Source organism: Thermobia domestica, chromosome 8 (assembly GCF_964235325.1).
Source record: "Thermobia domestica chromosome 8, izTheDome1.hap1.1, whole genome shotgun sequence".
Taxonomy (NCBI): domain Eukaryota; kingdom Metazoa; phylum Arthropoda; class Insecta; order Zygentoma; family Lepismatidae; genus Thermobia; species Thermobia domestica.
The window spans coordinates 129,121,878-129,193,966 of NC_137461.1; the positions used below are offsets into that span (position 1 = coordinate 129,121,878).

General features: G+C 36.5%; 1 long non-coding RNA gene across 1 annotated transcript; it reads right to left on the reverse strand.

The window, feature by feature from the left end:
- Positions 1 to 4,125: 4,125 nt before the first annotated feature.
- On the reverse strand, positions 4,126 to 43,399 carry LOC145691842 (uncharacterized). Its single transcript, XR_014132565.1, has 3 exons — positions 43,302 to 43,399; positions 26,336 to 26,544; positions 4,126 to 4,223 (listed from the first exon to the last, which is right to left on the reverse strand). It is a non-coding gene; the product is annotated as an uncharacterized LOC145691842 (long non-coding RNA).
- Positions 43,400 to 72,089: the final 28,690 nt, after the last annotated feature.

A 72,089-nucleotide genomic window follows, 5' to 3' on the forward strand; every position in this document is an offset into this window, starting at 1 on the left:
CATCTAATAATAAGGCTGTAATCCTCATTTTTGATGCAAGATGTAATCGATTTCTTCCTAATTTTCCTGTCCTTCAGTCATAATGGCAAATTGACGGAAGTTAAACTTTAAATTTAGAGCAACTTATTCGGTAATGTTATAAATGTTCATCAAAAGAGCCAGGGTTAATTTTCATCAAAAGAGCCAGGATGAGACTTGAGACTAATAACAAGTGGACTGCGAGTTTAGCTCATTCACAAGTGAGTGACGTCGCCAAATCCTTCGGAAATATCCCGGCAACCATCTTGTGTATTGATTGTGCTTTTAGTACGCTCAGTTTTGTTAAATTGTCACGCCATGTAAAGAGGCATTAAGGGGCATTGCGGTATGAGTGCAGTTCTACTAAATCTAAGTTTAAATTTCGTTTTTATTATGCCGGCAAACTAAAAATTGTATTTATGTATCTACACGCGTTCACAACATCGCTAGTGAAATCCAAGATATATCTGGTGATACTAACATCAATAGCATGAATGCAGAAATGAATTCGACAAAGAGCTTGGAGGGACCAAACTCAATGGTAGCTGATAGCTAAGCGGAAATTGTGAACTTGTGCTCAGAGCAATAACATATGTGTACAAAAGTGACAAAAGTTGTAAACAATTTTCGAGATAGTCTGCAAGTTCGTAAAAGTGTCGTTTTGCTTAAAAACATCAATTTTAAATATGGTTCACTTATACAGTATTTCACTTATTGCTAGTGTATTATTTGTATGTTTACCCGATTAATATTTTTCATTGTTTCAAACAGTAAATGATCTAATTTTTAAATGATATTTAGCAAGGAAAAATCTTAACAGAGTCAGGTCAAAACTACCCTCGAAAACTTGTTCATGGATACATGCTAACATTAAAGGTCAATAGAATGAAATCAGTGCTCATACGAAAACTACGTACACTATAACGATTTCGTAAATTCCAATACCTCATGTAAAGAGGCATCATGTGTAGTCTTTAGTACGACCGCAATGTACTAACCAACTCACTGAAAAAAAACGCTATCTACATTAATGCTTATTTTCGCAGATTCCTATTGCTCTATTTCTTTTTCTATAGCTTATATTTCGTAAAAGCAGCTAATAGTATGTGTTTAATATTTTGTTTATACATTATCTACCTGTGTAAAATTGATCAAGGCAGTTTTACCCTGATCTTGAAAATTTGCAATGTTGTGGGAAGAAAAGTTGCAGTTTTTACGGTTTCTTAAATTTCATTTTTAGCTCCTTCTAGTAACTGTGGCTCTGGCAAGAATAGGGTATAGGGTAACGAAGAATTCGGCCAGGGCTTTTTAAGGTACCATTCTACTGGGTAATCTAAGGGAAACACTTGAAAAATTAAGTCGTTGTGATTGGCGGTAGGATTTGAACAAATGGGCATTCCCACTGCCGCTCAGTATTACGTGATGTTAACGCCTGGACCCTGAGTGTTGGGTGTGTTTTGCGTTGTTACCACGGAGATAACAAACAACAGTTTCGAGAGCTTTTTGTGCCTGTGTATACCAACAAATCATAAACTTTTTTGTATGGGCAATCCAGTTGTTTTGTTACACTGTGCTACAAATTTTTTCCCTGCTGGTTGGTTGAGTTCAACAAAGTGGCTTCGGAGTGTGTGGGGTTTGTTTCCTGAACATTACAATATTCTCAAGGTAAGAACACGAACACCACATTTTCATTTTAAAATAAAAGTTTAAGTTGAGCATTACATCTTCAGTACTACAGGTATTGTATAATAGGACATTGGCGAGACTTGTTTATCAAGTCTAATTAGTAGTAAATTCGTACCTGGTAACAATACCTATATTAAATACCGTCTACTTTTAATATATTTATATATGTATACTTCGAACAGTATACCAATCAATTTTCTTGAAAGCGTTTATTAGTTTTGTTTTTTCTTTTGAACTCTACTTGCATTCAACAAAACAAAGTAGACAATTAGACTTTATCTGGATTATTTATAACATATTTAATAATGTAAGTTATTTACCATACACATTCTCCATAAAATATACCTAAATTTCTTCCCCTATATACCAGCATGAGGTCTCTTCTATTTAATGTAACGATGTACCTTCTGCGATATTTATGTATAACGGTTGTCACTTCTATTTATACGTAACACACATCACGTTTGTTATGGTCATTAAAACGTTACATTGTTCTCATCTTATACGTAACATGAGACCTTCCATTTATAAATAACAATATTACATTCATTTTATATGCAGAAGAACGCGATTTTTTAACGCTTCTTTAAGCGTCACAGTTTTTAGCAAGGATCTTTAAAAAAATAGAGGATCTGCCCTTACAACAAAATTTTGAAACCATACGTCACAGTTTCGCCACTCCTATTCTGCCCACTCCGCCCAATAGGATCGCAATGTTTTGAGCCAACAATTATGGCGGAAATGAAAGTATCTAATCAAACAATGCCAGAAACGAGAGTAGCCAATCAGACTTGCCGATGTTCGTTTTTTTTTTTTTTTTTTTTGGCTTCATCGATTAATAGAATGAAGATACATATGGGCAGATCCTCTATTTATAACATCCTTGGTTTTTAAAGTGTATAACAAACATAAAGATACTAGATACTGGAATATACATTGTATGTTCCATTTTACAAGTGAACAGTTTTTCTTTCAACTGTGGTAGAAATGAAATGAAATTTTTCAGTTCTACTTCTCACGATTATGCCGGTTGGGCTAAAGGAGACGGTGATGATGAGAAATGAATGAAACGGTAGAATGAAGAAAGTGGGAGGAAACGGAAGAACCCCGAGAAAACCCACGAGCACGGTGTTTGTCCACCACATAGTTCAAGCGGCGCGAGCTGGGATCGAACCAGGGACCCCAAGCACCGGAGCTGAACGCTCTACCACTGAGTGACCGCTGAACCTGTTGAACTCCCTTCAAATTGCACACCCCTCTGTAACTTCCTCCCCGATTCTAAACTTACCCTTTGATTCATATATGTTTCTTATGAGTCGTCGATCTTTCCAACCTAACCTTCTTTAGGACTTCAAATAATACTTCCCAATTAACTCTGGCAAGAGCCTTTTCTAAATCAATAAGCACAACATACATCTCTTTGCCTTTTTTTAAATAAAGCTTTCACCGATCACCCTTAATAACCCAATTGCATCTCTTGTGTCCTTGCCCAGTATAGGTGTACTAGAAATAAGATTATCTCGTTGTTGACTGTCATGTAGACTTTCGTATTGCGTGATTACGAACCGTTAGATACTGTATTAAAGTGTGTTCAAACCGAAGACATTATTACATATATAGTGTCATAGGTGCTCTCATGACAGATTTTCATTTCTCAGGTAGTTGTATATCTTTCGGAAGAATAATTCGAAACATTTCTGGCTATTATTATGTAGGACATTAGACCCCCTATATGTCTTTCAACAGGGGTCTGAACATCGACATTTCGTACGGCCAATCTGACGAAGTTCTGGAAATGGACACCTTGTTCTAATTGCGGAAACAGGTGTTTTTTTTTTAAAAGGTCATGTAAAGGTTATTACGAATCAGAAGTTGTAGCAAGTCAAAGCGGCTGAAACGAGATATCTTAAAGGGGAAAATACGGTCACCAGAGATTATATTATGCTCCCCAAGCAGATTAAGATTGTCAGGCAGTCTAAACGTTATCTGAGATTGAGGATTCTAGATATTCTACCACAATCTGGCAAATACTCATCAATGTCTCATGAAACCAATATGATAAGTTAATTGGCGGAACTGTTACATAAAATTTTTAAATAAACATTGCTTTACTCAATGACTTGTATTTATAGTTTAAGTTATTTAAGATACCAAAGCTAGTATGAGCCAGTCAATTATTCTGCGGTCTTTGCTTCATGATATTTTACGGTAACTTTGAGAAATAGGTTACAGTACGTTGCACCAATTCGTCTTGAAGAAGGCATTTTAAATGTAGTACCACAGCTTACGTACAATTGTGCAGTTTTTGGAAAGAAACACAAACATTAACGCTTGAACAAAGTTTACTAGCTATAATGCAAGAAGAGAAATATATAGAATACATTTAATTTACAATTTGAAACTATTTACAATTGCTGGAAATGAAATATCAATAGATGAACAACTCCAAAGACGCTTGTAGATTTGACTTCATCCGTTGCAATAAACTGAACAAATACCGTCATCAATTTTTCACCACTCTGAAATTGGAAAATAATATTAATGCCCGAACCATCGAAATACGTATTTTCTAATAAATTAGTTCAGTTTCATTTTTCTACTTTTCTCTGTTTCAGTAGATTTTTTCTTTCTTTCGTTTTTTTTTTATTTCTTCTGAAATCGTTCAAGGTCAAAAAGGACACTGAAACTAAATTTTACAGTTCGACTTTTGGGAGTGAATTTCTATTTTCTTTTCTGATTGTAGTTTTATTTCACTGTGGTATTATGTATTTATAAAAATAATAACAATTCAGGCTATAAGAAATGATAGATAAAACAAAAATTTTTAAGAAATTCAATAAGAAATTTTCATGCTTGTTTTTGAAATTGATGATCCAGAGGTAGAGCCTTTCTTCTTCAACTGTGCCCCTGCTGGCGCTGCTGTCGAAGTAAGTTGCCCCGTGTCTCCCTCGAAAAAGGGGGACAAGTTGCTGCGGCCGAGTTCTTTTAATTGTTGGATGCGGAAGCGTTGCCACAATGAATTATTTCACGAACTTCGCTGTGCACTCTCTTGTTAGCCATTCTAAGTAGTCTGCCATCTTCACTCGTCGAGAGCAAACGACTGAATGACAAATTGGCAACAAAGCCAAGGTCGTTCACTTGGTTCCGGGGGTGGGGCCGAAGTATGTTCCACATATTTTCCGAGGGCACACTTGAAATAGAAACGATCTACAAATAGTTTTGTGTCCCATTTTCACATTTGGAATATGTTCATAAAGTGACTGCCATTATCCGGCCAGCGATAAACCGAAGATGAAGTTCAATTCCACAATTTAAAATCAAAGGAGCACTTCTTGTGGGATAGGATTTCAGGATCCTTCCTCAGCTTCTAAGATATCGTTCTTGACCTTTGCAGTATTGTGAATCTAAAACTTAAAACATTTGTCATGCAGCTCTCAAATTATTGTGTCTGTGGAGACGTGGTAATTGTTTTTAATTTATTAAATGTATAGGGCTGAAAACGATTGTCGCATATCTATAACAGTCTTGTTGTCGAAATATAATTTGATAGTGATTTTGCAGGGTACTTCTAATACTGTTATTATGTGTATAATTGGGAAATCTATATTTGTGGTAAATTTCATAGGGAATGAATTATATTTACGAAAATTAGAATGAGTAAAACAAATTGTTGCTAAATGGACAAGAAAGTTTTTTTTCGTAATATAGTTGTTATTTACTGTTTTTTTTTTGACATGAAATTTACCACATACATGTCTTTCCCGATTATACACATACTAACATTATAAGAAATACGGAGCAATTCGTTATCAAATTATATTCCTACAACAGCATATTTAGAGATATGCGACAATTATTTTGGACATGACTATACCTCGAGAAACTTTCTTTACACGTGCCTAACACGTACTTGTGTTGGGTGGGTAGAAGTATACCCGGCCAACCTATTATTGTACGATTAAGAACACTGGTATCTGAGAGATAGATGCTGGTGCTGTAAACAAAACGAAGGGAAAGGTTGGTCTCCAACCGCTGCAGTTACCTTTGACGCATTTTCTAGCTAGCCAAGGTCATTTACCGCGCTGCTACTGGTAGTTGAATGTTGAATCTTCTGTCAAGCATTCAAATATTTCAACTTTTATTCGGAAATTATACGTTACAAATCATTTTGTATATTATTATTATTATTATTATTATTATTATTATTATTATTATTATTATTATTATTATTATTATTATTATTATTATTATTATTATTATTATTAAGGACCTGATTTTTATGCAAAAATATATTTTCCAAACACGTAGTCTACATGCCCAAAACAAAGTTTATTACCCCAATTAAGAGTTTGCATTTCTAAATTACAAATTTTATTTCACATAAAAATACATACTTTCTGAAAAAAGTTATGTAAATAAATATTTTGGACGTTTTTATTATAAATTCATACTTTTAATAATTTTTTGTTATTTTATTCTAAATTTCACAACGATTTTTTTTTCGTTCGCTCGAAAGGAATTAAAATAGTGGAAACAGTAGGCTACATAAATCTATCCATTGTATTTACAAGCAATTTCCCACCTGAAGAAATAGCGTCGTCATAAAGTCTGCTTATCAGCGCTGATGTAACATGTGCCAAACAAAGAGCTTCTAAAGGAAGGCTTTGTACTTTGAAGCCAAAGCTGAGGGGAGAAAGAGTGACCGTAGGTGAAGGGAAAATAATCGTAAGCACAGCACTGCTAACCTTTAAAGAACTTTCAGTTACCAATCACATGACAATTGCCAGGCTGTTCGATGAATCTTTGCACATTTTGTGATCGAATGGTGTGAAATACGACAATGTTTTGCTTTTTCTGACTGATGGTTCTCCTTATATGAGGAAAGCTGGTAAAGTTCTTTCTATATGCTACCCTAACATGATTCACGTGACATGTGTCGTACACGCTCTACGTATATCGATTGTGTGAAAAAAATCCGAACCTTTTATCCTCAAGTGGACAAGTTAGTGTCACATTTTCAGAAAACATTTTCGTAAAACCCCAAACTAGAATTGAATTTTTCAAAGAAACAAATTCCGATCTTTCACTTCCTCCAATATCCGTAATCACGCGGTGAGATACCTGGCATAATGCAGCACTATATTATGCGGATCATTTTGAAGCATTTGTATCTGTAGCAACTAAACCCAGACGATGGTTCATCCATTTAGTAAGTGACAGTAGCTTGAAATGTGACTTGGTTTTCATATCACCCAATTTCGATTTTCTTGACTGGCTCTATAAAGAAAAAACTAGAACCTACGGGAGGTTTATTGAGTACTTCAGGTAAAGAAGTAGAGTGCGTTGAAAGAAAGCTGAATGGTATTTCTGCTTCGAAAGCTGAAGTTAGAAATAAATTGAGGATTTATATAAGAACATCATTGAGTATAAAACCCTATATAAAATATCTGAAGTATTGGAAGGCCTAAACACAAGTGAAGTTGATGGTGTAAATATTCGTGATATGCCCCTTGTAAAATACGTGAAGCTAATGTCGTGTGATGTAGAACATTCCTTTCTCAGTATAAGGGAATATTCTGTGACAATAGGCATGGCTTTACGATGAACAATTTGGAAAAGACATTAGTTATTTATTGCAATGCCCATGGAGTTTCGATATCTGATGAATAGGAGCTATTGATGACTACTAGTATTTATTTTTTTATGATGGGCGTTTGCCCATCCTTTTTCTTGTTTTTTTTGTTAAATATTTTTTTTATTTTTTCCCAATATTTTTTTAATTTTTAAGCAAATAAAAATAAATATTTTATAGTTTTTAGCACATACAAATCCGGGCCCTAATTATTATTATTATTATTATTATTAATATTATTATTATTATTATTATTATTATTATTATTATTATTATTATTATTATTATTATTATTATTATTATTATTATGGAATTATGACATTTTAAATGTCCTACGTTTATCGGAAAGCACTTTGTGTTATCGTTACAAAATCTTTGAGAATAGTGTGTTCTGCGTTAGTGTAGTGTGTTTATACTGCCAGACGCTAGCTTTTATTAACCACACAGTAATATCCTTTATCTTTCCTTGTATGGTGGATGAATGCTTCATACAAGTGGGTTTATATGATTGAATTGCCACATATTTTTTCATGTCAACGAATGTAATTTCAAAAGACAAAAGGATAAAGTATTGTCAGGAATGATATAATTTATTACATTGTATTTTTCATGCTTTACATTATTTTAACACTAAGAGTGATTGCTTCCCAAAATATCGAATCATTTGCAATTGCCTGCATCGCAGCGATATGCCTTGACGCCAGTAGCAGGCAGCGCAGCTACTATAACAGTAGCAGGCACAACTATAACTCTGACTATGAGCTGTTAGAAATTTAACGTGACCATATGACTAACGGGTCTATGTTTGTAATAAGGATTTTCCTATTTAATTATTTTCGCCTAGGTACTATGAAACCCTTAACTCATGTTTTCAAGTGTTTACATTAGAAGCGAAAATCAATGGTGGTGTTCCAGGCCCGTATCCAGAGGGTGTCTAGGGGGCTGGGCCCCCCTCTAAATTTTTACTGGCCCCCTCTAAAATTTTCACGGTAGGCTTGAAAATGAACTATAATATGGGATGAACTAATATTTTTTGATCGGGCCCCCCCTAACTTCCACCGGGCCCCCTCTACATTTTCGGGCTCGCTACGGGTCTGTGGTGTTCTAATTCACAGTGCACAACTGGGGTTTAGGGGATATGCCCATTTTTGGCGAGAGATCTGGGCAACCCCATCCAGAAATTTTTGAAAAGTGACTCTGTTGAAAACGCAGTTTTAGTTATTATTGAATGAGAACGTGAAGCGTATCCAGGAAGCTTCTATCCCCCTACCTTAGAAGTCGTCACGACATTCTGAAAGCTAGTCTTTGGGTTTAGATTTACAAGAAAAGGAAACAAACGAAAATAGTTAAACAGAGCTTTTAAGCGAATTCGTTTGTAATGATAATTTATATAATGGATCTTATTGAAATGAAATACTTGTCTTTCGTTTAAAAATTAAAACCTTATTAAATATTTCCCTCTGCTCTCCATGGAAAAAAATCCGACTTTACTACCATTTAAAAAATACAGCGAATGATTAAAATCTCTTCCCTCTTTATTTTACTTTCTCTCTTCTCATTTTACTTGTCTTTTGTGTGGGTGCTGACTATCTCCTCCAAAATTTTGGGTACTGCTCGAGCACCGGAGCATTTTTGGAGTCGGCGCCACTAGTTTGCGCATTAGTGCTTTGTTTTGTAATAGAATTAATGAACGCTGCCAAGTAATGTACACAATTTCCCTCCATTACATTATAATTTCCCATTATTTCTTTCCTTAGTTCTTACATTTGTTTATTCTCTTATGTTCAATATTGTTATTATGTATTATTTATAGTTATCTGCTCATTTTTTGTTATTATCTATTATGAATACGTAATAATTTATGTTCTTTATGCATATTCCAATTACCATACTCTACTTCATATAGCTTACGCTGTTTTAAATGACCGAAATTCCTTTAATGTAATGTATACATTACGAAATATCAAACATGATTTCTCCCAAACTTACTGCACCTCGTATAAGATTGATTTTAGACGACGACAAAGAAAAGTATATAGTTCAAAATCAATATGATGAATAGTGTTGTTTTGTAAAATTAACGGAAGAATTACGGCACGTTATTCTGGAAGACCAGTGTATAATTACTTTAAATATATCGGGATGCAAAGTATGCTCTTTACAACGTCTTACTCCACAAGGGACCAACAACAAACCCGAGTGCAATATAAAGGCAGTGTATAATGTAATCCAAGAAATGTCGCAAAACCTCCTGCATGCAAGACGTGTGTTTCAACACCATATGAAGTGTTTTTTCCACTATCCTTTCTCATATGTATATTCAGCATCGCAGGCGCAACTACTTCATATAGTCGAACACCCGCGCTACCAAACGGATCTTCCTGTTCGTTCGTGTCCTGAGTTGATTTACATAAAACTCTTTCATTTAGTCGCCATCTAGCTTAAGTAGGTTAGTGGTTTTTGCGGACAATGTTTAGCAGATGAGTTCAGTTATTTTTTCCCTAAAAGTGTTTCAATTTCGGTAGTTTCTGTTCATATTAGGTTAGTTACGGTTAGCTTAAGCTAGGTTATGTTAGACTAGCAGCGTTCACCCCGCTTCGCTGCGGTCACCCCGGAACGCAATAAACTTTGTTACTTAGATAATTTTTACTTTTTCGCTTTCAAGTGATATGATAAAAACCATAGAAGATTGCAGTAAATCTTAACATTATATCGCCTGTCATTTATGTTAACCCGCCCCGCTTCGCTGCGGTCATCCCGGTGCTGGCATATTGTAAAAGTGTCTGTAAAAATAAGCAAATCAATTAAAAAATTTTAAACAGAAGATTCAAGCTATTTTCCGCTGTATATCGCCTGTCATTTATGTTAACCCGCCGAGTGACACGGTCATGCGGGTTGCATATAAATACGTTTATTTTTACCTATGATGAACTAATAACAAAGGATTTGTACGTTATGGACACTTGAATGGTCAATTATCTCAAGACACTGGTAATTAAAAATTAAAGTGATATGATAAAAACCATCTAGGGTCCAAATCCTAATAACCCCCCAAAAATGAAAGAAATTGGTTCAGCCGTATTAGCGTGATGAGCGGACAAAGGATTTTGTACGTTCTCTTTTATATATATAGATTATATTAGTGTAGGAGCCCAGTATAATTCGAGTACTTGCATCTTTCTCTTCTCCCGTAACTTTTACATTTTTATGTACTTTTGGATCCGGTCTGCTAAGGATTTACCGTTTTTGCACTAACTTTTTATAACGTAAGTCATCATGCTGTATTTCTACACATAACCAAATAAGCCATTCTAACATGAATCTGCACCCTGCACTGCCACTTCTCTCTTAAGAAGCAATTTTTGAGGCAGTAAGAGTGAATTTCCTGTAGAAAGAAATGAATACATCTTAAATGTATGTTTACTTAAACTGGTACTGCTAAAAGCACCTTTCTTCATATGATTTTCATTTCGTATTTGTGTTCACGACTTACCTTTATTATTATCTAAAATTACTGTTTTTACGTTTTTATTATACCTAATGAACTTACTTAGAAACTTGATTTGCATAACTTAGGAACAAGAAACCTGCACGCTATATATATCCTTTAGATGTATACTACCATGCCAAATTTGAACCCGAACGGATACGTTCAGTGTACGTTTTTCCATTTTCAAAAATCTGACTCAAAATTTTATTATTCATAACTTGGTAAAGGAATGCCTGCTTAACATAATGTTTCATACACACTTGGATAGTAGGGTGAGGTTAATATCTACCACTCTGTCAAGTTTGATCCCAATCGGATGAGTTCGTTTGAACTTGTACAACATACAGTTAGTTATCAATTCAATGGAAACAACTAAGTAAGTGCAAGTTAAATACCTTGTGTAACAAATCTTTAGACATCAGAACACAATGTGTAACATAGAATGGAATTATAGAGGTAGAGAATGACAACATTTTGAATATTACATCATTCCACATGCTGTTCACCATTAAATTCTATGAGAGAGGATAGCTATTCATATTTGTTCCACATTCGTGTATCCAAAAGGGACCACAGATATCCAATTAGAACTATGTTCAGGTTCGGGAATGTATGAACAAGGGGAAGATGTTCAACTTTATTCCAATCTCCTGAAGCCATGCCGAAACAGCTCTAGCTGTGTAAATGGAAGCATTATCGCCCTGGAATATTGTATCGTTGTCCGCAGAGAACATCTTTACCGTAGGGTTCACATGCTCCCTAAAATGGCAACATAAATCACGGGTAGTGACGAGACCAGCACGTGTCACAACAGCAGCCACTGATAACTAAAATATTGCAGCCCACAGCATCACAAAACTGTCGTTATGTTTCACGACATGGTTGAGCGGAGACACTGCAGATCATACGATTCTTTGGGCGTCCGTCACACACGAACACGCCGTGATGCTTGAATGGTGAATGCTCTTGTGACGATATCACTTATTTCCAGCGGCCCATGTTGCATACCTGCTGCACCATTAGCATCATGCTAGAGCGTGATGGTTCTTTATCAGCAGTTTATACCACGCAACCCGACTCCATAGGTCCTTATTGTATAACTTGTGACGAACTGTGATTGTCGGCACAGGTTAATGTGGCAGGTGCTGCCTGGGTTCCGTCGTACTCTCACCGCAATCGGAAACCGGTTCTGAGTAACGATCCGCGTTAATGCTCGGCGAGACTTGTCACTGATGATTTTCTTCCATCTACTGTTCCTCTTCGTTGATGTGATTTTGCGGTAAGTTTTGTAGTCTCTTATCACCTTAGATACACTTTCCAACAAACTTGCTATTTTAGTCACGCTATATGACTGAGTGTCAACAATTTATCTTGTTTGAAATAAGACAGGTTTCCATCTTAAACTATCAGCGTCTGCTCGGCTCACCGAATTCTGCCGTCAAGTGCTTAGTACGGAGTTTGCCCTACCACACAAACACAAAGGCCAACCCAGACATCTGACATGTTTCAATTCAAAGTGTTAATATAATTTTGATAAGCATATGTGTGTGATGTATATCATATAAACGGTAATGCTCCTCTAGTAAGTAAGATACCTACTTACGAATATATTTAATACTAGTGGATGAAGCAGTGAGAATATCTCAATCCACTTCAGAGAAATCAAAAGTTTTATAGTTGCTCCGCATGTTGTCATTACTATCGACAGTAAACGTAAATAATTCAGAGTTGTGGTCTTCTTTCTATTCCAATAGAAGTGCTGCCGACCGCAGTTCAGACCTATTTTGTTATCATTTCTTGAAGTTACGAAGGTTCTCGTCGTCTGGTTGGATCCTAGGTCTCGCCAAATAGACTTTGTGGTAGAACAAACACGGTATGCGTGAATTAGCTCGCAGTTCTCACGTTTCCTCCTACTTTCATCCTTCCAAAATTTCATTCATTATCACCTCCAGCATTGATTTAGCTTCGAAGCATATTCGTGGGATGTTAAGTTAAAAAAAAACTTTCGTATTATAATTAATCTGGAAATGAGTGTATATTTCAACTGCGGCGTTTGTAACTTCGTGTCAAATTGATTCTTTTGAGAATCGGGATATTATGCTGGTGGAATATAACGCGAAAAGTCCTAATTATTCACCCTTTTTTCTTTCATGTTTCTGTACGGAAAATCGGTTGTCTTTCTTGAGCCGTTGATTTCATTTTAGTTTTCTTCGTGCTTTGCCACAAGTGAGAAATGTTTTAATTCACATTTGATGATCTGGAGTTTTTCAGAAAGAAAAACAAAATAACCTCTGAAATGATTACTGATGTCAATATGAGTGCCGATTTCTGGGGAGTCCCGTGGTGATTAGAGGAAACTCCCTCCCCTGAAACTTGTTTGGACCCGAACGACGTATTTGTATTAATATCCTCACTGATGTTTTGTTTAATTATATCTAACAAATTTGAAGGAACTCCAAGGTCATACACTACCCGGCACTATTCCAATGGATATGAGTTTGATAATTATATACAACTATTTAACAAAAACTATCAGCCACAGCGTGTTATTTCAGTGATCATCTGAAAATTCATAATTTAGAGTTGGACAATTAAATAAATAGCAATAATTTTAAATCAAAGTCATAATAGTGTGTCATCGAAATAACAGAATTGCAACTACATTATTTTTTTAAAATGTCCAAAATAGTCCTTTCCTTAAAAGCTAGAAAATGAAATGAAATTTTAAATTAACTTTTGAATTAATACCCTTTAGGGTAAAGAGGCGGATGATTAATGAATGAAATGATTGCGAAATTAAACTTTTGTGGTCTCCCACAGGGAATCGAACAGCAGAAACTGGAGAGAATTGTGTCCGTGTACATGTGTGTGTGATGCTGGACTATTAAAATATATTTCAAGTCTATTCGTTTTAGCATTCAGTCTACTAACGAACGTTAGTTTCTGTACGACATATAAATACGTATTGAAAATGTACAGTATATGCATATCTTTATAAATTTAATCGAAACTCCTGGAGTTGGATACATGTCCGATGTCTAGGACAATGATTCTCAACCTTTTTTGACTCACGACACACTTTACTGAACGTCCGGGACCGCAATACATTTGTTTGATATTTTTATTATAAATAACAATAATATATATTATAATAGTTAAATCTTAGTTTTTATAATGATTCTATGTAGCACTGAGTACACTGTAAAAAAATGAGGTGTTGAAACAACACAAAATGGCTATCACTTTAGCGTGTTACTTGTGTGTTAATTCAACACCAAGCATTTTTTTGTCGTTTACCCAGTTAAAGGGTTTTGCCCTTTCTTCGGGGAAGTAATGCATAAACATTTTGGATGTCATAATATTTTAGTGGGTCTAAGTGATTTGTCTTTATTCATTAATTATTAAATAATTCAAACATACAATCAACAATAATATAAATCTAAGGAACTATAAATGAACAATAACAAAAAGAAAAAGTAATATGTGCAGTAAACCAGTATATAAGTGAAAAGAACAACAATAATATATGTACATGAAGGCTAATAAACAGAAAGAATGCAAGTAACGAATAGAAAACATAATATATATAAACTGAAAAGAATGATATGATGAAATGATAATGAATGAATTGCACTAGACGCCACATCAGTAGGTTTTGTTAGCAAACAGATGAAGTTATCTTCTTTTCCTGGGGCCAGTCAGGAACTGATGAAGACAGCGGAGTCCCATATTAGTAGGTAATCACTGTGCGTATGATGGGTAAACATGAGGTGACAGATGACGTGGATGATAAATGGCAAATACATCAGGGTCTCTGTTGGCAGGATCCAACTGGAGATGATACAGTGTCATATAATGTTGCAACGGAGAGTCCAAGCATCGTGGGGGTGTATCGTTGTCTCGATCGTAGAGTAGGATGTCCTGTAGCATTTCATGGTGTAACTCAAAACGTGTAGTAATGTAGCGGATTCGAAGTCGTTCCAAATGTGGGAGTAAAGACGGAAAATCAATAAGGTTGTACAGGAGCCTAGTTGGACTTGGTAACCTAATGCGATATGCTAGCCGCAAGGCATGCCTCTCCGTGATACACAACTTTTGATAATATTTGTCACAAGCGGAGACCCAAGCCGTATGACCATAAGTTAAGGTACTTCTCATGAAGGCTTTGTAGGTATGGAGGACCGTAGATGGTTTTAAGTCACAACTTGTATCAACTAGCCGTTTAAGCAAATTGAGTCTGTTCTGGGCTTGAGCGACAACCTTCTTAAGATGAGGGATCCAAGATAGTTTACTGTCAAAGACGATGGCAAGGTAAGTCAGAGTCGAATGAACCGGAACTGGTGTATGTTCTACATGCAGACGAAGTAAATTCGAGTTTCGGTACACTCTGGAGCGCCGTCCTGGTGATAAAAATACAAGTGAATGTGTTTGCAGAGTTAATACTCAATCTCCATATGTTACATCAGTCGACAATACTATCAATAGCAGGTTGCATAAGTCAATTAATCTGCTGAATAGTACGGACTGTTGAACGAAAAACTGTGTCGTCAGCAAACTGATAGATTTGAATGTTGTCTGGTAATCTCAGATCGGCAACGTATAAGAGATAGAGGAGAGGAGACAAAGACGAACCTTGAGGAACTCCAGAGTGTAAGAAAATCGGATGAGAAAGAGCGCTGTTTATGGATATGTATGCCAGTCGTCCTGCTAAGAAGGAATTGATGAAGCGTATATAGGAAACAGGTAACATATATTGATGGAGTTTATATATAAGCCCAGGATACCAAACTTTATCAAATGGTTTCTCGAGGTCAAACGTGACTAAACAGGAAGGAAGGCCTCGGTTATATTGGTTATAGACGGCGGTTGTAAGACGAAATAGCTGATCTAAGGTGCTGAAATGAGGCTGGAAACCAGTTTGATGGATTGGCAGAAGATTGTGACGTCGGATATGATCATGAAGTCGCCAAACAAGAATCCGTTCTAAGATTTTACAGAGGCAGCTAGTTAAATGAATTGGTTGATATGACTGAATAGCCGATGGTGGTTTCTTTGGCTTGGGAAATAGTAGTACTTTGGAGTACTTCCAATCAAGTGGAAAGAAGCCAGTTCGGAGGATGAAAGTATAAAGTTGGCTGAGAAATAGAAGAAAAGTGGGAGACGCATGTTTGATGAGTACATATGTGACACAATCGAAACCAGGTGCAGTATTGCGTTTGTTTCGTAGAGTTGAGGTGATATCGTCTGTTGTTATAGGCTGCGTAAGCGGATTATTTAGTTCGAGTAGATGATTTTCCGACGGTTGTAAGTGAGCTGATGTCGGATCAGTTTGGCGGTTGATGATGGATTGAAGTCGTTGTGGAGTGTGCCAGCCAGGTAACGGAGTGAATATATCCTGAAAAAATAATGCGAATGTATTTGCCTTCTCAGTGTCAGTAGTGAGAGCTTGATTGTTGTAAATAAGCGGATATGGCGTGCGTAAAGTTGTGCCAGTAAGTTGATGAAACTTACGCCAATATTTGCTGAGATGAATTTCGGTAGCCAAATTATTGCATGTACGAATCCACTGTCGTTTCTTGTACGCAACTATGTAGTTATGTGTTATATGAAGGTACTGGCGATGCAATCGAAGGGCTTCCAAATTACCGCTCAATCGGTACTCTCGATAAGCTCTACGTGACGCTGTTATTAATGAAAGGTATCGTGGCGGTAATGTAGGCTTATGAAGATGTGCGGTAGTAGTAGGAATGGATCGATCAGCCGCATTTTGAATTGTTTCAGTTAGTGCAGTGGTTACTAGATCGAGGTTATGTTGTGAATTAGGTAGAGTGAGCGGAATGATAGCTTCGTCCAGTGCTGTATGGTATTGATCCCAATCAGCCTGATTGTAACAGTAGACTTTCTTAGCTTGGTAACGATTGTGAGAATTGTGTTGTGCAGCGTAGCTCTACCTTAATAGGAACGAGATCACTGCCTATAGAGTCTAGTATCGAAATGGTGATAAACGGGGTCAGAGAATATGAAGTAATAACAACATCAGGAGTAGTGTTACTAGTTGGCCGTGTAGGTTTAGGTAGAATATGAAATTCTCCGGTAGTGGTATTTTGAACAAAATCAAGAAAATGCTGTTTGTCTCGCTGGGTACGACTATGGAAATTTATGTCTGCCATAATGGTGTAGTGCTTAGAGTGGGAGTCAATGAAGCGAAAGAAATCATAGTTGAGTTGTTTTCCTGGACGAAAATAGATCGTAGCAAAGGTGACGGTACGGCTTCGAAAGTAGATAGTAGTTATGTTATATTCAGGAAGAGTAATATTATGAGGTGCTGTTACGGATCGATATGGTAGGCAATTGGAGATACCTATAGCCGTGCCACAATAAAGACGTGGTCCTGCAGGAGCATCGTGACGGAGTATGGAATATTTCGGTATGTAACAATTCAAGTAAGAAGCTAGATATGTTTCGTTCAATGCAAAAGCTGATATTCGTTCTTCTTGTAATAATTACATGAAAAGCACTTTATGGGTCAGTAATGACCGAATGTTCATAAAAAGTAAGGTGTAAGCCATAATAAATACACAGAAAAAATTAGAGATGAATTTCGCCATATTAGACAAACTTCAAGGGGTTGGATTTGAAAGTGTACTGTGGGGCCAGAATAGGTGACACGGAGCTGAATATTAAACAGTATTTTAGCTGCGTGAATGATTTGAGTAAGTATGTGGGTTCGAAGAAACGGATGAATATTTTGTAAAGTAATGGTTAGAAAGCGTAGTAAGTCTTCAACAGTAACTGGATGGAGTAATGAGTTGGCGGGTAGAGTCGGAGGATCAATGCAACGGATAGGAGCAACCAGTTCCGGCTTTGAAAGTTCAGGTTGTGGTTTGGCTTTGCATTTGTAGCTGTATGTCGGATGTTTTTCAGGACATGCACTACATTGTGGTGGTGCCTTTTGATTAGGGTATTCCCTGGTAGGATGTTGCATGGAACAATAGCCACATTTAATGATATTAGTGCATTCCGACGTGGGATGAGAATTATACTGCTGGCATCGCTCACAACGCAATGGAAGAGGTGCTGGTGTACAGGATGGCTCGACCTTATAGCGTCTGCGATACATATACGCTCCTTTAGACAGAAGTTGATAGATTAGTTGTGGTTGGTCTGTAAGCACTCGTACAAGATAGGTTGCTCCTAAGTTATTCTTTATTCGGATGCAACGTTTTACAGGAAACCTTTCTTGATGCAGTTCCTCGTAAATTTCTTCGCCTGTGAGGTCCGGTTCGACTCCGCGTATTACCACCGATAACATTGGTGTACGTTTAGGAGGCGGAGGTGTTTTACGTGTGGTTGGAGTCAAGGCAGAGAGTTTTGCTTTTGGCCCAAAGATTTTGAAAGTGGCCTTATTCCGGACATGCGTCGCAAATTAGACCTGGTTGATTTTATGATAATGCCTTTACATGTTTTGATAATTTACGGATCTCAGGTCGTGGTACAAATTTGACTAATTGTTGAAAGACGGCACGTACTGAATCGTATTTGGTGTCAAAATCGGTTAATAAGAAATTATAGATGATGTCTTGAGTAGATGTTAAGGTATCTGATCCATTAGTGTTTGAAGCCCAATCCATGTTATTTGGTTGCTGATTGTCGTCAGCACTAGTGCATGGCCGTTTTGGATGATCAGAGGTAGAGTCACGCCCGTGTGGTGATCTAGAACGGGTTCGTTGGTCTCTAGGTGAGCTGTCACCGGTATCAGTGTTGTGCCGATAGTGCCTAGGGCCGAAGCCCAAATGAAAATAGAAGCGAGATGAAAGATGATTAGATGATGTTCAAAAAGCAAGCTTGCCCTCCAAAAGTGAGAACTTTCGTCAATCCTCTAAGCGCGTAAGTGTGCTATGCTCACAAGTACGTTTTGCAATACTTGGTCCTCGCTGGCACAGTAACTAACACAAGAGAGGCTAGGCTTCTTAGTTAAGTAGGAGTATGAACACCAAGCACATCGTCTACCGAACATATCAGAAATAACTCGTTACTACCTGAGAGAATTTGCATTGGTCTTTATCGTTTAATACGAGCAAAGCTTTGCGAAATATATTTGGCGCTCATGCCAAGTAACGAATAATGTTCTATGTTTTCTGTAATCGGTCACAATAATATTGTTGTAAATCTGTGAATTGTCTGACAACAGTTACATAGGCAACAGTTCTTCCACCTTCTGTTCACAAGTGCTAAGACATAAGAATAACAGATAAAGAAAATAGATGGAAGCACTGGTACGCGTATCTGTGTAACTGTTGTCGCCATATTAAAGAAGCTCCTTATATCCTCTTTTACCTTCTGGCTACTATCTACACGTTTATACTGCGTACTGGATTCCTACCGATCCCTTGGAAAACCTCTACCACGTTAATGTTCTTGAAAGCTAACAAACCACCTCAGTCTCTTCCTATCGCCCAATACAGCTTACACTCGTTTTCAGTAAAATACTTGAACGTATCCTCGTCTCCCGTCTTCACCTCCATCTTTCCGTACGTAATCTCATCCCACTTCACCAAGCAGGCTTCCGTCCCCAATTCAGTATTAATGACCAACTTTTTCGCCTAACCACACACATTACAAATCAGTTTAACTCCAACCAACCGTCCTGTTTAGTTCTATTCGATTTAGAAAAAGCCTTTGACAAAGTTTGGCATCTTGGTCTTCTCTATAAACTGTTTTCCTTTGATCTTCCTTTCTGCTATATCCGTTTTATTATTCATTTTCTCACTGGTCGCCTTAGCTATGTTTCCATCAACAATCACTTATCGCATCCCATTTTTCTTCACTCCGGCGTTCCTCAAGGTTCATCACTCTCTCCACTCCTTTATCTGCTCTATGTGGCTGATTTTCCCAATCTTCCTCCCTCCCAACATCAATCTCTATCAATATGCTGACGATACGGCGTTTCTTGCTGTTGCCCCAACCATTCATCAGATTAACCGTACATTACAAACAGCTATCGATACTTATCTTTCTTGGTGCAGATACTGACGCCTCAAACTCAATGCCGATAAAACAAAAACCATCATTTTCCTTCCGCCTGGCAAACGAACTAAACTGTACCGCAATCCAGCTAATTTTCACGTACATGTCGATCATATTCCCTTGTAACCACAGAATACAGTGACTATCTTGCCATCACCTTTGACCGGCATCTCAAATGGTCACCTCATCTGAAGACCATCTGTAAGAAAGCCTATAATCGAATTAACCTCCTGCGCCGCCTAACCGGTACCACCTGGGGACTCACTGCCCACACTCCTTACTACATATAAAATGTTCTTACGCCCCGTCCTCACATATGGCTTTCTTGCCTGGATATCGGCCGCCCCATCCTTCTATGCTCAATTGCAAATCTTGGAAAGACATGCTCTTCGTTTTGCTTTTCGCATTCGCCTTCCCAGTCCCACCAGAGATCTTTACAATCAAACACCTTTTCCGCACATCCTTTACCACCTAGAAACATTACGTCTTTGCTACATCTCACAACGATATCAGTCTCACCACCCTCTGCTTTTCGATACAATGCATCAGTGCGCTTTCATCAGACCCCAAACTCCACTTCGTCACTCTCCTCTCTCACTACTTTTTACACTCTACCGCTACTCTCTTCCCCCCGATAGCCCTGATCTCATCCTCGTCAATGATTTCATCACCGATACAGCCCCACCATGTATCATTCCATCATTTGCACAGTAGTCCTACTGTTCTACCAGGGCTTCCAACTGTCTTCATCAGATTCGGAACTGCCCCCGAATCAGAAGACAACCTGCATCTGTTTTACTAACACAACCCGATGTTGTGATTTCTAGTGCACCTCACCATCATTCCTATCATCCCACTGCAATAATGATTATGATTAATGGCCATAATGTCCAAAACTCTCCACAATGTAATTATTTCCCCACCCCTATGATGAATGAATAAATAACTGCTACCAAGTTATAATTTGTTATGTAAAATATAAGGTTTAATAAAGTTGAATGAAACTCTAGAAACCCATCCATCGTTCTCCACTCCTAGCTATTCCTTGTAACCCACTTCCCGATATAAAGGGCGGTACGCTTTGGACGGGTGCTAGTCATAGTCGGCTAGCAAAAAAAAAAAAAACTTGGTGTTGAATTAACACAAAAGTGACACGCTAAAGTGGTAATCATTTTGTGTTGTTTCAACACCTCATTTTTTGCTGTGTATTATTGCTGCTGCTGAAGGTGTTGACTGGTACAACCTGTCTCCATTTTAACTAATTATCATCAAATTTTTCATGATTTTTAAATTCTAAAATTTTGCGACACATCTTATGGGACAGTGTGACACCAGTGCGTCGCGACAGATCAGTTGAGAACCACTGGTGTAGGACAAGGCAGCGACCTAAGCGTCTGGTTATTAGTAAAGATAAGATAGAGCAAACTCCGTACTAGCAGCAGAACAACAGTGTACAGTAAAGTCAGCTAACAGTAGTAATGTAAAAGGGCGACCTTCTTGATTTCTAAAGAAGGCCACTGGCACTCGGTTATGTAGTGTGAGCATGATGAAAGTGTCAAGTTCGTTGAGCGTGTCACGAGGGACAGTGCTCAATGTGATGAAGACCTATAACGATCATTCCAAAAGTGGAGCAGAGGTCAGCATTAAGCCCTTGGTAACAGTTCCCGGCCGAGCATTAAAGCAGATTGTCACTCAAACTGTCGTTCGACTCAGGGGCATTTCGAGGGGGGCGATCGGGGCGTTCGCCCCCCAGAAGAGAAAACGGTTTTATATATAAATAAAACCCATCCCAAAGTTTGGAGCCCTTAAAAGTAGCAGTATGACAACCCACCACCCCCATCCACAAGTCGATCCTGGATCCGCCCCTGGTTCGACTGCAGTGTAAGTGATGAGATAATTCCAGCAGTATCTCCGACAGCTTCTGTTGACAATCGCAGTCCGTTGCAAGTTTCTTGACATTGTCATATGGGGTCGGGTTTGATTGGGCGACACTTGTGAGAAGGGAATATAGTGCTTTGGCACGACTCCAATACTGTCACAAATATGCAACATGGACCACTGATGGCTGGAAACCTCTGATATGGTTGGATAAGTCATCGTTCCTCTTCTTTCAAACCATGAGGTATGTTTATGTGTGGTGGACGCCTGAAAAAAGCATATGGCACACAGTGTCTTCGCCAACTTAAACATTGTAGTGGTTCCGTGATACTGTGGGTCGCCATCCTCTTATTAGCGAATCCTGTGCTGAAGCTTTCGTATCTCATCACTGCCCGTGATTATATCGCAATTTAGGTGATCATGTGTTGTATCTGGGGAATGACGTCATATTCCAGAATGATAATACTCTTATTCATACACCTGAAGCTGCTGCGGTGTAGTTTGAGGAACATCGCTACAAAGTCGAACACCTTCCCTGGTCCGCTGAATCCTCGGAGATGAACTAATTGAACGTCTTTGGGTCATTTTAGAGACACGAATAAGGCACAGAATTCCGCCTTTACCATCTATCGGCTGATGAATTCTCATGAAATGGTACAATATTAAAGCCATTCACGACTACAATGACAGAGCTATTCTGGGGGTGGGAGGAGGTCCAACGCATATTAATCTGATAAGTTGCACTTTTTAAGGTGGATCATTAGGTGTTCTCGGTGCTATGCTAAATAGTGCGGCGCTGCAATATAGTGTTAAGTTTACCGATTCCAGATAATAAAGGAAGTAATCATGAAATTCTGCTTGAATACTTACTGGAGAAATTAGTTTTCGACCCTTACCGTAATTCACAGCTAATTTACGTTTCTCGAACTGCAATACTAGAATCCAGAAATTTTCTTATTGTGACTACCGCAGTAAACGTACAAATTTGGCAACAACGCATTATGGCGTTCTGCTCATGTTTCTTATCAAAATCTATTTCTTTAAATGTAAATTAATGTTTAAATGAAATGTAAAACTTAACACGTAAAAAGGCCAAACAATATATCTATTTCGTAATAAGGTCGTTACCTTAAAATCCTTTACCCATACAAACAAACATTTCTTAATACTGATCACTTCTAGTAAAATCTAACAGCAAGTGCCATCTTGTGTGCTCATTGTAAAACGCATCAAATATTTGATTTTATTTGGTACCTTTTTCCATATCAGAAGACATAACCAAATGAATCAGTGCCTTGTGTTGTAGCTGAAACATAATTCTATCTTATGGTACAATATTTATAATATGTAATTTTTCATTGCGCAGTTGTTAAGAGCCTGCCTTAACAAAAAATAATACAAAATTTACCTTTTTTCATTTGCTTGTTTATTCATAAGTGAAAGAAGATAATGATATGCAACTTACCACAATCATAGATAATGTTGTTCTACAACAGAAAATATGAACTTGAAGAATTTTCAGTGTTGCCATCCATTGAAATTACAGTGTTGCTAGAAAAACAATTTCCCTAAAATCTAATTTAAGGCAGCGAGTAGAGGAACAAACTCAACTGCATTTTGTTTTGGTTTCCTGTGAACTACGTTTTAAATAATAGTTGTATTTAGTTTGTAATAAACAAAATAGTTTTAACATACAGTTATTTAAACTAAAAAATAATGTTAATTAAAAAGTAGTTCACAAGAAACCAAAACAACATCATACGTAATCAAATGCAGTTGAGTTCATTCCTCTACTCGCTGCCTTAACTTAGATTTTAGGGAAATTGTTTTTCTGGCAACACTGTAATTTCTATGGATTGCAACACTGAACATTATTCAGGTTCATATTTTCTGTTCTAGAATAGCATTATCTACGATTGTGGTGCCTTGCATTTCATTATCTCCTTTCACTGACGAATAAACAAGCAAATGAAAAATGATAAATTTCGTATTATTTTTAGTAAGGCAGGCTCTGAATGGACTAAAATATGTACTGATTTCCGGTTGGTGATCCACCTTAAGGTATTTCCGTTTATTTGATAAATATATGTAAGTCTAAATTATTTGTAAGTCCGAAGTATTAAAAAAGTCACATAGTATTTGTGTGAGCTAAATATATAAATGTTCTGGATAAGGTAAAAAAAATCCCCCCTTTTTTTAAGTCTTTGTGATAATATACAGTATAAAAGTATTGGTCGCAGTCGTACTGAACCATTGCTAGAAACATATTCACCATCATTTTTGAATGCTGTTTTCTGTTAAAAATGAAAATCAGCGAATCACATTTAAACTTGTGTTTTTCTTTTCTTTCTTCTGTACGTATAATATTCTGAGCTACCGTAAGATGGTGTTTGCTTTGCACACCATGTAAGTGATTTTAAAGAAAAGTGCATGTAACTTAAAAACGTAATGATTTATAACACTGTACGTTAAACATATAATAACTAGATATATAAAGAAAACATTCGTGCAAGTGTATTAGTAAACATTCAGTATGACCATAGTTATTGGAATATAAACTTTGGTGTAAACTAACCCATTGGGTGAGGATACTTTGCACCACATCAAAAAATGTATGTTCAACACACGAACATAATGTTTCTGTTGCAACATTTTTCCTTCAGTATTTATTCGTTTCACTTCCTACATACCACCCACTGCATGCATCCTATAAATATTGGCATAAGAATGATGGTACTGGTATCAGTACTTAGTACGAATTACCCATATTTGTAAAGAAAATTATGTATTTCCTGGTGCCAGCACAGTAACCAAATTCTGATAGTTTAGCATATACCCCACAAAGATGACAATTCAGAAAGAAAATAATCCCCGTGAACTGATTTGCCTTGGTTTCTCTTTATGTCCAAGAATATGATCCCAACCGTAATCAGTGGAAGATTTGCGGTGTGGGTCTTTGAGGCTGAAGCCTACTCAAATTGCTTAATTTCTTTTTTTAAAAAAATATAATGTTAGTCATACCTATGCATATAAGCTTCAAGTCTACTCCCCTAAAAAATCAAGTGATTTCTACAAAAACGAAACCTTTGTGAGTGAAACCCCTTTCATACTATTTTTCTGGGTCCGCCACTGTATGTAATTTATTTTTCAACAAGAAATCCATTTCGGCACCTAGCAAAATAGGAAATTTACCTAAAATTAGAAGGCAGGAGGTACCAGCAGTCGTAATTTCCTATCTAAGTTGTTACTTTGGATTGGTGCAAAGTAACCCCGATTAGAGGCTAAAACCACCTTCTTCCAATTTCATTTTTTTTTATGACTTTAAAACATTCCACACTTCTATTTCAATTATTGCTTCAAAGTCCCATTATACACAATAGAATTCTACGAAAGTAACGGAAATTTTTGTAGGTGGTTTGTTTCTAATTTTGTTAACCTTTACAGTGACTGGTTTCCATACTTCTATAACAATAAACCTTCAGGGTAATGAGAAAGATATGAAATATAGCCAAAATACAGTTAGAAGTTCTACCGTATGGTGGCAGGTGAAACGTTCTCTTTACACTTCATGGTTCTCTTTACACTTACTGAGAGACAGAGGAAACTGTGCAATTCTTTAATTATTTTGTGCAAAGTTACCCCTGATGTGCAAAGTAACCCCGTCTTACGGTACTTTTATTTTTCATAACCGTAACACCCTGAAGCAGATATGTGAAACCGACTTCTTGATCAATAGTGGTGGTGGTTAAAGAAACGACGGTATCAGCAAACAGGGCTCATACCCATTAAAATTATAGAAGTTCCTTTAAGAATAATGAAATGAGAGACTCGAAACTCACGAATATTTTATACCAAAACTTATACCATAGGATTAAAACCAGCGAAGACAAAGAAAATATGTAATTCTAAAAAGAGATTGTTGCTCTTTCACATTAAAGATGATACTTATCACTGGGCCATAATACTACCTTTATTTACAGTATATTACCATCAATTAGAACCTCAGAATTGACATCAGTTGCACCTTATAAATATGAACTAAAACTATTTGCAGTTGAACGTGTACTTGAAGTACTACTCTCTACATGTATGTGACCACTCTGCGATTTTCTCTTGCGTGATGCGTGGTAAGTACTTCGGGACTCCATCGCCGTTGTACCTGTTTTCTTGGTCGGAGCTCTTTCATGCAAATAGTTTTTCATATGTTCTTATACCTTATTACACGCTAACACTGTTTATCTTGAGACAACGTTCCCTCCCTGAACGTTAAAAATTGTAATTAAACCTTTAAAATCCTGGTTTTCAAGCGAAACTTGTCATAAAACTGAGAGTCATAACAAAGTAAATTTTTGTTGTTTGGTATGAAGGAATGAGAATTATGTTACGCAAGTACCGAAATATTAGTGGAATGAATACATAACCTGAAGAACGTGTGATGGTTAGAAGGACTTTGATATGGGTAAAAGTAATGTAAGTTTCCCCATAAAAAAAATGATAACATCCGATGTACTCAGAGGCAGACCTTTTTCCAAATTGTAGTGAAAAGCACGAAGTTGTCAGGAATGGTTTAAAAAATAGCTATTGTAGGAAGTTGTCCAACTTACGTTAGTGATTGGTGTTGCTCCATCTTTCAACCTTCTTCGCAACAATCCAAAACCATTGTAGAACTTCACTACATATACATATAATAAGATAATTTTACTGCTATTCATCTCGAAGAACACACAGAGCGGTGCATATATTACTACTAGTACTACGTTAATACTCCAAGTTCACCAGGATACACAGGAATTTGGGAACCATCAAAAGAAATCTGGAAGACAGAGACAAAGATCATTATTATAAATATTGTGCCAAGTTTCCGTGCTTTTAGATAACACGTAATGTTTGCTTTCACTTAAGATTTATTATCTTTATTATGCTGACAGATAGCTCATTTGCCTTTGGGGAAAGCACTCCGAGTTCACTCTAATCACTCTTAGGAAATGAGGATGTTGCGTTATTGCCATAGAATGACATTCACGAGCTGTTACATGCTCACCTGCTCTCCCATAGCCAGACTTCCCTACCGCAGTAACAAAAGTCATTATATGTTGATCAGGTAAATCTGTAGATATTACCTTAAATTCCACACTGGCATCTATGCAGTAAAAAATTGCTCCTTTAATGTTTCAACTAAACGTTAGTCATAGAAATCAAACTGTAGCTTTTTTAGAGTTGGCCAGAAGGAAGGGGACAATATTGTTCACCGGCATGAGTTTATAATAATATATTTGTAAAAAAATATATAAAAAGCATATGTTTCTCAAACTCAGGGGGAAGGGTAATTGCTCCCTTGCCATCCACAAATCACACACCTCGAACCAGAACATTTTTATTATCTACATAAACTTTAAAAAGTTTTAAAACTAATTCTTTAGTGTAAGGTACCTTAAATATACTCGTAATCAGTGGCGGTTCCAGAATACAATTCTTTCAAAGAAACTAGGTAAATATCAAAATATTAAAACAGTTTAAACGCAAGTAATCTGTTTAATACCACACTGAACCATACTTAGCATCTACTAGAGATTGTAGTAGTAAAACATTTCATATAATTGATTCAGACTAGATCATAAGGTTTAGTTTTTTATATACAGTTCAGCACTCTGTTGCTTTGGTAATGATGGAATAAGCGCAGGAAGCGTGGAGTTCCTCAAACCAAGTCTAACCTAGTCTGGCTATTGATACTAGCACATTGACATCTTTCGAATACTATATATACAGGTAACCAAGAAAGTTCTCTCGTTTTTACACCCACCGCTTTCGAACTTCGATATTTTACCTAAGATGTACCTGGAAGATCAAAAATAGTCCCCATCAGGGTCGATAATCTTCTGCCAACGTTCTGGAAGACCATGGATTCCATGCGGTAGAACTTGAAACGTGAAGCGAAGAAGGTGCCAAGTGTATTTTCCACCTCTACAAACTTAGGAATTTGAACTGGTGATTGTGATTGTGAAAGGAATGGAACAGGTGATACTTGGACGGAGCAACGTCCGGAGAGTATGGCAGATGCAATAGTGTTTCCCATGCAAGTCGTAGAATGGTGTCCCGGGTCACCCTAGCCACGTGGGGCTTAGCTTTGTCCTGTAACAGGAGGACTCCACTGCGATTCAAAAGTGCTGGCTCCAGAGTTTCGAGTTTTTCTTAAACACGGCTCAACTGCTGACAGTACACAGTTCCATTGATACTCTGACTAGCTGGTAGCAATTCCCGGTGGACGATGCCGTGAGAAGGGCCTTCTTTGGTGCAATGATGGTTTCCGCTGTTTTGGAACCAGTTCATGGAATGCTAACCAATGATGACGATGCCCCGAACCTTTGTACAGGACCCACTTCTCATCACATGTCAACATTGTCCAGAAATGACTCTTTCCTAAGACGAGACAGCAAAGAAACACAGGTGTCTGCTTGTGTTGCTTTCTGGTTCGGAGTCAATTCATGTGAACCCATCGACCCAACTTGTAGTGCCTCCCAAGTTGATGGAGGTGCTGCTTAATGGTTTCTCCACTCACACTGAATTGTAGTACCTGTTCCTTATATGTCTGGCCACTGTTCACCTCACTTGTAGCTTGAATATCTTTATTTTGTACATGTGTTGGTCTTCCGGCAGGTGGTGGGTTTTCGAGTGTTTCGTTACCGTCCTTAAACTTATTAAACTACAGCTGCACTGTCTACGTAGTCACGACACCATCACCAAAGGCCTGGCTTATCTTCCTGCCCATCTCCGCATTTGACCTCAGTTTGAACTTGTACAGCATACACTTTATTATGACGCTCTCCGGAGGTACAATGTTAACTCTGTCCTTACGAAAGTTCACGGTGTAACTGAATTGCCACAACCAGGTAGTATGTTGAATATACCAACACCAATAACTGACCTTCGCCTTATATCCAGTCGCATTAAAGTCACGGTGTGGAGGCCAATTGAACACAGACACAAAAAAAACGACAGAACTTTCTTTGGTACCTTTATAGTTATTAATCAACAATATCTGTATATCATAGGATGCATGTAATCATTTCAAAAATTCACATTATCATTGTCACATGAAGATCAACAAAGCATCACTGCTATACTTCGAGGGAAGTTATCGGAGTATATGACTCTTTGGAAATATGCCATTCACAAATATGGCATTTTGTTGAAAACAAGGAGAAAGATAGCTCATTGTCTTCTAATCATCTGCGGTTCTCGGCATTTTCTTTATTCAACTACCGCATTGACGGCGGTGAGAAGAGTTTTCAGAAAAGCAATTCCTCCACATGTGTTAAAGTTATGTCCAAATCTTACGGGATTGTTATTATAGAAACCGGGCGTTTCAGATGATTGAGTTTGACAATTAGACGTATTGTATTATTTTTACAGTTCCTTTATGACAATCTCCTTAAACGTCCGTTGATCCCTTTCATTCCGACTTTGTTTCCTCGGCTGTTTCCGGTCTCTGATGGTTTTTCTCTGACATTTGTATATCATCATCAAGTTGAACACTGTTTCCTGTGTCAGTCTTGAATACAGCTACTCCAAATAACCGTTCTCCGAAAATTTGCAGTTTTGGAATATCGAAGAGGTATCATACTTTACGTCATTCTGAATAGGAGGTCTATTAAAGCTGAGACGCTATCACTATAAACCTAGGAGTGTGTGAAGAAGAAGAAGAAAGCTATGCGTTCAAAACTAGGTATATCTAATTAAGAATTCCCTGAAAGAGGCTTCCAGCAAATAACAGTTGCTTTCATGCAACAAACCTAGAAAGTATATAAGGAATGAAAAGTTGAAAGTTTTTAAGCTTATTCAAGAAAAAGTTTAAGAAGCAACACAAATAGCCTTGTGTTAATGCTCCAGTATAAGCAATTAATGAAGTAACTCATAAAGCCGGACATGGAATCTTGTTCGAAGTAATATGAAATAAAACTCATCTGGCCATGAAACACTGCTGGTTCATTATCAATGCTCTGAGCATCATCTTTCTTTTGCTGACGTGTTCTAGTGATTGATCACCAGTTTGAAAATTGCAACCAGACCAAGGATGTTCAAGATATGCAGCTCGCATTGTGGTTATAGAAGTAGGGTGTTCCAGGTGCTGATTAAGTTCCATAGTCATGTTTGCCATATTCACTCTACATTCCTTGGTGATAATTCTTTTCAGTCCTTGGGAATCTCTGTCACTGAAGCATGTCTTCCGTCCACTACTACCGTACGCTGATTTTTTGTCATGAGTTCTAAAGGTTGTTATAACCTTAGACGTTGTTCCTCAAACACACTTAACAAACTGCCACCTTAGATACACTTGTGTGAACTAACCGCCGAACCACATTAAAAAAAAACTCAGAGAAGTCTACACTGCAGCACTATCGTTTGTCCTCTTCAACACACGGTTCCGTTTTACCTCCTGGCATACTATGTAGGGGTGACAGGGGCTACACTTTTAAAATTTTCAACTTCAAAAAATGTATAAAGTTTGTTTTTGGACATACATCCAACGAAATTTGTAGTTGCATAGCGCTATATATTTTACTTGTACAGAAAATTTAAGAACTCGGACACTCTTGTACTTTTTCTAGAAAATTTAAGATTTGCAAACATTAAACTTTTGTTGCAATTTATCCCATATGCGACAGTGATTGGATCACATTGCAGCACATAGAAATATAAATGAAAGTATAAATGTGAAAAACATTTATATAACAAAAGATACAAAGAGACAGTGTTCAGCATAAGCTGACATTACAACGCAAATTCTGCAAGTAAGCCTATAAACGCAAATTCTGCAAGTTAGCATATAAACGCAAATTCTCTTTTGTAACTCAACTAACTAAATATGTTTCTATTCCTAAAGAAAAAGAAACTGTATTATTATTAGGTTAATCCGCACTGAAAGTGCCATCATCTTTCACATGTATCTACTAAATAGACTACATACTAGTTTGATGTTTAAGTAAGCGTCAGCCTAAAAGTTCCGTAAGCTATTTATAGACTACAAATGTAGATCAGAAAAAATAATAGAGAAACAGAAGGAACACTTTGATTAATCTCAGAATCAATGATGACACACATAAAACTGATCCTCTTTCGCATATTTCTTAAAATAAACCCATCCGTCACTTCAAGCACTGTACCCATTGCCTTCCATCTTCTTCATATGGTTTGAGACCTATTAAACAAAAGTACTCAATCATCGTCCGACGAACTATCAGTACTCTTACAATGCGACGTTTTCTATCTTCTTTCTCTTCGGAGTGCCTTTCCGTTTCAGTTTCTAGGTTTGTCTCCTGGTTTCTTCACAATTTTTCTATTTAACTTTTGTTTCACTGTAAAAGGGGATGTTGCGACACCTGTCACAACTTACCACTTATCCATTTTATTTCATAAAATGAAGAAAATGTCTTCAACATAAATCTCAATGTAATCATGGCTGTCATTATTTTACAAGTAAAAGTACATGTGTTTTATTAGTAACTTAATCGTTAGTTTGTTATTTGCACTTTTCGCTAGTCACTTCAAAATAAATTCTTCAAATTTTACTCGCTTGGTCTAAAAGTAACAATTCTTCTCTTTGTCAACAATTACAAGTGCACGTCACCAACACTCAATCACGCTTGTTACTCAAAAGAATGCGCATACGTGAAGCGTTGGTTCGGTTTCGTAACTGTTGGCGTTAACAAGATTTTAACAGTGCCCTGCAACCTGCCAACTAGCCTCCGCTTCCCCTACTATAACCTGAAATATAATTGACAATGACCAAGCGCTGCACACCTATCCTCAGTATTGTCATGTTACAGATCTTATGTCTTGTAAACTACAGGTGCTTGCATTATTTGGATAACTATCTGTATTATCTCTCACTTTCTCTATCTATCTATTAGGTTGTAGCGAATGAAATTTTTAGCCTAGGTTCGCAAAAATAAAATACAATATCTGGATAATCAAAAGAGTTACCACCTGCATCCAGACTTTTTTCCAATCGTACAGCCAATGATTTCACTCCGTGGTAAAAGAAGTCCGGAGTCCGCGATGTAAAGAACTCCTCAACTGCATGTTGGATCACCTAATCATCTTCCTTCCCAAAAAGTGATCGAGATGCCTGTTTGAGAGAAATCGGGGAAATACGGTTGGTGATGAAAAGTGTTTCGTAGAAAATCTTTACTATTCATTGCACGACATGTGATCCAGCATTATTGTCCAATCTGAGAACACCTTATCTTATCTGTTGCTGGATAATTGTGGACAAGTTTTCAGTTTATTTCATGGACTTCAGGACTATAACGATCTGCATCTATATTTCCGCTTTGCGTGGGAAGTGCATGATGAATCACTCCCACGAGTCCCACCATAGACCACGTAACCGGAAACAGCACCTGTTTGTAGAGAGGTGATTTAGGAAACAATTCTAAATGCTCAGCACGATCCAACCATTGTCTTGGTAGTTCACGATTGTCGTAGTAGTTGTATTTATCATCCGATGTGACAATCCGAAACAAGAAACTTTCTCGGTTATTTCTTACATTTAGAGGACTGCACACTTTTAGTCGACGATTCTTGTTAACCAGTTTCAGTTCAACTGGCCATAATGAATCCAAAGTTTCATCTTACCAACATTTACACTTACAAGGAACCCTAGGTATCTATCAGAGCCCGATGATAATGAAACTTTGTATATAGGAAGAGTGCCTCCGAAAACTAACACAGCCAAAATTTTAGCTGCAGTGTCCAAGACGTTGTGACACTAGGGTTCGAGAAAAATCAAAAGTGAAACGTCAGAACCTTAAAGACATGGAAATGATGCAAGCTTTTCTTTAAAACTGGTTATTGTAACGACACGAAATGAGCATATGTGCAAACGGGATGGTAGATATGATCTGTCAAAAGTGGTAAAAAGAATATCCGCCATCCTGAAAGAGTCCATGTTGAAGCTAGTGCGATTGAAGTAAATGCGAAGAGGGCAATGTGATGCATTAATTTGAACATAAATAGACGCAAAAACCTGCTGGTGAAGTCTACTGTGGGATTACATTATTCTTGTGTTTCTGGTAGAGTGGTTTAGGTACAAGATAAGCAAAGTGTATCTCATTATACTCGAGCAGATGGAGGGTATGGAGCGCTATGATTTGAATCAGTGAAACTAGAAAAACAGCGAACTATAATTGTACCAATATCTGATTTTTGTTAGAGACAACATGTAGTTGGTGTGGATGGGCTGATATGACGTGTTCAATCTTCATAATAATGCCATGGTTGATGTATTGTTTAGTATGTATTTACAAATGTAATAAACTGGTATTACCAAACTACATTCCAAGTACAGGCTGTTGTGCTTTGCGAACGCGAGATTCTTGCTTTGCTACTGGTAATCCCACCCATTTCATTTACACCACGTGCCTGGGTAGAATTGGTTTTGCTTGGGGCGAAAATGGCACCTAGTTTCTCCCCGAACCTGTGAAGATGTAATCGAATAATGTAATCCCAAAACACACTTCACTTACTGGTGTATGCATCTATTTACGTTCAAACTGATGCATCACATGATCCTCTTCCCATTTACACCAATCGCACCAGCTTCAACATGGACTCTTTCAAGATTGCAGATATTCCTTTTATCACTTTTAACAGAGCATATCTACCATTTCCTATCCATGTATACTCATTTTGTGTCCTTACAATAACCGGTTTTAAAGAAAACCCATGTCCTTAATGTTTTGACGTTTCACTTTTGATCTTCCTCGAGCCCTAGTATCCCAACGTCTTAGACACTGCGGCTACAATTTTGGTTGTGGTAGCTTCCCGAGGTACAATTTCTATATACAAAGTTTCATGAATATCGGGCTTTCATAGATACCTAGGGTTCCTTGTTAGACACGGAGCAAACTCATCTACACTTACACTACCACTTTTCCTAGTCCTGCTTTCTGCGGAGCTCTTGAGAAGTTCATCCGAACATGAAATCGATCGGTGCCCACGGCGCTCAATTCGTAATGCTATGAACTTTACTAGAATGAAATTTGACAAACCAGCTGTGAAGGTGCAGTCATTCGTTATTCCTGGCTCAAATGCACTATTAATACCTTTTCTCGCTTTGCTGTGCAGAAACTCCAGTTCGAAATCGTGAAAAACTATTCCTAATTATGTGCTCTCCACGGTGCACTTTCATGCAGCCATGTTTAATAACTCGCAACCTCGTGATTATGACCCCAGGTTATTTGTTATAAGTCTACAGAGTTTACGATGTTAGACGCTTTACCTTAGCACATCGCTGAGTTGTATTGATAAAGATAAGTTTCCCATCAGTCATCAAAATGGACATTTCATTCGCACCAATCTACTAAAAGAAACTTGAGTAATATGCTTTACATGCATTGTATTATTGGAGACAAAATTATGCACTGTGACATCACCAACATTTATTTGTTTTCATTAAGACACAATAACGTTGCTGAGTCTGGAATAAAGCAGACTGCTTAGATGAAAGAATATGGGTAAAGGCATGTATCCAAGGGGAATCTAGGGGGCGCTCCCCTAAATTTTTATTGGCTCCCCTAAAAGTTTCACGGTAGGCTTTGCAAATGAACTATAATATGGTGATGAAATATAATATTTTTGGATCGGATCCCCTAACTTCTACCGCCCCCCCCCCCGCCTATATTTTGGGCTGGCTACCGGCCTGTATGGGTCCATTGCTGTGGTGCTTAGGAAGTTTCATGACTGATTTTGAGAATAATCGACTATTATATATACATTTCTGCCGGATCTATGCCGAGTGAGTACGTACCAGTTCTGTCGAAGCATTGCAGAGGCAACAGTAGCATGACAAGAACTGTGCATGTTGAAGACAGATTTTCCATGTTCAAGAAAACTGTCACGGAGCTCTCTTAAGTCAAGGCGGACATTTCGAGACTCTAGTATTCGACGAGACCTTCAATCCGATTTGGGAATGAATCTATACCACTTACCAGTTTGTAATTATTGTCTGTAGAAAATAAGAAAGCTCGTATGGAGGCCAGTGGCGTCATTTTGTCTATAATTTAGAGGAGCCCATTCAGGTACGTGCGTTTCGTTCTCACATATCTAAGTAATGATCAAGTAGAATGTATCCAGGTCCTGGGAGGTGTCTAAGCTAACTTTCGGGAGCTCGAGCCCCTTTGGCCCTTCCTCGGATCGATGGCCATGTTGAAAGCATTTTAGATCGTGGATCCATGTCGTTCCCAATGTTCTCTTGTTCGTTTTAGATGAAGCTACATTTGATGTGATAGGCATGATTGTAGCAGATAACGTTCTTTCGTTATTTTTTTCATTTTGTAGTACCTTTTCAATATTTAATGCAAATATTTCTATTAATAAATGCACGTATGATGCACTATGTCGTTTGCTTTTATTGTCTGCTCACTAACTGCTATTGTCAACTCGTTTATTTTATATGTAACGTTCATTATCTATTTTTTATTCTCTGAACATGTAACCTGTATATATGAATATTTGAATAGCTATGCTGCTGTATACATGAATACCTGTATAGCTATGTTGCTTGTAACTAACCATGTACACTCCTAAAACCACTGCATTGGGGTCGCTATTTTAGAAAAGGAAAGAAAAAAGTTTTCGCTACTCAGATTAGATATAATATATTCTGATATCGATAGAGGGACATAGTGTATACACGAACCTTGGTCTCGGTTGAGTTTGGCTTAAACGAAGGAAGTTGTGTGGATAAAACTTATTTTAAAACAATAAAGTTTATATTTAGTTGAAAACAGGTAAAATATATAAGATACACATCTTAAGAAAACATAATCCAAAATTTTGTACCAATTGTAACAAGGTGTAAATTCGTATTTTGTTTACAAATAATAATGCTTAAAATGCACTGCTAAACCCGTCGAAATTTTAGATCCAAAATGTGTTGTTTTATTATGTCGTCCAAAGAAAACAAACAAAATCCGTTAAATGTAATTTGATGACTTGTTTATAAAACTAATTAAAATCAACTGAAAATCTTAAGGATATAGTATACGTAAAGCCGCGTCAGTTCCCGAAGGAGCTGGACGCTCATACTTTTAGGGATTATTCATAGAGTATCTACGAACTTACCAAGGGGGTAACAAAGCGACTTTGATTTACTTATCGACTGATACGAAAATAAAAAAGAACGTACCTGTACTTTATATCTGCATGTGTAGTGCCCTTGTACTTTATCTATGACTATTTGTGTGTGTGGGGGGGGGAATTTAACGCATATCCCTTGTCTTGAGCACATGGATACTTCTTACTATTGCACTACGTAGAAAATTAATGGTATTTCATGTAGAAGTGGTAATAGAACACTGAAGAAACGCAGATCACGGCGTTCTCATGTATACTATTACCAATCTTAATTTTACATTATACTAGAAGCATATATGTACAATAATATTAACCCTATCAGAGTAAAATAGCTTACGTGTTGTGTTGAGCAATATTCAATATAAAAATCTATTATAACTTATATTCTATAAAGAAATGCAATATCGATGTACTCTGTGAACGTCGGACAAAGATATTGAGAATATTGAGATATCGAAATAAGGCCTATGTTTAGCAGAAGGGGTCAAGCTCATTTCTCTAAAAAATGTTACAACTTTGGTAATTTCTATTCACATTCGGTTAGTTTAGACTAGATTAGCTTAGTTTAGTTTAGTTTAGATTAGGTTAGTTTAGCTTATGTTAAATTAGTGTAGGGATCCCGCATAATTTTTCAAAAGATGATAGAATTTCGCTTATTTCTACTAATATTACGTTAGTTTAGGTTAGTTCAGGTTAACTTAGGTTAGTTTATGTTAGGTTAGGTTAGATTTTGTTACGTTATGTTACGTGCCCTTCTGCTTCTGGACCCCTTGTACTAAACATACTCCCGAAATAATTCATAATATTGACGCTATGTTACTGTTGTAGCGGCATCGATAAAAATAAAAGGGTAAAGTTCAGTTAACCCCCACCGGGCCAAATGTATGTACTAAGTGAGTGAAAACCAAATCATCCTTAAAGTAAAGTAGCCTAATCTAACATAACTTAACTATTCAGAAATAATTATTATACTGAGAAAATCTGTTATCCGGACAGCGGTATATTGTACGGTATTCTAATGTTTACCACAGAAATGAGTGCGGAACTTACGTTATCCATATCCTAAATATGTACTGACCTTTGATGTTACATCATGCCGTTGCAAGATGTCTAACATATGACAGTCTTCCGGATAGTACATACGCAAGCTGCGTGTTACACACGTCCATCTGTATGTGAGATCCTGACCGTTTATAGAAAAAATATGTTTTTTCGTTCGTGCGGTAAGTACGCTTATTCGCAATACTTATACAGAAAGTGCGTATAAAATATACTTTTTCAGTTATGCGTTTCCTGTCCGTTAAGTCCAAAACTACAGGATTTAAACATGTAACATATGTTTATACGTACGCCACATACAATTTTTTTCTCCGTGTATCATGTTGAAAAGTTGGCGAGGCTTAATGGAATATATGCCAAAAACAGAATAGAATACGAGGAATCATTCAAGTAATAATTTTATTGTGAAAGGTAAACGTCTGATACAGTATCTTTAGTTAGGTATTATGGGGCATTCTTTAAATAACAATACGGTAGCAGAAAGAGGTGGCCAGTGGTAATGCGTTTACCTTTGATGTGTGCATTAGCGTAAATCCTGGGGGATGAGGAGACATTTCCCATCAAATTTTGGAACTGGGGGGACTGTCCCCCATTAATTCGATTTGAATGTGCCTTGTGGGGAGAAATGTGATTTGTGTTCGATTGCAACAAAGGAAAGTGAGATGAAATTGATGTCCCCCCAGAATAAGCCTTAAATCTTCTCGCCTCCCAATGTTGAAGACAACTCTGCTCCCCTGATTCTCCACAGCAATGTTTTTCAACTTCATAAATATTTTGAACATCTCTTTAAAAAAAATAATGAAAACGGTCTTACCCGTCCCCCTTACTTTGAAGACAGATTTACGCGGCTGGATGTGTGAGGTACCTGATTTGGTTTCAGGTCACGGCAAGTGAACATTGTGGTGAACAAACACTATGTACGTTGGATTTCTCGGGCTTTTCCCAATTCCTCCGCTTAGAACATTTCAATATTGTCACCCATGTCATCACCATTGTCTTCTTGAGCCGACGCATAATTGTGGGATGTTAAAGTAAAAAAAAAAAAAAACGTTAATTAACGAAGAATAACTAACATGCAACACATTTGCATGAAGACATATTCTGAGTGCGTATGTTGTGATCATGTTACTTTCAGCAGCACGGTGCATCCACTCATTAATTTTGAATGGTTCGATGGTCTCTGGATTACACATTTGAGAATCAACTGATTGGAAATATCGTAGTGGTCTCTTGCTAAGGACAGCAGAACCTCCCGATATCTTGCCATACGACTTTTGATTATAGGGCATGAATGAAGACTATGTTAAAGCTGTGAAACCGAGAGATCTTAACGACTATTGGTAATAACTTGCCAACGTTATTCAGACTATCGGTAGTAACGTGTTCCCGTGACATGATGTGTATCAAGATCTGTAGTGTCTAGATTGTTTTAATAATCCAACTAAACTGGAGTGAAGTGAAATGAAGTAATATCTATGCGTACGATACATATTGCATCATTACCACATATACAAACATACTTGCATTGCAAATTAAAATATTAATCAACACACATATTTAAGTAGCAACATCTTTGTGATTCAGCCTGTTTTTGCAAGTAACAGGAATTAAACAGCATTGGCGGTTCTCGAAGCAAGTCACATCAGCAAATAATTAAATTGTATGCATGAAATAGTACGATAGATAAGCTTTCTTTCTTAGCTGGTAGTCATTTACACACGTTTTTACATGTGATTTGCATCATACTAAGCGTCTTGACTAGTGCGTGATAATATTTTTGTACTGAGCAACATTTTGATTATGTTATCCACGGCTTATATCGAAAGGATTAATCTAGAATTTTACTTTAGACTTGTCTAAACACATTAAGAGAAAAGGTGACTGACTGACTATAAAACAACATTCTCTTACGCTTCTCATAATATATTTGGAAATACTTGCAGAAATTTTTGTGGTTTGCATCTTTCGATATAAGTCATGGTTAATATCACAAACGTGTTTATGAGCGCGGAAATTAATATTCACGCTCTACCCAAGATCTTGTACGACTCTAAATACACACGAAATAGTTGTCTAAATATGCTCAATATTTTCTCCGACGTAATATATCTCAAAAGCCGTCCCTTATGAGTAGAAGATTATACCTACAGGCAGTGGTGTACTTAGTATTTTGTTTCGGGGGCTATGCATAACACGAGGAAGCAAGGGGCAATTGCTCACCAGAGTTTGAGAATTAATATATTTTAATCGATTGTACACTAATATACTAGCAAAAAACTGAATCTCGTACGTCGGTGGAGGATCTTACCCTTCCCCCCAGACAAATCTGAAATGATGCTCCTGCAAAAACACACGTTGAATATTTGTAATCTCATTTCAACTTGACCGATTTTATTTTAGAAAAATGGAAATATTCAGTTTTATCTGTGTACGTTTCTACCTGAAGGAAAATGTTGAGACAAGTTCAAACTGAAATATACTGACTGCAGTTTTTATGGCAGAAACTGGTGAATCTTATGTGATATGATACAAATAAAAATTTAGCAGTGAATCTAACCTTTTATCCTATGCATAGAAGAAAAGGAAGCATCGTCTTCGCCTACCTAATTTCCCGGGCTACTTATTCCCCTTCTTGATTTTTATTTTAAAATTCAAACATTTACCTTTCTTTATACCTAAAAGATGTAAATATTACTTTGTTATAACTAAAGTCCCGTTATGTTAATATATGTGCACGTTGGTGTGAAACACCAGTTTCGCCTATCACATCCTCTTATTTTTGACATTACTGAGGACGGCCAGCTTGAATCAGAACTACAAACAACTGTTGAAAGTATGATAGGATAAATGAAAGAAAGTAACAATTACGAAACAGAAACACAAGAGTAAAATGGACGAAAGAAAGAAAAAAGAACACAGTTCTTACATGGAATGAATTACAAAAATACAGTACTATTACTGAACAAAGAGCATAAGAAAATGGAAATTCAATTAAATTCTTAGAAATGGTAAGAAGAACTATTGTTGTGCGTGAAATGCGAAAACCTAACAAGTTTATTTCTGGGCGAGGGGGGGGGGGCGTTGAGCTCGATAATCCCCTAAATACGCCACTGTCTGCAGGGCTTCATTCGCGTTGATTCATATAGTGCGTGGAGTTAGCGTAAAAATATTTCACTTCCGGCTACCAGTCTGCAATTTTACACAGTTCTTATATGTATACCAAAGAACATAAAACCGCCGGGAGACACTCGATCCAATGTCCAGAACTCGTGTGATGACGTCATCAAAATGGCGGACAGCTCGATTCAAAAAATAAGCCATATCTCCGTTATTTATGAACCGAGTTTCTTCAAACTTAGCTCATTTTAAAGGAAATTAAATTTGCAATAAAATATGTTACCAAAATATTTCCTCTAAAATTAACCGTTTCGGAGTTATTTAAGAATTTAAAAAAATAATGAGTATTTATTGAAGAAAAATATATAATAACTCCGAAACCCTTAGTTTTAGACGAAACACTTAGGTAACGTGTTATATTGTTAATTTCATTACCTTTAAAATGAGCTATTAATGAAGAAAATCGATCCATAAATAACTGAGATATCACATATAACGTGCTAATTACATTATTAAAATGGCGGTCACAACTTCTAACACATAGCGACAAATTCAGCCAAAGTAATTCACTTCCATATACCAGTTCCAAATTTTGCACAGTGTTTATATACATAATACATAATTTTAAAATACCTGGGAGACACTTGATTTAACACGCTGAACTCCTATGTTGACGTCATCAAAATGGCCGCCAGGATTAAAAACATAGGTTTGCTTAAATACACTTAACTCCGTTACCAATCATTTTATTGAGTCTTCCAATTGTTCCATTAGAAAGAGCATGAAATAAGCTACAAAAATTTTATTCTATTTTAAATGGTTTATGACGATGACAACGTGGAAGGGGTAAAAAAAAAAAAACAGTTTTAAAATGGTTGCTGTTGGCTTAATATATTTTGCAATGACATTTCTGTTATTATAAGAGGCGTTAACTCAAGTAAACACATTACATCCATTGCAATGTTGCATGCTTGTATAATTTTTTTAAAGAGTGATTCATCTTTAGTTATAAATTATAGCACAAAAGAGTGAACATGAAAATAAAAATAGTTATTTACATCTTTTAGTGGATCCAATGCCCTCTTTATACTGATTGGCAAAAATGAAAAAAAAAAAAAAAAAAAACTTTTCTTTTTTAGGAACAGTAACAGACATTTACAACAGTTTCTCACAATGAAAACATATACATTCCATATGGATTATTAACGCGGAAGCCACAACTATTGAAAACAATGTAAACTTTAAACAAAGTGACAAGATTGTAAGATTAAACTTAATTTCTGCATTCACCCTCACAACTACAAAGTAAAGTGCAAAGTTCGTGTATTTTTACACATCGACAGCGCGTGCAAATCTGTTTGCACTTGCATGCTATCAACTCTTTTAGCTTTTCCATGGTGAAGTTTGGGCTTGTCGACCAGAGAGGCTCGTAGTCATCTGCGGTCTTCTTCCATCCCCACTCACAAGGATGCAAGCGTTGACTGTTCCGTTGAAGACAGTTTGTCCATAAAGAACATTGTAGGATGACCCTCTTCAAGTATTGCAACAGAGCGTTGCTGGTTGGTGGAATATTTTCAATGGGTCTGTTTTGTTGGGTAAAGAGAATCCGCCTGTCCTCATTGATGGTCTCTGCAGAACTTGAATGGTACACAAGAACTAAAAGCGTTTAATGAGTAAAAACGTGTCGTCATCTTCAGAGATGTTGTCCAGAACTTATACCGAAAAAGCTTCGTCTACATCTCGGAAAGTCATCCATGTTTTCCATACAGTGGTTTTACCAATACTTACATAACTTGACACAGTGTCAGCCCCTGTAAATGCATGGAAGAAAGACAAAAGATCTGGAACTCCTCGTGGAACTTTGTTGTGCAACTCGTGGATCGGAAGGTATTGGAGGTGCTTTCCACTGCCGTATTCAATCCAAAATTCTTTCAGTGTATTGAGTCTAGAAAAGGCAATACTACCACGTCACTATCAACAGTTTTCACCATGACCTAAGCACAACCCTAAACTAAAAGGAAACATTCTAGCACCATGGTGGTCTTCCAGTACATTGTGTGATAGAATACTTGTTGCTTTTCTAAAAATTCGGTAAGTATCAGAAATCACCACTAGCAAAAACAAAAGAAATGTTTTTGCGTTTTCTTCAAGTAGAGACTTCTGCCATCTACTAGAAGAAAATGTACGGATGTTCTTTTCATCCACTTCCAAATTGTCATCACCATATATAATTCATACACCATTTACCTATAAACTAAATCAAATAACATTTTTGTAGCTTATTTCATACTCTTTCAAATGGAACAATTGGAAGACAAAAAATGATCGGTAAAGGAGATAGTTGTATTTAAGCAAACCTATGTTTTTAATCCCGGCGGCCATTTTGATGACGTCAACATAGGAGTTCAGCGTGTTAAATCAAGTGTCTCCCAGGTATTTTAAAATTATGTATTATGTATATAAACACTGTGCAAAATTTGGAACTGGTATATGGAAGTGAATTAATTTTGCTGAATTTGTCGTTATGTGTTAGAAGTTGTGACTGCCATTTTAATAATGTAATTAGCACGTTATAGTGATATCTCAGTTATTTATGGATCAATTTTCTTCATTAATAGCTGATTTTAAAGGTAATGAAATTAGCAATATAACACGTTACCTAAGTGTTTCGTCTAAAACTAAGGGTTTCGGAGTTATTATGTATTTTTCTTCAATAAATACTCATTAATTTATTAATTCTTAAATAACTCAGAAACGGTTAATTTTAGAGGAAATATTTTGGTAACATATTTTATTGCAAATTTAATTTCCTTTAAAATGAGCTAAGTTTGAAGAAACTCGGTTCATAAATAACGGAGATATGGCTTATTTTTTGAATCGAGCTGTCCGCCATTTTGATGACATCATCACATGAGTTCCGGACGTCAGATCAAGTGTCTCCCGGCGGATTCTTTTCCTTTGGTATACATATAAGAACTGTGTAAAATTGCAGACTGGTAGCCGGAAGTGAAATATTTTGGTGGTTTCTGACACTAACTCCATGCACTAATAGGCTATTTATGTATTACGCTATGAAATTTACTTTAATGCCGTTTTATTTGAATCATATAATTTAAGAAAAATTGAATTATTTTTCTTCTATTGGACTGATTTGGGTAATTAATTGATGATAACTTACTTAGATTTAGTTTCTTGTATTATTTTAATAATTACAGAACGTAATAACAAGAGTAAAAATGAAGTTTCTATTGGTCTTACCTATCTACGTATTTAGGCTCTTCTCTTCCAAATCTAAAGATGATTGAAAGCAAAATAAACTTAGTAACTTCTTCATAGCTGTATAAGTCCCATCAAAGTGTAACTGAAACTAGACAGATTTTTGTTAAGTTATGTTGCTTTAAAATAAATTAATAGTTGAGACTTTTGGACTTACAACGGGATAAACGTCAGCAACAAATTGTAAGAAGGGGCCACTTAAAAGTCTTCATCTCTTTTTTCCACCCCCACCGAGGACGGTTTGAGCAAGTGTTCTGTTGTTTTACGCAACTTTGCATAAACAGAAAGGTTACAGTAATTTCTGAAAAATCTTTTTTTTTTTTTTTTTTTTTAATCAATATCTTGACGTCCTACTGACAATCCCAGCTGTGTTCAAGTTTGCATTCTGTCCTGTTGTTAGTCCGAAGTACATAATAATTAAAATAAAATTATATACATGAATAAAATGTAATAATAATAATAAAAATAAAGACAAAATAGGAAATATGGAAATTATAAAAGTTGAAAGGAAGAAACCAAAACAGGTAATTAGTTTTTAACCACTAGCTGAAAGGGTATTTTCAATAGTCTCTAGACTGACATTGAATTATCGTGCTACTGGTAATAAGGTGTTCAAAGCGTGTAGTACCATCAATGGAAAGAAACAATGTATCAATATCAAATGTCGAGCTGAGTCTGTTCGTTGGAGGCAGTAATTGGAATCAGTAGCATGACAGGGTACCGGTCCACGTGTCTGTTATCGCAGTATTCCACAGCTGTTGCAGTAAAATACTGTGAATTCAAGGATAATCAACATCCACTCTACACTCCAAATTTATCACCCCAGGCTTGGAAATAGCAGAGGTGTGGACTGGAGCTTTCTTATGCTTCCGACGAACTGACGCAGCTCGACAGCAAAAGTGATCCATTATGTCTGCTGTAGATAACACCATACGCCATGAGCAGCTTATTTCCAGGGGCGTGATATTTCAGTGTTAGGACAGAAAATTTTTGAAATAACCTCGTTGCAATAATAGAGAAGATATGAAGCGTGAAAGGAGAATAAATTGCCTGCCATGGTAAAAAGAAGAATTTCAGAAGATGAGCGGTCACTGAACAAAGAACTATAAAGAAGGCTTATGGAACTTCTCGTTTGGAATATTGCACCTTACACAGCAGAAATATGGATTATTGCAAGAAAAGCTATAAAAAGTGGGTACACACTCTCAAAGTATAGATAATATATTGAGATGAATGAAGAGAACATCGCGAATGAATAGAAAAGCAATGAGAAAGGGTTTGGAACAGTAGAAGAGACAGAAAAAGTTCTGAATATATTAAGTTGGAGCAAATGAAATGCCCGTATCGACGACAAAAAAATAAAAAGTACAAAACCTAGTTACTTAGAATAGTTATCGGTTACAGCTTCACATTTCTGGAATCACTCAGCTAATGAGTGGATTCCGTGACAAAGAAAGTCCTCTACGGAAGGTTGCACCACTTGGTGTACAAGGGAACTTCTTTCCAAGAAGACCTGCAGATGCTAGTAGAGATCGTAGTCGTTGAGAGAGAGAGGCGTCAGGTGAATAGGGTACTTGAGAAGAGTCATACTACAACTCGAAAAGAGCCTATACAATTCATTGATAGACAAACTGGAGACCATTGTTACCCAACACGAAGATACAATATCTGTTGACCGTTGTTGGGTATATACGGACAAGTTTGCTGTGCATTTCATGGAATTCAGCAATGTAACGAACTGTGAAAGACGTGGTGCATCACCTACCATAGATTGCCATACTAGCAACAACATTTCTAGGGACTCGGAAACCATTCTGAACTTTCGTAAAAATCCAGCCATTGTCCTGACTGTTAATTATTGTGATAGAAGATTCATTGTGCATTAAAAGCGACAATACGATGCAAAAAACTTTTCCGGTTATTGCTTACATTCACAGAACTGTACACCTCTAGATGGATTTGTTGCTCGGTTTCAATTCATCTCAAACCCATGGCATCCACGTTTTTACTTTACCAACTTTCGCCGGGAGCTGCCGAAGGCTAGGTCGTCTGCAATGGTACTAACACTTTTTGATTATCTTCTTCCACAGTGTTCCTAAGAAGCACATATGAACATGGTGTCAGTCGGTGCGCAAGGGGCTTATTTTGTAATGATGTACCATAGAAAAGAAATTTGACGAACCAACATGGTTTTTGTGTCGCTGTGAAGAAGCAAAGTATTCTCCCTGGTGCACTGTTGTCCAAAGTACATCCTTTTGATTGTTTGTTTTTCAGACTTCCTGTATATAGAAAAAGTGATGTTAGTCCCTCCATGTGTTGCTGAGATGAGTTTCCCACAAGACATCAACATGGACATTTCACTCGCTCCAACCTAATAAATGAAAACGGAAAAGAAGCTGGTTATAACGATATTTGGGAATAAGTTGGTGCTATGCTAAGAGACGTAGTAAAAAGATAGGTGGTACGAAAAGAAGGGACGAGAGAGAAATATTGATATTTATGCAAACTGTTTAAACGGATAACTCCTATAATATTTTATCATAAAACTTCATAATTTTTCTAACATTCTAGATACCACTGGTTCTATATTGTTACATTTGTGGTCACACAACTTTCTCTGTGTGTTCGAATTCTACCCAGGCAAACAAAAATGTTTTCCATCTAGAGAATTCTTCACCAAACAGGAATGTTTGATGTTATCAACAAGAGTGTGACCTGAAGTATTTCGTAGAATTCTTCGGGTTACACAGGAAAATCCATCTCCTCAATGTAACATGACCCAGAGTTTACGTCCGGCGCAGTTTTCTGTCATCCATGTTGTTTACCATTGTTTTGTCCTGCGATGTGTACATAATTATCGTGTTCGAATATCCTCCCACACTTTATTTCCGAACATAAGACAAACTGTACGAAAGACATTTGAAGAGATCAAAATGAAAGACGATTGTTACATTCGTTGGACCCTACCTTTATCTCACGCGTAATGGTAACATTCATGTAATTATCCACTGTGTTTTACCGCCAGCACCTAGAAACTTTCCTATAGGGAATCATATTTGTCACCGAATACAGTTTCAATGGTAAGGTAAAGGTATGTAGTTTGGGCGGAAAGAGGAGGACTAATGATGCCTACTCCCAGAAATCTCTAATAATACCAATTGCAATGCATGTGCTTCAACACAGTATGTAGCAATGAGAAGTATGAAGTCGGGGATTGGTTCATAATACTGATCACTTTGTAGAACTCAAGCGATGGTGCTGAGTTGGTTTTTCATGCGGTAAGTACACAATGGACATCTATCGAATATAAACCAAGCAATCTTATGTATTTAAATATGAAGGAAACAATGTTATAACCTAACTTCTCAAAAGATAGTCTCTCAGTTACTTCTAATTTAGATACCTTCTTGAAAGAAGCTTTTGATTTTGTCCTTTTGTTTTGTCTTCATCGTTGAGAATAAATTGTCTACAATTCTCTTTTTTGTTTTCTTCTGAAGCTTTCCTCTTCTTAGGACGGAATAATGGAATTGGAGAAATGAGTTGATGTGTCCCTCTGCTTCACTCATCATATCTGCTTGAAGGTGATTTAATTTTTCACCGAGTAAGGCAATCTGTTGAAGCAGTTCTTCGTCCCTAATCTTCTTCAAAACACGTCGCATACCTTGAGCAATTTTTTTCTTTATATATTTCTCCGTGTCTTCCATATTCTTCTGGACTCTTTTTCGCACAATATTACATGGAAATTCACTAAAGGAAATATTCCGTATGTGAACCTCCATGTTGAAATCATTATCAAAATCAGAAATCTGATTATTGCCCTCTTTCACTTTGATTTCCCTTTTACCCACGCATCCAGACTCAGTCCTTTCTTCTTCATCAATTGATTTCTCATCTCGTGTAACGTTTGATTTGATAACAGCAGGAATCAGCTGTATACTTGAGAGTAGTACTCCTTCGTCCATGAATTCGTCAAACATTGAAGCATGTTTGCATACAGCTGGAACTACAAAGATACGTGGAAATGCGACGGAGCTTTCCTGCTTAAACGTTATTTCTTTTCCCCTTTTTTTCCTTCTACCGTCAAAAGCTTTTGGTTCAATGTAAGTTGCTACTTCGTATCGTTCACTTTGCATGCGTGATGTCAACCCATAACTAAGAGCATATAGCAGCATTCCATGTGTAATCGATAGTTTTACTGTGCTTAACACCTTCATACTAAGAGTCATAATCTGTGGATACACAGGCATAATCGTCTCTACAAACGCAGGAATTGGATTCAGGTAGAATATCGAATTATCAAGTAAAAATACTACTTGATTGAGAAACATTATTACTATGAGTTTAGGACCACATATTACTTTGCTTCTCATTGTGCCACTGTCACTTTGTATTACACTCATAGCTGCACTTTCAGTTTCTTCTCTTTGATCGTCTTTCTTCAAGTTGGCAAAGATTTCATCATCAACAACTAAATCAATTTTGTCGTTAGGTTTTTCACTTTCAGTCTTAATTCTAATATTAACAGATACATCTGTCGCAGTTGCTGTTTCTTCTTCTTCTTTCGAGAGTAGACTAGGGCTTCCACTTTGGACCACTCTTTTCATTCCGTTATCAAATGTGGGGATTGGAGTTTGCTCATCATCAACAGGCAAATCAATTGTATGCTCATTTGTGTCGTTAAGTGTTTCACTTTCGGACTTGTTTTTAACACTAACAGATAAATCTGTCGCAGTTGCTGTTTCTTCTTCTTCTTTCGAGAGTAGACTAGGGCTTCCACTTTGGACCACTCTTTGCATTCCATTATCAAATGTGGGCATTGAAGTTTGCCTCGAGTCAAAGTTTTCCTGTGATTTCCTGTTGTCATTATTTCGTTGACGTCGAGGTGGCCTTGCTGGCACAAAGGATTGGTAGAATCTTCCGTCTGGAGCGCTATAACGGGTAAGGGGCGTGAAAGCAGGGCCCTCCCAGTAATTCGGTACCCGAGGCTGGGCATTGAAAGATGAGTTCGGGTTGCCACCCGAAACACCACCTCTCATGCGCAGCAAAGTTCCACTGCCTTTTCGATATTTACGGATCATTTTTGAAATAGCTGACGCGCAATTATTTTTAACCCACGGCCTAGTTCCAAAGTTGAAACGCGTCTAAGGATACTTCCATATTGTTGAAAAATATACATGAAATGTATTGTTGAATATTTTCTGCTATGTTAAATAGAACATAATATGCAAGTCAATAATATTACTTCGCATTTTAGAAGGGTTTCGTGTAGTAGGACAATCTAGGAACTTTCGAAGTCTTTCAATTGAAACAAGGTCAAGTATATTTGTCTTAATTATATCAAAACGCAATAGAGTGATGGTCGAATATGAATAAATGTTTTTTTTTAATTTTATTGCATTTAGAAATTACAGTTTCTCACTAAAGGTGATTGCGTATGGGAGTTTTGTTAACATTGTACATTCATAAGCAAGGAACTCAGGTTTCATCATAGATTCTGAATTCTAAACTAATATTTTTATTTTACTCAGTTGCAAAACATGGCAACAGTAGGTGAACCCAATGTTAAACTCATAATACTTTCATTTTTAAAGAATTTGAACTACGTATGCCTCGATTTACTACGTGGAAACGTAACGCAATAAATGACTATTCCTGTGACCAGGAAATCATTACTGTACAAACATCTCTTATTGATGCCCTAGAAGTTTAAAGGAGATTTATTATTAATGGAAAAAATCATTATGTTAGAATTGTTGACATGAGAATGTGGGAGGAAACCCAGGGAAAATTCATGAACACGTCGTTGTCGCCCACTATGAACTCACATTGTATGAAATCGAACTAGGGACCATTCGCGTTGGAGGTAACTGATCAATCAACTACTTCTGTATCTCCCCTGTAGAAACAAAAGAATATCAATTAAACATTTCCTTGCAAGCTCAATCGAATCAACTATTGCTAATCATCTTCCATCTTCCTAAGATCCATTATATACAGGGAGTTTCAAAACAACACCAACAATGTTTGGGAGGTAACTCCTGACATCAAGGTAAGACAAAGAGTATAGGCCAATCTGGATGCACATATGCTTTCTTCCCGATTTATGGTCTGCCGAAAATATGAAAAAATCAAATTTAAAGGTCCGTAGATCCAAACTATGGGACCTACCGTAGTCGGGTCAAGACTTCACTTAGAAACTAACATGTGCGCCATCCAAAAATATATGTTTCAGAATCCCGAGGTACTCATGCAACATGTTTTTCAAAAGGAGTTTTGGCTATGGAAATATAATGGGAACAGGTCAAAACTCCCACAGCCAAAACCCCCACACTCAAGAAATGTCAAAACGCCCACACAAACGGTCATAACCCCCACACAAATGGACAAATCTCCCAAATACACGAACGGTCATAACCTCCACAGCCAAAACTCCCACACTCAAGAAATGTCAAAACGCCCACACAATTGGTCATAACTCCTACACAAACGGACAAATCTCCCAAATGAACGAACGGTCATAGCTCCCACAGCCAAAACCCCCACACTGGTAATCGGTCATAACCTCCAACGGTCATAACTCCCACACAAATGGACAAAGCTCCCCCACATAGCAACGGTCACAATCCCCACATAAATGGACAAAACCCCCACACAAATGGAAAAAAACTCCCATATGAAGAAATTGTCACAACTGTCACACAAATCGACAAAACCCCCACACAATCGGACAAATCCCCCACACACTGAAATGATTCTGGTTGCATGTCTTGCCGTTGTACTTTTTAATAACATTTTTATTCCACTTAAACTGATGTTGGAACTATTCTTCTTGCACTGTTTTCTAATGACAGAAACACTAAAGTGGGCGTCGTAAAGAGCCGCAACAAAGACGTGCAATCACGATCATTTCAGAGTGTGGGGGATTTGTCCGATTGTGTGGGGTTTTGTCCATTCGTGTAGCAGTTGTGACAATTTCTGCATGTGGGAGTTTTGACCATTTGTGTGGGAGTTTTGTCCATTTATGTGGGGATTATGACCGTTGCTATGTCTGGCTGTTTTGTCAATTTGTGTGGGAGTTATGGCCGATCATGTGGGTGTTTTGACATTTCTTGAGTGTGGGGGTTTCGGCTGTGGGGGTTTGACCTAGACCCCATATCATTTGAAGTACTCATCAACGACCTCTATTAAAATTGTAGCGGAAGTACCACAGGATTGTGAAGCTTGGATATTTGGATAGGGCACATAATAGTTACTAATTAAAGTCTTGACCTGACTATGGTAGGTCCTATAGTTTTGGAGCTATGGATCTTTAAAGTTGATTTTTTTTTTCATGTCTTCGGCAGCCTATAATTCCGAAAGGAAGCATTTGTGCACGCAGGTTGGACTATGCTTTTTGTGTTATCTTGGTGTCAGGAATCACCTCCCAAATGTTGTCACTGTTGTCTTGAAACACTATATATATATATATATATATATATAGAGGAAAGGGGGGCAAAGTGGATATATGAGGCAAAGCGAATAACGCAATTTACAGGCAACTGAAAACAGAGGGCAGGAAATGTTTGCCCCAGTTTATGACGTCACTAGTGAAAGAAGAGAAGGACGTTACTGTTTTGTGTGTACGTGTTGTTGTTTAGACGAGAGAGGAGAAAAAAAGAAAATACGCATTTTGCTAAAAAATTAAAGACGTACGGATTTTGAAATATTTTCTTACTATTCCGTTGAATGTTTCCGAGCACACTATGCATGGACAAGGTGGGATCTTACCTTTGTTATCATGTTTGAGAATTATCGTAAATACGTCGTCCATATGCTGTAGACAGTCTTTTGTCTCATGTTGTAGTGTGGGGCAAAGAGAATAATTTTAGAAGGGGCAAAGCGAATAGCGATTCACTTTGCCCTAAGCATAATGCAGTACTGTTTTAGAACATTTGTTTGGCACTAAATGGGTACGTATACGTTGCAACACAGCTAATTTGAATATTGAAATTCATATTGAATTTGTTCCGTTAACATTCAAAATCACCAGAAGGAAACGGTAGTTACCAATGTAAGTTCTATCATGAATATTATTCAGATCCACTTAATGAAGACTGGATTCAGTGTTCTATTTGTCTGTCATGGTTTCACGAAAACTGTACCGATTATTATAAGGGACAAGACATTTACATTTGTGATCTGTGTAAACCAAGCGTGTGATGTGATATTATTTTCAGCCTTAAGCCTTATTAGGGTATATTGTTTTTTTTTTCAATCTGTTTGCTGCTACGTAGATTGTACTCATTAGGGTTACTATAGATTGAAAGAAACTAGATACTAGATACCTACTTGATAAGAAAAAAGACTTCTATGGACTTGTGCTTTTTAAACATATTTAGGGATCATGTATATGCAAGATTTGTCTAGACTTAATTCTATATTTAAATGTGTTAGGCTAATACTCATAAAATATTAAACATTTTGATCTTCTGGTAGGAAAAGCAGTTCATTTAGGTGTCATTCTTTTATGATCTTAGACTGTGTACATATATATTGTTCTTCTATACAATTTCTATTTTGCATATCTGTATTAAACCCTGACTCTTAATTATGAGTTTTTGCTTATTCACTTTGCCCCACTATCATGATCCGCTTTGCCCTACCGGTGGGGCAAAGTGAATAAATTGTAGTAGTTCAGTAATTAAGCAATATCATTTATGTATATGCAATCCTTGTTACTATTGTATTGTTATTTGAAAGTTTAATAATCATAAAATATTTCCTCAAAATTTTGGTTTCCTAGTCTTAATTTTAGTTGCCATTTGGGGCCCTTGAAGTTAAGTGATCCGCTTTGCCCTCCTTTCCTATATATATAAATCTTCCATCTGCTTGTTTTTCTAGAACAGTCATCGCCAAACCTCCGATTGCGAGCTACTAGTAGTTCGCGGGTACATTTTCAGTAGATCACGTTAACGCTCCAGTTGGCTAATCTTATAGGGAATAGCCTAAATAAATGTTTTTTAAAGCTCACAGTATGATTTAAAAAACGGCACTGTAGCTCAGAAGCATTATAAGTTTGGCGACCACTGGTGTAGAAGAACGTTACAAGTATTGTGTGTGCATTCTCCATCCACTCAGCTTCAACCATTGAATATACTGGTAGTGCTTGAAATTGCGTCATCAAGAAAGAATGTCTCAAATGGATCCAAATTCATTAGAATTATACGGGAAGATATGGCGTAAGTTACTATTATAGTTTCACCGAAATGGCGAAAGCTTGGGACCAACAATGCCATCAACTCGTTGTTAGGAGCAGTTCCAGCTGTAGAAGCAATAAATTCCATCACGACAGTGGAAACAATGGCCGGATAAAGATACATACCCAGTTAAATTCGACAAATTAATGCGGATATACCATTGGATTGAAAATGTCTTATACAATTGGTCTTAGGAAACTATACAGTATTATCCATAATGTTGGGTTCAAGTCAGAATTATGGCATGGACTTCTCTGTTAACACGCTTCAACGGCGTATTTTGAAGGATGTACAAGTTGCACACACGTGTTTCGACTTCCAATTGACCTCGATCCACAAACGCCATAGGTTACTATGGGCGCATGACCACCACTGCTAACCGATGAAATGCACATTGTTCTATTTGCGAAATTAGTGATGACCGGGCAATTGTTAGAAACTTTCGTGGTTAGCGCAATGTAGCAGCAAACACTTTTGAGCGACACGGCAGCCAACCTCTAGTTGTGATGGTCAAGTAAAGACATAGATATCACTGTCACCTCATCTACGTATACAAGTAGAGGGATGGGCAATTAAGCTTTATTAGGCCAATAATGCAGTCTTCAATTTCCGAAATCACTTTTCATTGATCACTACTCAATTATCTATGAGTAGAGGATGAGTATTTAGGAATCTAAATCAGTGCTATTCATCCGGGGGTACGCGAACATGTTTCTGGGGCTACGTAATCCCAAAATAAGGATATTTCCAATATTTATTGAATGATCATAGTTGAAGAAAATGCATGTAGTATATTCTATTGTATTTTTAATTTTTGAATTTTTAACATTGTCCTCAGTGATTGTGAGGAAAGGGAGGGTGAGGGGAAAATAGCCCTCAGTAGAACTGGATGTCCCCCATATGTTTTGAAATTTCCCGTGTTAATTATTTTTGAATGTGCACTTTATCTCCTTGTAAATAGTCTTTTGATTGGCACACTGATCGTCCTTTTGTTCGGTCTCTATTCCCCCCCCTTTTTTTTTAAATCAACAGATCAGATGTATTAAGTTTAAAGGAATTAAATCGAAATGAACTTCTTTAAACTGGATGTCCACCATATGTTTTGAAATTTCCCGTGCTAATTATTTTCGAATGTGCACTTTATCTCCTTGTAAATAGTATTTTGATTGGCACACTGATCGTCCTTTTGTTCGGTCTCTATTTGTCCTCTCCTTTTTTTAAATCAACAGATCATGTGTATTAAGTTTAAAAGGAATTAAATCGAAATAAATAAAAAAAAAGCTTCGGATACGCAATTGGATAGCAAACTGTCTAGGAATACGCGATAATAAAAGGCTGAATAGTACTGATCTAAATTAATTATAATAGATAATCTGACACTTAATACGCATGAATTATTTGTTTTCCTCGAAAACAAATACAAGTGTTGTTTTTCTTCTCTGTTTAAAGCACTAAACTTAGTATTGAAAAGAACATTGCTTTTCATCAAACACTAGATTTGTTTGGGGTAATTGCTAATTTACCTCATATGAAAGCAGCAAGTCTCTCGGAGAAGTTAACTCACGTGAACAGGGTTGGGAATATTTTCTCCTCTTGCCCGGCTGACATATATTTCGTGACTGTACGTCTTACGTGACATATCGATGTTCCAACGTGGTGGGTAAAAGAGCGATAGAACTTTCTTGGTTACCTTTATACTATGAAGTTTTGACTGCGTCAATTGAACCTCAATGAACAACAGCGAGGATGTCTTCAAACGGGTTAGAAGTCAAGATAAATCCAGGAGTCATGTTATAAGAGACTTTAGTTTGCTTTCCAAATCATTTACACTCAATATTGAAAGAACGGTTAAATTGTGGCAGGTGTTTAGAAGATATGTGGAAATGAAGTAAGAAACAACATCATAGCTGCAATCACGAAAATGAATATCAAAACTCATCTCGAAGAAAGACTTCTTACCATGAAGTAAGTGAATATTGTTTCACAATGTGGAACTAAGACTTCTAAACGATGCAAATTCAATACTCAAACTTGAAGTAGTACATATAAAAAACTACTGGTTGCAATAGAGTAATAAGATCAAAAATAGATCCTCGGATGCTTAATCCATATCAAAAAGCCATTACTCGCTCATTCCTACTGTTTTTGTTCTATAGCGATAAGGTGGAAACCAAAAGTTGTTTATTTCACCCACTTCCGGTTTAAATAGAGGATTTAAAAAAGGGGATAATGTTTATTCTTGGGACTCTGAATGGATTGCCAACACAATAAAAAAGCATTTCTCTATATAACTTATATCTTTTGCTTTATGAAAATCTGAAACTGAAAATACTAGTAAATTCAACCATTTCCGGTTTCGACATAGTGTTGCGCGTTGTGATGGTAAAATATATGTATTGATTGCACCGCTGATATGATACGAGATGCTGTATTGATTGCAAAAATCGTCTGTGAGTAACTATTACTATTTCTATTCTATGGTGATAAATTTTGTAACAGGAAATGGTTAATTTGAATTATTTCCGGTTTGAACAGGTTTAACGGAAACGAGGTAACCTATTCTTGGCAAGCTGAATCGATTATAGAAAACACATCTGGGTATCTCTTATCGTGTTTGCTCCATATACATCAGTATTAAAACCGGAAGTAATAGTAAATTTTAACCATTTCCAGTTTGGGTAGAGTATTGTGAATACTCGTGATATGCTGCTTTAAGATACTGAAGCATTTGAAGAAACTACTTCTCGCTATTTGTTAACATTTTTGTTCTATGGCGATAAACGTTGAAACCAGTATTGAAACCGGAAGTAATAGTGAATACGAACCACTTTCAGTTTGGGTAGAGTGTTGTAGATAGTCCTGGTATGTTGTCTGGAGACATTGAATGTTTTGCAAGAGACCGCGATATCAATTACCATATGTGCTTTGATACCTGTCAACAGGTTCACGGGCGGACAACGTCGTTCTATAAGATTCCGACACTTATGCAGAGCATAGTTTGGAAGTCTAAAACCCGAAACATTTTGAACGCAAAATTCAGTGTCTGAGAGGGTGATCGGAACTCGCCGTACAGCAACCTCCTCATAAGTTCTGACAAGTCTCACAAGTTGTCGCTCAAAATCTGATTGCAACATAGCACATTTAATAGAGCATCATGAGAAATGAAAATTAGCAAAATTAAGGTGCTATGGACTGGAAGAATAGGACCTACGGGGCTTCAACATATGAATATCAAAAAAATTATATCATGGAAATATATAAGTTTTAAGTAAATATCTTGAAAACCGTTAAGGTGTACAATATAATGAGAACAAAATGCTGTATCGAAAACCACAGTGTTGCCATAGATGAAGCAGTATTGCAACTCAGCATAAAAGTATTTTGTTTGAAATAGCATAATATACAAAGGAACACAGATTTAAAATGCATTATTATCACTAAACGTAGTAGTGAAGTGTAGTGATACAGTGTTGCACACTGTTGGAGCTATGTGTGCTGAAAATGTACAATGCAGAAGTCTTATACTATGTGGCAACAGAGGGCAATAAATGAATCTAAGTCTGATATGAATTTAATTCAAATGCAGCATAACACCAATAGTATAACTTAGCAAAATGTCAGCATTGTTACAAAAGATTGATGCATTTGGAAAATGAAATTGAGTTATGCTATGTTTGTGTCCTGTGTCAGTACCGAATCTATATAGGACGATACCTACATCGTAAAGTGGGATCCGATCAAATATGAAAGATGAAAGACGAAAATGAAATACAAAGTGAAAAGTACAACAAATATACTCTTCATCTTACCCTTCTACCCTTCATCGTAGCCTTCCTTTTCAAAATACAATTTCTCATATTTTCCATCGGATACTGCTAGCACTCATCCAATGTGCCCACGATTTATTCAAGTCCTTAACTAGTGTTTGTGCTATTCCATAATTTATATTCACCTCCATGACTATCTCTGGAATACTCACACGTCTACCGTTACGAACACTTTCGTCTACGGTTGCAATCTGTGCGTGGCAACAAGCACGCGCCGACCGCAATGGGGAAGATAACTTGCTGTTGTTGCTCGACCTGCGCGAAAATTTCTTGCCCAATTCACAACGGTCATCTTCGAAACGCGTGCATCTCTATAGACGTCTTTTATCCGAACACCTGAATCGGTTGTCGTAACTTTGGATTCAGAATGTGATTGACTGCACTCTGATTCTACTGAACGAAATCAGGATGGGTAATGCTGTAGTTGAAACCTCGTTCTTGCAAAGGGAGGCAACATTTCTCAATGATTGTTGCACTAATGTCAGGAATATACATGTATGAATATATCAGTATAACAATACAATCCTATGGCATTAACTGCTTTTGCTTGGTATACTAAACGGGTGTCAACTGATCACCTCTAATACAATAACCCTACCTTAAAAGAGGAAAAAAGCTCGTTAAACATATAATTTTAGATAAAAATCACTTATTTGATATCTAATAAACAATGTGAGGTAAAATATAAAAGAAGAAAGTGAACAAGAATACTACAATTGGTGAACCACATTAAACAGGATAATTTATGTATCATAACGATGGAATTTCGAGATAGATAGTTAGAAATACAGGACATGTGATTTACCAGTGACCGCAGAATACCTATAAAATGATAAAAGTTATACAGCAATTTAACAAGGATGTATTTTTAAGATCCTATAATATTAAAACTCTTGTTTTCTTTGTTTGTATGTGTTGGGAGCTAAGAATGTAATGTTATAGAAAATATTACATCTGTGAGCCAAAAGTGGATGTATTTAAAGCATTGCCACTCAGGGATGTGCTCATGAGGGAGTTGATTAAATTGGAAACTCCCCCAAAATTACGTCTTTTCAAATAAGATACTTGTGCTTTGTCTTTACCAGGAGCGTACCCAAGGGGTCCGAACTCCCTCTTACCTTCCGAATCGAATCGGCCTAACAAAAAGGGGCCTATGTTTAGCAGAAGGGGTCCAGCTCTTTTCTCTAAAAAATGTTACAATTTTGGTAATTTCTGTTCACATTCGGTTAGTTTAGACTACGTTGAGTTAGTTTAGGCTAGCTTACGTTAGTTTAGATTAGTTTAGGTTAGGTCTATTAGTTTAGGTTTATGTTAAATTAGTGTAGGGGTCCCGCATAATTTTCCAAAAAACGATAGAATTTCGCTTATTTCTACTAATATTAGGTAAGTTTAATGTTAGTTAAGGTTAGCTTAAGTTAGTTTCTGGTAGGTTAGGTTAGATTTGGTAACGTTATGATACGTCGAAGTATTTCCATTATTCATTTCTCTTGTAATTTTTGTGTGTTTTACGTGCTTCTGGACCCCTTGTACTAAACATACCCCAAAAAAAAGTTTGGGCGCGCGCCTAGTATCATTTTAAGAGTACGTGTATAAGAGAGTCTGTTAATATTTGTTGTGGTCATGATGTACCAACATGGATGTATTTACGGCGAAGGTTGAGTTTTGGCTCTTTAATTAATCTGTTGGTGGTAGACTATCAGGAGGCAGCGTTCGTAGTGTAATTTGACTCGTGTGGTACAGTAACCTAATGTATGAACGCTCGCCTCTGCTGCAGCGTCCGTATATTAGTGAATTGCCATTTCTGTTGTTAGTTCTACATGGATCCGTGGAGCGCAGAGTAAGTACCAAGAGCGCTGTTTTCTCTGTAAATTTGTGGGGGGGGGGGAGCATTCAGATGCAGAAGGTAGGATTTTAAGACAAATTGCATTCAAATTATACCAAATATTGTATATTCATAAATACAATAGGGGTCCCACATCGGATTGGAGGGCGGGGCGTCATGTCGCTCGCACAGGAAAATATCGCACCAAGATCTTCATTTTCACCCATATATACAACAAATTGCTCATGAAATTAAGCCTTGCGATTGCGTTTCACGATAGGAGTTTTACATAACCTTGCGTGATCTTCGTGAAAATCCAGAATTATTGCACATGATAATCATTTCAGATGAAGCGCATTTCGAATTATGTGATTTTGTGAATAAATAGAATTTACGTTACAGAAGTGATGTAAACATGCATGAACTGAACATCAAGACCTTGAACGATTCTCGTGTCAGAGTGGTGTGTAGTTGCAACCTTTGGGATTGTGGTACTTATTTTTTTTTAGGACAATACAGAAGCAGTTATGACTATCAAAAGTGAACACTATCTACGAATGCTGCAGGACTTCGTTGTTAATCAATTACGGATGTTGAAAGTGGATATATTCCATTCGTGTTTTCAATAAGGCAGAAAGATCTCGTATACAACAGGAATTTGCATTGTTCTTTTGCTACACACTTTTTTCAAGGAGAGTAATTTCTCGTTATGGTGACATCAGCTGGCCGTCACAGTAACCCGACCTCAATATGCTTATCAAAACTGCCGTCGGCAATATTCCAGGCCATATGTTGTGAAGAGTTATGAATGCCGCTTGGAAAAATGTATTGTGGAATAAAAACACCATTTGAACATAGTCATATTCAAACGTTAATTAAACCAACCAAACATTGATTTAAAAATTAACAAATGACATATCTACTATTTGACATACACAGTAATAAATAAGAAACAGTCACTTGTATTTGGTGTGCTATTATATTACGCTACGATCTCTCTCTCTCTCTCTCTCTCTCTCTCTCTCTCTCTATATATATATATATATATATATATATATATATATATATATATATATATATATATATATATATATATATATGTGTGTGTGTGTGTGTGTGTGTGTGTGTATTATGAGAATTTATTTAGATGGAGCAAAAGTGGCAAATGTTTTCTCAACACTCCCTAAAATATTACAAGTATTATGTGCGTCACTGTTAAGAGACATCTAATAATAATGTACACTATATGCTAGTTAACCTTGTACATTTTTAAATAGAATACATTAATATAAAAGTAATGTATTCCAGCAGAACAAAAGTTATCGAATTAGACAACGAACGACATATTTTTACCGCAGTAAGAATTTGTTTCTCTCGATTTTTTTAGAACTATGGGTGAGAAGTTTACAGTTAAGAGTTCAAATTTGTTCAATGTCGTAGGATTTATCGATTGATAAATGCCTTCGAATAATATTGTAGCTAAAGAAAATGTAAAAATGTAAACGTTATTCATAATTTTCGATTAAATCTTATAGTTTGTTTATCATCTTGCTAGTATCAGAATATGATAATTGTGGATACAGGTCAATATCAATTTCATCTTAATATGGTTATGGTAAAGAATCAACTTCAAATTTATATGAAAAAAGTATTTTATTGGAAACAACCCGTTGGGATTTACTCTTACTACATATTATTTTGTTGTAACTCTATGCGATTAATGTGTCTCTCCTTTTTAAAAAATTGTTAACGTTAAATACTAGTTATATTATAGAAGTTAGTACCAAAATTAGTAATGTTTGAGTTATGTTGCAATTGGAGTTACTTCAACTGATGAATTATTGTGGAAATTGAGATATATATGTCTTCCCCTACGTTAAACTTGAAGTTTTAGGGTCAATAAAAGCATCATATCTACGATTTCTATGACGTGAAACTACTAACAAATTAACACCCAACATTACATACTCCCATTCTAAATCGAACATGGCCACCTCTCACATAGATATACCTAAGTGCATTAACCATTTAAACAAGAGATAACTTAATTATGAAGATTCAATTTCATGTAATTCAGTTGGCTACTTAAACTTATACTGATAGTTTACAACTTCACTACGCATAAAGAATAGTGACTATGTTATTTAGTGTGTGTACAAGAAGAAACTAGAGAAGCCTAGAAACATTGGAGGGTTCCCTTACTCATCCACTTTTTCTGGGTCCAGCAATTTAATCCTCTCTCGTCCCAGTGAACCTTACTACTGGTTCTGTTGCGAGGGCTATTAACGCTTTCCTTCCTCCTGCATGACAAGTGGTGTCGAGAGGATGTGAAGGAAGGAGCTAACAAGCTACGCGGCAGGGTGCAAAGAACGACATAATTGATTATCCCGATGGGCAGACATGCCCGCAAAACCATATCCGCTGCTCTGCTATTTGGACTCTCAGAATCTGAAGCGTTAAGGGACATTATTTGCTTCCTTCCTATTAAAGAGGACAGTAACGTTGCAAGCATTAATACACCAATTTGAATAATGACCTATATATTTAGTTCCTAAACAAGAATTTCAGAACATGAATCTTGTTTCTGGAGAACGACGTAATAAATATATCGGTGTACATAATGTATTGCTCTTGGCAAGGAATCCAAGGTTCATCTCTTTTGGGCAAAACTGTAAGCAATTTTCAAGTATTTTCTAGAACCTTAAATATTTTAATAAAGAACACTCAATAATAAAAGTGTGAGTATTTGACTTATTATTGTGTTATAAATAACGATTTTTTCTTAGCTATGGTTAAATCTAATGATTGCGAAAAATGAATCTTCTACGTGAATCCCATCCCACACATTAGGAGATAAACACGGAAAGACATGTGTACATGCTGGGGATTGAATTTCTAATCACACGAACCAAATGTACCTAACCTTATGGAAGGAATTGTTTTCTTTTTTATTGCTCCAATTACTCCTTCTTTAACTCTTAGGCTTCTTGTTCAAATACCAAATTACACTTTCCTCACTCTTGTCCTACTTTCTCATATCCGGGATCAATTTCATATAACGATTGGCTAATATTTTACAAATAATTGTTTTAGTAACATATCCACAATATTGCAGAACTCGTTTCTCTGACAAAAATTCTGAAATGTTGGTTTACTGATGGAAACCCATTGCCTACAATGCTGCAGAATATCGTACCTAATAACAATGAACAAAATAGTTAACGCAGTAGATACGCATCTTTTGTATCTGACGTTCAATGGTTTGTTTTCAAGACTTTAATTACTGTTCACGGCTTCCATTTAGTTCAACTTCGCATTCCTGTTGCTTTTCGAAGTTTTAATCTCTTTTCAGCATATAGACTATGTACGTCGTGGCCTCATGTTTATTGTTGAATGCGAACAACCATAATGTGTCCAAATCTTAATGTTCTCTCACTAGAAATAGGTCTCAGGACCCCGCCACCCAAACGTGTGAACATTGTTCACTAAACCAGTATGAAGACCAGTCCTTGTGTTGCTTATCGAGGAACCCTGAAAGCTTATTGAGGCTGCTTTTCATACTGACTCCACCGTGAATGTCAACATTATATCTATACTGTGGCTCATGATTGTTTCCGTAGGAGAGTTTTGAGTTGATCTCATATGAAAAGTATATAAAAATTAATGACACTGCAGAATATTATTATTGAAGAGTACTGAAAATAAAACCCCTCATTATTATCAATTTAAGCTTAAAATATGTAAAACGATAATCACGCCTGTTGTTCCGTATGGTTGCGAAACATGGTCGCTTAATTCGAGGGAAGAATATAGACCGAAAGTATTTGAGAACAAGATCCTGAGACGAATATTCGGACCCAAGAGGAGAGGAAATGTGTAATGGCGGAAACTTCATAACGAGGAACTACATAATTTATATGGTTAACCAACACTGTTAGGGTCATCAAATCTAGGAGACTTAGGTGGGCAGGTCGTGTAGTCAGAATGGAAGAAAGTAGAAACGCTTTCAAAGTTTTAACTGGAAGACCAATCAGAAAACGACCATTAGGAAGACCTAGGCGTAGATGGGAGGACAATATTAAGATGGATCTTGCACAAATAAGAATACCAAGTAGAAACTGAATCCAGTTGGCTAAGGATAGAAGTCAGTTTAACGATTTTGTGAACGTGACATTGAACCTCCGGGTCACATAAGCCATCGAGTTAACTAGTTAGTTAGTTAATCATTATCATCTTCATATTGATTGGAATAAAGTGGCAAACTTACAATGTTTAGATATTTACATCAATAGTTCTGTCTTTTTTTCTCGAGTGAGGTGAAATTTTTTATAAGAGAAAAGAAAATGTAAAAGAGTTATGAGTGTATGATAAGAGCCCAAAAATCGAAAACAAATCCAATACTGGCAAATTTAATTACAAATAAGTATGTTTTTACTACCAGGACTTAGACAAAGTTTATCCTTACCCATCATATCCTCCAATGTAACTTCCAGAGATATCCTCTTTCCCCCAACTGAGGTTTGTGTCTCGTGATAGGCGTTTACAGTAAGATAAACATTATGATTTCATACTCGAAGTGCTGATTTCTTAAATCAGGATGTTAGAAACTCCTCTACATCTAGAAAGAGTGTTTTCTGGGGTTAAATGTACGAGCAAAATCCGTAGAAGTGTTTTCTTGCGTTTCTTTGTGGATGTTTCGAAGTTTGTTGATCACACCTACTACTGCATGTTATGATAAAATTGTTATCAAAGGTAAGTAATCAAATTCTTTCCTAATTTCTCTCTCAGTAAAAATTCCAATCTTTGTCAACCCTTGTCAACTGAGTCTTTGATCAAAAAAGTGTTTATGAATTATTGGATGTTGTATTTAGATCTCCATACTAGTATTCCGTGGAATATGAAACACTAACAATTGTTGTTATCTTTAACCACACTAGTGTAGCTAATTCATGGCATTTCTCGACTATAACGGTTACATTAACTTGCAAAGTGATATGAAAAAAAAAATCAATGATTGCTCTTTTAGACAGGACAGGACGAGTTAGTTTAAGTTACAAAGGGGAAGAGAGACATTTAGAAATAAAACGAAAGTTATATATTCAATATCTTTTGCCATGTCTTTTTCTCATTTTTTTCTTAAATGAAATGGGTTCTGCATTCGATCCCAGCCCCTGCTAAGTGAACTTTGTGGTGGACCTACACCGTGTGGGTGGGTTTCCTCCCACTTTCTTCATTCCACCATTTCATTAATTTCTCATTATCACCGCCTCCTTTAGTCTAGCCGGCATAAACGTGGGACGTAAAACTTAAAGATTTCATTTCATTTTTCATTTTTCAGTGTACCATGTTACAGTGGCTCAGTGGTAGATCGCTCATCTCTAGTGTGTGTGCTGTCGTTGGCTCTACCTCAGCTTTCAACAAAGAGAACTCCGGTGGACGAACACGTGTACATGGATTTGCTTGTGTTTACGCCGTTTCCTAACATTCTCTTAATTTCTGCATGATCAACCATCCACGACGTAGCCAGGATTTCGTAATAAGAGGGGGGTAGGTCCGTGTCGAAACACTGTGGTTACCACACCAGGGGCTGCATCGTTCTAAACTATTTTACTGGCAACAAATATTAGTGCATTTATCCAGGATTTCGTAACGGGGGGGTGGGGATCTTGACATGGAATACAGTATTGTGGTTACACACCAGGGGCTCCATCAATCTAAACTGTTTTACTGTCAACATACCCATATTGGTTTATTAGGACAATAATATAAGGATATGTTAGTAAGTATTTTAATAACAAACTATAAAGAAATCTCCAGTTAAAGAATATTTTAAAAATATTGAAAAAGATATAGTCTTTTGAGGTCATTCGAACTCGGTTCGTCTTGTCTTTTTTCTTCTTTTTCTTATCTTCGTTTAATGCCGTCAAGGATAGCAATAAGATCTCTTTGGCAGTAAAAACATCCTATAAAACGTATTAGTGTTGCTGCGAAATAAAAAATTTCTTTAACATGTGTAACTGGAATCTATGTTTCCAGGCTAATATTATTGGTGATAATCGGCATTTCTTTAGTTCTACCTGAGAATCTATCAGATCGAACCGGTTTATCGATTGTCATTTGTAGTCCATAGGATTAGCATGGAGCTAGATAGAATTCGGAATGCTCCGTTCCAATAATGTCCATTTTAAACTTGAACCCCTTCCGTTTCCTCCACACAAAGCTCCTCATAAAAGAGTTACCAAACGTTTACTGTAGTTTTATATTTTTAGCGCTGATTCTTATTTTTCTCGTTTCTGTTTCATCGTGCTAAATTTTTTTCATTTATGGTTTAAAAGGGGAGGGGTCCGGACCCCCGGACCCACTCCTTGGCTACATGCCTGAACCATCTCATCATCAACATTTCCATTAGCTAATAGCATAAATGTGGGATGTTAGTACAAAATAACACTAAATCAATAAGAGTCATTGAAAGGTTTCAAAGAAAACAAACGCACTATTGCATTAAAACTTAATGATTTCTAAAAATGACATTATTGAGAATGATTTTAATGTGAGATGAATTCAACCCTTGCTCTGATTTAATACCAACCCCAAGGAATGCAGCAACTTTTAAGTCTCAAAGAAAGCACATACTATGCTTCATTCTGTAGGAAAATGTTATCAAAGTTTATTACGAAAGGAATTATTTAAAATAGGATAAACTGTTGTTTCTTTTTTCTTGACCGTATCATCTACAATCAACGGATTTTATTGGGAAATATTAACAAGAAAGATGTATGAAATATACATTACAATTATACGAGCTTTTACGAAAGTTATCTCGTGAAATCTTTTTGTTATTACATTTCATACATGCAGAAACTTTCATGTGGTAGTGAGCTTAGTCTCTTTTGAGAAGCTTATCCTTCACTAATTTCAATTCTTCTCAATGAAAACTGTTAGAATTTTTTAAAGAAAATATATCCCACAAATATCAAGATCGAATAAATTAACAAAATTAGGATTGAAAAATTAATTTATTATCAAAATGTGTTGTATGAGGAAGTAGTCTCTCTTGATTTTGTCTTCTTTGTATTCGTTTATCCCTAAATGAGTTAAACCACAAACAGTGATTAATTAGTAACCCCTAATTTCATTAAAATTGAACTAGTTTTACGAACAAACAGACATACAAAAATAATTATGTTTACTTGAATCGTAGAAGCTCGTTCACGAACGCTTCAGTACAAGAAAACTTTTTATATGTAGTATGAACAAAAATAACAACGAAATATTGTGTTTCACACGGAATAATTTATTTACAACGAAAAGGTTTATATTTTGAACCCATATAGTATAAGTTCATATCATCTGATATTAGAATTTTCATACAGCCATGTTCGAAATATTGAGCGTCCTTTAATGAAAATTCTTGTCGAACGAAATGTGTCTTGAAAGCCTATCATCCCCTGAATCGATTTCCAGAAATAAAAATTAGCCGGTGGGGAAACCCCCTATATTTCAGATAATTGAGTATTCTGTACATTCAAAGCAGCCGTTCATTGACAAACGAGGGAGGTCGTGTCCTTTTACGAATGTAGCATAGTCATCAAATTATTTAATAAACAAAATAATAATTATAAGGGGAGTCGAAAGGTCATATAGAGGGACCTGTAGTTACATTTCTTCATCCATTACAGAAATTGTGACTCAATGACCGATTTTTAAATTTGGTTATTGTTTTTTCTCTGCCAGAAATATGTACCAAATAGTTATATCGTACCTAGCAAATTGTTATCACTACATCTTGCCAGTTATGAAAAACGTTAAGGGTTACCGTTATGAAACCTCAACTTTATATGACTTTAAGACTTCATATAATCATATGCTACTATTTTTTACTATTGTTTGTAGCTTATTTAGTGTTTCAAACTTCTTGAAGTCATGTTGTTTAGAACAGCTTTTCTTTTCTACGAACATTATGTACTTTTGTCTTGTTTGAAACTTGAAAGTAAAGCTGTTTCTGTTGTCGTTCTTTTTATCCAATTATAATTAGTCATGTCCAATATTACGTATTGTTCAAGTTTGATTTGATTTCTTATGGGTAGTTTAACAAGAAAATAAATTTATAATTACTAATTATAATAATAGTGAACGCATTTTCCATGTGTGTGTGATTCTATAATTTTTATAAATTCAAATTGGAAATTCTACAATGTTATTAGCGTTTTACGAAGTAAAATGACCAAACGTGATACATACAGAGATATATCATTAATTTAGACAAAATGGTAAGAGTGGGTGCACATCTTCATGAGACATTATGGAGAAAAGTCAAAGTAAACTAATGTTTTTTGTAAACCTTAAAATTCATGTTGTACAGTACAATAAGATACAATCAATACTGAAGAATGCCCTCACGAAGATCTGCATTATAACATTAGCTAGAAGACTGTATACAGTATAGTGAGTGATATATACTGTAAAATTATGGCTTACTCTTAAACTATAACTTAGAACTAATATACCAGTAGTCAAACTTTATTCCGGTAAAGCATGTTTTCATTTGTCCTAGGGGCAAAATTATATTTCTATTGATTTTTTTGTACCTAAATAACTAAATTTAAGGTTTTAATGAAGATATATATTGCAAAATCAAATATACCTTGAATCTACTGAATTGATTGTGTCTTAAAATATAGCAATGTTTTTAAAAACATTATAAAGAAATAAATGAACACACATGTTCTGATTATGATATTTTAGTTCTTAAATAAATACAGTTAACAATGAATATAGAAAAAGGAAATATTACAGAGCTCAGATCCTTTCGTTAGTGTACAGATCGTGAAAGTGGCGTATTTACGATTTTGTTTCGGGAGAGGTTTTGCTAACTTTATTCCTAGAAATGTGAAAATTCTGCAAGATATTTAATTTACTTTAATATAGTAAATATAATTTGAGGGGGCCTTAAGCCTGGAAGCCCCTATTAAATACGCCACTGGATTGTGCTTGACAAGTTAAACATAATTTCGTACACCTTACTATCTGGTTCATCTAAGTTTTAAATCACATTCAATATCCAAATTTCTTGGACTCGCATGAGAGAATAATATCTATGTTCACAAATAAGACAATGAACATAAGTAGCATTAGTAAAACACAAACAGAAATATTACACGTTTATCTTAGATCATTGCGTACTCATTTTTCTTTGTTTATAAGAATTATTTTCAATACAGCTTTTAAACAGTTGTTTGAGACCAGTGGCGCCTATTTCTTCATAACTGTGGGAAGGGCATCATGTATATGCACCTCGTTGTCATATATCCAAGCAAATATATCCAGATCCTGGGAGATCGAAACAAATTTCTGGGGTCGACATCCGTGCTTTAGATCTTTGTCACACAAAATATATAATCCCAATTCATAAGCGTACAAAGAATTCTGATAAGTGTCTTTAATGGGAACCGAGTCCTTAATCCAACTTCTGAAGCAAGATTTTTAGGGAAGCAGTCTTCGGAATCTGTAGATTAAACTATCAAAATGATCCTTTATATTTACTGCCAGTTCAGTAGGAAGAATAATTTCATTTTCAGTTATGAAAGTATTCCATAATGCAGGTTCCTAGTTTTACCAGATGACCAATGGTATCAGGAGAGTTCCTAGCCTGTCTGTGACTTGGCCACACTTTTTTCAATGCTTTTATTTCAAGCAAGAGAAGATTCTACACAAGTCATTCATACTACTCAGCAACAGTGATGCCAATTTAGATTATTTTGGCTAAATCTAACCTACTTGGGAAGGCATTTAGCCATACAAATCTACGAAGTGCTTATAGCCTAAAAATATAGATTCTTTTATGAAACTTTTGCCATTTTTTTTATATATATAAGCCATTAACTGCACTTCTAAAAATGCTTGTTCTTTGAAAATAAAGCGTAATTCTTAAAAATTTGCCTATTTGTCATTATATGTTATCGCATTGATTGATTTATCTAGACAGAGGGTATTTCATTACGCAACAAACACTTATTTTTCATTCGTTTCTCTAACTACCCACAGATTTACAACTACTTCGTAATACTAAGAAGTGTTTCTAAGGACTATGACCTACCGAAAGAAGTGCTACTGAAAATTGAGACAGTGGCAGTCTACACAAACACAACCAATCAACAACGCAACGATGATGCATCCAATTAAAGGGACTCGGCTAGCTGCGACGTCATCGATAAAGAGTTATTTCAATTCATCTTATAATATGGCTTTTGACTTTCACAAATCAGATGAGTTTTTGAAGGATTTTATTGTAATTTAAAGTCATGTACGTTGCTTGTTAGTCTTCAGCGAATAAAATACATTTGATATTTTACTATAACTCACCTATAATCTTACTCCTACATACAAAAAAGGTGTTAAAATCTATAATGTGGTTTATAGGTTAGTAGTTCAAAATTTAGCCATTTGTTTGCGTGAAAAAAGTTTATTTCTGAATGCCATCTAGCCCATTACATTTAGAGGTTGTTGGCAATACTGCTCAGCAACGGCCCGCGTACCACCGGTTGAGAAACGACACTAATACTATAAAAAAAAAAAAAAAAAAAAACGAAACATCCAATTACCCAAAAGCATTTCTGACTTGTTCTAATGTTATACGGAAACAGCCAAATCGAATTCCACTTGTAGATAAAACAAAGAGATCTCGTAGTGAGGAAGAATGTTTCGAACTTTGATAATAGTTTGGTTTCAGTTGCCTTAGCAATGATCTATTGGCTTTCGCCCTGGAACAGATAGATTTAATTACCGGAAGAAGATCATGGATTGATAGTCTTAATTTGTGCCGCCAGCCGAATGTCCTCTTCTTTTCGCGATCGCAGAGCCCTCGATCGGTGAATCTTCCAATTACACGGACCGATGATCCGTGATTGCTCTCCCAGGGTGACGGACAAACTTTGCGAAGTAATGGCAGAAAAGGAAAGAAAACATGAAAATAAAAGATAAATAAAACAACAGAAATTCGTAATTTTTACAAAGGACACACAAACACACATCAAATACGCCGAGAAAGAGAGAGAGATATAGAGCTGTTTCTAATCGAAATGAACGAGATAATCCGTCCAATCACCAAAACGTATTAACTTCCTGTTATCTGAAACGCCTCAACATAAACAGAGCACTTCAAATGTTCTCAAATCGGGTTGTTTGTCTAGTGCCTACTCATGCAGAACCACGTGGGAAGATTAATGGCCGAGCTAAACATGTTGATAAAACCGCATATTCCAAACATCCATTTTTTATCTCACGGTAGAGCTCGCAAGTTGACCAGCGTTAAGCCTGTTGAATGAGAGTGTGAAAAGTTGATAATATACTGTACGTACACTACAGTTCATGCATCGACAGTGATTGGAAGAAAATAAACTAAAAATTGGATATACATTACAACAGACAGATAAATGACTATGCATGACAAAGCATATTTTAAAATTTTAAAAACATGTTGTGGTCCTGCTGTATAAGTTTCTCTTGGTAATATTTTTCACAAATAAAAGTTTTCGCTTATGTACAAAACCATCAAGGACAGGGAAAATGAAAGCAATCTACTTAGAAGCGATCAACTGTCGGGTAAGTGACCAATTCTATGCAAGGTAATTATTAAGGAAATCTTTCTTAGAAAGACAGATATCGTAGACTAACAACAACTGAGTAGCCAATATGTTGTATATACGAGGGTGATTCAGAAAGTAATGACTCCAAGGTGATACCTTTATTTGTGTTTGACAGACAGCACCGATACAGGAATCAATGGAAAGCTTGCAATGTCAGCTACAAATGGTGGCAAAATTTTTGAACATAGTCTCCATTACAGACAACACATTTGCGAATACGCGAAACAAAGGCTTTTAATTGAGCCGCCACAACCAGGTAATATGTTGGATATACCCACACCAACAACTGACTCGCCTTATCTCTCTTCGCAGTCAATTCACAGTGTGAGGGCCAATTGAACACAGACCTTCACAAAAAGCTACAGAACTTTCTTGGTTACCTTTATACTTGATTTTAGTTGAATTTCCCCACTCAACATTTGACAAAATACCCCAGAAAATATTAAATGTCTTTGAGGTCATGCGTGCGCCTGCCTTGCATCACATTAAATTGTGCATTAATGGAATCTACTATTAAAAATAATTGACTTTCCCTTTTATCTGATTTCCATCATAAATTTTGTTCTTCCATTATGGTAGCTCTTGCATTTTCCGACAAATTTTCAGCTGGTCATAGCGCTGAAATGAAGAATTTTTAGAGTAAAATTGATCTATACTTTTGGCTTACTTTGGAGACAAAAATCACATCCCAAATGTTGTTTTGAAACACCCTGTATAAACTAACAATTATTTAACTTACGCACGACTCCTTATTATCTATAATAAATAAAGTATGGTACTATAGAACTGATTATAAATATATTAAGTTTCGTAGTGTATGCGAGATGATCAGTAGTAATGACAGGTATTTCCAAGACTTGTACATCTTTTAAAAATCCAGGGGACAACTGCGCCTTTACCCTCTCTGCGGGCGCAAATGCCTAGAGGCAAATATGTTGTAATAACGAAATAAATTAAGAACTTATTGCGACAATAAAGTAGGAAATTGTTAAGGCTTTTACAAGGAGCCACTCATATGGTTACATAAAAGTTACAGCATAATAGCGTGAGTCGCTTGGTACTATCTGATTCACAATATTTATATGATAATTTATGCACAAAGCACCGGACTTAGAATTAGGGTTAATGGCAGTTAGTATGTTATAAAAGTAACCAAGAAAGTTCTGCCGTTTTTTGTGGAGGTCTGTGTTCAATTAGCCCTCGCATCCTGAGTTGAATGTGAATGGAGATAAGGCAATGATTAGTTGTTGATGTGGGTATATCCAAAATACTACTTGATTGTGCTAGTTCAGTTACACCGTGAACTGGCGTAAGGACAGAGTGATTATGGGAGCTCCACAGAGCGTCATAAAGGCATGTATGCTGTACAAGTTCAAACTAGGGTCAAACGCCGCTGCAGCGGAGCGGAAAATATGGCAGGCCCTTGGAGAGGGTGTTGTGAGTACGCGGACAGGGAAGCGGTAGTTTAACAAGTTTAAGGACGGAGACGAAACACTCGAAGACGCACCACGTGCTGGAAGACCAACATATGTGCAAAATGAAGATCATCAGATAGCAAATGAGGAGAACAATGGCCAGACATGTGAGAAACTGGAACTACTATTCAGTGTGAGTGGAAAACCATTCGACAGCACCTCCATCAACTTGGGAAGCACTATAACTTGGGTCGATGTGTCACACATGATTTGACTCCGGGCAGAAGGCAAAGCGAGCAGACACTGTCTTTCTCTGCTGTCTCGTCTTAGGATGAAGCCATTTCTGGACAGGGTGTTGACACGTGATGAGGAGTGGGTCCTGTACTAAGCTTCACGGCGCCGTCATCATTGGTTAACATCTCATTAATCGGTTCCAAAACAGTCGAAACCAGCACTGCACCAGAAGAAGGTGTTCGTATGTGTTTGGTGGACTTCTCACAGCATCGCGTATCGGAAAATGCTACCAGCTGTTCAGAGCATCAATGCAACTGTGTACTTTCATCAGTTAAGCCGAGTTCAAGAAAAACTCAAAATTCTGGAACCAGCATTTCTGAATCGCATAGGGTATATATATACCTCCTGTTGCAAGACAACGCTAAGCCCCAGTGGCTATAATTACAACGAGATCGTGTGTCATTGCGTTAAATTACTTCCATTTTTATATTTTGATTTTTTGATAACGGTGCTTAAATGTATACAATCTGCTTGGTAGAAGAAGAAGAAGAAAATAAAATAAATGTTGTTGATTTGATATATATATATAAG